This window comes from Leptonychotes weddellii, unplaced genomic scaffold (genome assembly GCF_054177405.1).
Source record: "Leptonychotes weddellii isolate Sample4059 unplaced genomic scaffold, ASM5417740v2 HiC_scaffold_157, whole genome shotgun sequence".
In the NCBI taxonomy this organism is placed as follows: Eukaryota; Metazoa; Chordata; class Mammalia; order Carnivora; family Phocidae; genus Leptonychotes; species Leptonychotes weddellii.
This window is the reverse complement of record NW_027738935.1, coordinates 5,318-77,406: the sequence shown is the minus strand read 5'-3', so window position 1 is coordinate 77,406 and position 72,089 is coordinate 5,318. Positions and strand designations below refer to the sequence as shown.

Sequence of the window (72,089 nt, the reverse complement as noted above, 5' to 3'; positions counted from 1 at the left end):
CTCACTCTTTCTCTCTCAAATAAATAAAGTCTTAAAAAAATAAATAAAATATATCCAGGAAAACAAAATTAAAAGTATATATGCTAGACATCAGGCCATATCAGTATATAGAGATATTCTTCAGGATGTGCCATGATTTATTCAACTTCAACCAATAACCTATTCATAGATATTTGTTTTATAGTCTCTTACTATTAAAAATTGAACTGGAATAAATTGCCTTATAGTATATGCCTTTTGCAAATATATATTTTTTATTCAGTTTTTAATTTTAATTCCAGTATAGTTAACATACAGTGTTATATTAGTTTCAGATGTACAACAATTCTATACATTACTCAGTGCTCATCATAAGAGTACTCTTTAATCTCCACCCCTATTTCACCCATCCCCTCCTCCCACCTCCCCTCTGGCAACCATCAGTTTGTTCTGTACAGTTAAGAGTGTGGTTCTTGGTTTGCCTCTCTTTTTTTCCCTTTGCTTGTTTGTTTTGTTTCTTAAATTCTACATATGAATGACATCATATGGTATTTGTCTTTCTCTGACTGACTTATTTTGCTTAGCATTATATTTTCTAGCTCTATCCGTGTTGTTGCAAATGGGGATATTTCATTCTTTTTTATGACTGAATAATATTTCATTGTATCTATATGCCACATCTTCTTTATCCATTCATCTATCAGTGGACACTTGGGCTGCTTCCATAATTTGGCTATTGTAGATAATGCTGCTAACAACATCAGGGTGCATGTATCCCTTTGAATCTGTATTTTTGTATTCTTTTGGGAAATATGTAGTAGTGCAAATGCTGGATCGTAAGGTAGGTAGTTCTATTTTTAACTTTTTGAGGAACCTCCATACTGTTTTCCACAGTGGTTGCACAAGTTTTGCATTCCCACCAACAGTACAAGGGGGTTCCTTTCTCTCCACATTCTCGCCAACATTTGTTGTTTCTTGTATACCATTCACTTTTATCATTCCCTCTCTCCCTTTCTTCCTAATAAATCTATCTATGTATGTGTAGTTATTTTCTTGAACCATTTGCAGATATGTTACATACGTCCTAAATCTTACCCATAAGTATTTTGGTGTGTATTTCCTATAACAGGAATACTCAAAAGAGTCTGTTTTGATGGTAGTTATAGAATATTTATAGAGTATAAAAGACTAAAATAAAAATGTTATTTTTTTCCAAAAGCCTTATACACTGTAAGATGTAGGTTTGTGTGCTTTATGTACACTTAAATTATGACTTGGAAAGGAAAATAATTTCAAATTAACTTCTACAAAGTAAGTTTTTCTCAAATTCCCTTAAGCTGGAGGAGGAAGAAGGAACTAGAGCTTAATGGTAAGATGGTCTCTAATTTCAAAAATAAAAGAGTCACAGGTAAAAATTATAATAAAGAAAACATCATGCTGCTAAGGTATATTTTACCCTTAAAAAGCCCCAGAAATCTGAAGTCCCAATCAATCCAACAGAAGGTAGGAGTAGAAGTTAAAAGTAAGCAAAATAAGACAACGATGGTGGTGATCACAAAAGTTAAAACATAATCAAAATCCAAGTATATGCTATTTAAAACTAGACACAAAACAAAAAATGCCATAGAAAGACTGAACTTAAAGGGATAGAAAAAGATACCACAGAAACAACATCCAAAAGAAAGGTGAATATCTGTTTACACATAAAAAAAATATAATGGACTAAGTCAAGAAGCATTATTAAGATGGATACTACATAATGAAAAACAACCATCAAAAAAGATATTCCCAAACTAAAATACACCTAAGAGGGGTGACTGGGTGGCTCAGTCAGTTAAGCGTCTGCCTTCAGCTCAGGTCATGATCCCAGGGTCCTGTGATCAAGCCCCGCATTGGGCTCCCGGCTCAGTGGGGAGTCTGCTTCTCCCTCTCTCACTCCCCCTGCTTGTGCTCTCTCTCTGTGTCAAATAAATAAATAAAATCTTTAAAAAATAAATAAATCCCAGAAATAAACCCACAATTATATGGTCAATTAATCTTCAACAAAGGAGGAAAGAATATATGATGGGAAAAACTCTCTTCAACAAATGGTGTTGGGAAACTGGACAGCCACATGCAGAATAAAAGTGGACTACTTTCTTACACTGTACACAAAAATAAACTCAAAATGGATTAATTTTGTAATTTCTCTGACATTGGCTATAGCAACATTTTCTAGATATGTCTCCTGAGGCAAGGGAAATAAAAGCAAAAATAAACATCAAAATAAAAAGCTTCTGAGCAATGAAGGAAACAATCAACAAAACTTAAAGGCAACCTGGGGCGCCTGGGTGGCTCAGTCGTTAAGCGTCTGCCTTCGGCTCAGGTCATGATCCCAGGGTCCTGGGATCGAGCCCCACATCGGGCTCCCTGCTCGGCGGGAAGCCTGCTTATCTCTCTCCCACTCCCCCTGCTTGTGTTCCCTCTCTCACTGTGTCTCTCTCTCTCTGTTAAATAAATAAAATCTTTAAAAAAAAAAAAAAAAAACTTAAAGGCAACCTACTGAATGGGAGAAGATATTTGCAAATAACATATCCAATAAAGGGTTAGTACACAAAATATATAAAGAACTTATAAAATTCAACACCCAAAATATGAATGATCCAATTAAAAAATGGGCAGAAGCCATGAATAGGCATTTCTCCAAAGAAGACATTTTTCCAAAGAAGACATGGCCAACCAACACATGAAAAGATGCTTGACATCATCTATCATCAGGGAAATGCAAATCAAAAGTACAATGAGATATCACCTCATACCTGTCAGAAGGGGGCTAAAATCAAGACACAAGAAACAACAAGTGTTGGCAAGGATATGGAGAAAAAGGAATCTTCTTACACTGTTGGTGGGAATGCAAAACTTGTGCAACCACTGTGGAAAACAGTATGGAGGTTCCTCAAAAAGTTAAAAATAGAACTACCTACCTTACGATCCAGCATTTGCACTACTACATATTTCCCAAAAGAATACAAAAATACAGATTCAAAGGGATACATGCACCCTGATGTTGTTAGCAGCATTATCTACAATAGCCAAATTATGGAAGCAGCCCAAGTGTCCACTGATAGATGAATGGATAAAGAAGATGTGGCATATAGATACAATGAAATATTATTCAGTCATAAAAAAGAATGAAATATCCCCATTTGCAACAACACGGATAGAGCTAGAAAATATAATGCTAAGCAAAATAAGTCAGTCAGAGAAAGACAAATACCATATGATGTCATTCATATGTAGAATTTAAGAAACAAAACAAACAAGCAAAGGGAAAAAAAGAGAGGCAAACCAAGAACCACACTCTTAACTGTACAGAACAAACTGATGGTTGCCAGAGGGGAGGTGGGAGGAGGGGATGGGTGAAATAGGGGTGGAGATTAAAGAGTACTCTTATGATGAGCACTGAGTAATGTATAGAATTGTTGTACATCTGAAACTAATATAACACTGTATGTTAACTATACTGGAATTAAAATTAAAAACTGAATAAAAAATATATATTTGCAAAAGGCATATACTATAAGGCAATTTATTCCAGTTCAATTTTTAATAGTAAGAGACTATAAAACAAATATCTATGAATAGGTTATTGGTTGAAGTTGAATAAATCATGGCACATCCTGAAGAATATCTCTATATACTGATATGGCCTGATGTCTAGCATATATACTTTTAATTTTGTTTTCCTGGATATATTTTATTTATTTTTTTAAGACTTTATTTATTTGAGAGAGAAAGAGTGAGTGAGAGAGAAAACACACAAACAGGGGCAGAGGGAGAGGGAGAAGCAGACTCCCCTGATGAGCAGGGAGCCAATGTGGAACTCAATCCCAGGACCCTGGAATCATGACCTGAAGGCAGATGCTTAACTGACTGAGCCACCCAGGTGCCACATTCCTGGATATACTTTAAGAAAAAAGGTAAGTGAAGAAAAGTGTATGTCTACAATGCTACCATTTACCTAGGAAAGTGGATGTGATACATATCTAGATAGGTAGATGATAAATAGATAGAAAGATAGGTAGGTAGAATTATGGAATAAAACAAAAACTCTTTTTAAAAAGTTGTTTATAGGGACGCCTGGGTGGCTCAGATGGTTAAGCATCTGCCTGCGGCTCAGGTCATGATCCCAGGGTCCTGGGATTGAACCCCACATTGGGCTCTGTGCTCAGCAGGGAGCCTGCTTCTCCCTCTCCCTCTGTCTGCCTGTCTGCCTACCTGTGATCTCTCTCTCTCTCTGTCAAATAAATAAATAAAATCTTAAAAAAAAAAAAGGTTATTTATAACCAGCAATTCCCACTTCCAGACATATACCCAAGAGAAAAGAACACACATATGTCGACACAGAAACTTGAATATGAATGTTCATAGCAGAATTATTCATAATAGCCAAAAAATGGAAACAACCCAAATGTCCATCAATTTTTGAATGAATAAACAAATTGTGTTATAGCCATACAATGGAATATTATTCAGCCATGAAAAGGGAACTCTGAATACATTATGGTAAGTGAAATAAGTAAGTCACAAAAGGCCACATACTGTATTACTCCATTGATATGAAAGGTCCAGAATAGACAAAATCACAAAGAAACAAAATAGATTAGTTGTTACCAGTGGCTGGGGGGAGATGGTGATTTGGGGTGACTGCTAAAAGGGGTTTCTTTTGGGGCAAATGAAGTATTCTGAAATTAGATAGTAACTGCTGCACAACTTTCAAAAAAATACTAAAACCCACTGAATTTGTACTCTTTAAAAGGGTGAATGTTAAAATACATTAATTATATCTCAAAAAAAAATTTGTTTTATCAGTAGGCAGAGGCAACAGAGTGGAAAGGGCAGGAATAGGAATGGATTTCTCTGAATATATCTTGTTCAATAGATTTAAGTTTAGAATTGTGCAAATATGTTACATAGTTGTACAATCATATTAAATTTAAAAATTAAAAAGCAACCCTTAAGGGTGTACTTCTGGCATGACAATATTAAGACCTCTGTGGTCCCTCTCCACAGTGAAATTGGTGGAAATCACTTTCGAAAATTTGTTCTCTAGAAATGGTTTTGAGGCCACTTAGCAAATGAAGAAACATTTATTCAAGAAAACCTACTAAAGCTTAGTAAGAACAGTAAGAATCTTTTTTTTTTTTTAAGATTTCATTTATTTATTTGAGAGAGAATGAGATAGAGAGCATGAGAGGGGGAAGGGTCAGGGGGAGAAGCAGACTCCCTGCCGAGCAGGGAGCCCGATGCGGGACTCGATCCCGGGACTCCAGGATCATGACCTGAGCCGAAGGCAGTCGCTTAACCAGCTGAGTCACCCAGGCGCCCAGAACAGTAAGAATCTTGAACTATGACCTTCTCCCCCTTCTTCACAACTCAGAATGGAAACTCCACTCTAGATGGATACAGCCAAAAACACAGGGTTCCCTTCTTCCCCCCAGCCCCCACTCACAAGACAGAGACTCTATGTTGGGTTTGGCACCCCAAAGGTTGGGTTTGGGTCTGATTTCCCTTGCCCCAGCTCATTTCATAAAGCAGAATTTTCGTGCACAGGCAAGCAAGCCAAGAATATCAGTGGCTACAGAGCAGAAATGAAAGAAGTAGAGAATAGAGAAATAATAGAGAAAATTAATAAACCAAAAAGTTGGTTCTTTGAAAAGCTCAACAAAGTTGACAAACCTTTAGCCAGATTGATCAAGAAAAGGAGAGAAAAGGCTCTGATAAAAGAGGGAACATTACAACTCACCTTCCAGAAATAAAAAGGATTATAAAGGAATATTATGAACACTTGTATGCTAATAAATTAGATAACTTAGATAAAATGAACAAATTCCTAAGAAGACAAAAACTGAGTCAAGAAGAAATAAGAAAATTTGAATAGAAAATAGATTGAATTTGTCATTTTAAAACTATCCACAAAGAAAGGTCCAGACCAAGATGATTTCATTGTTGAATTCCCTTTTTCTCCCCCAGTTTTATTGAGATACAAGTGACATAGAAGATTTCCTTTTGAGGTTATGAAAATCTGACCATGGTGATCATTGCACAGCTCTGAATATGTTAAAAATCATTTAAGGGCATACTTTAAATGGGTGAATTGTATAATATGTGAATTATATCTCAATAAAGCTGTTTAAAAAAAAAACACACAAATCCTGAAAAGCAAAGTCAAATGGAACAAATGACCCTAACTGAATAATCAAGTTAGTGGCATAATCACACAGAGAAATTTCAGATGATTTAAAAGCTAATAATTTGGCTTTATATCCCTCACAAAATATTGCCTAAGGACAAAAAGAACTTCAAAGACATTTTTTTTTTTTTTTAGAAAACTGCTTTCAATAGTCATATTGTTAATAAAAGTGTTATATTTTGAAACTATTGCATATTTAGTGGGATAAAGCAACTAAGTAATCGCATTGTTGTTGTTAGGAACCAAGAAAAAAAAAACAATTTTTTTCTTAATTTTCAAATTAAGAAAAAAAAAGAATAAAATATAAAATTCAAGAAATAAGTGAAAGCATGTCATCTTAAATTTGAATTGGAAATACCAATATAAAATCATGATGTACTTTCCCTTAAAAATACCGATTTTTTAGTTTCGTTCACTAAAAGTCTTAGTAACAGTGAGAACACAGTTGCAATAAGATTCCCTGGAGTTTAGATTGTAATCTCTAAATACCATATCATGGTAAAAAGAACCATGACTGATGGTTCCAAGTCTAGGGAAGGAAATATCTCAGGTGAGTTTGGGGCATCTTGTTATGCCAGTCTCTTTTCTATGTGCTTTACCTGTATTTGCTCATTTAATTCATTTGTAATTGAAAAAATAGAATTAAAAAGATTGCCCAAGGTCACAAAGGAACAAAGGGAAAAAGAAAAAAAAAAGAAAAAGAAAAACAGATAAAAATCAGGCTTCAGAGCCGGCACTTGAAAAGTTGCTCAACCTTGCTAGTAATTAGAGAAATGCATATTAAAACAATTCTGAGCCAACTTTACCCTCTTATTAGAAAGGCAAAAGTTAATGTCTGTTGAAATAAAATTTTAGTGAGCTCTCAAGGAAATAAAAACTCTTACATATTGCTGATGCAAACTTAATTTTTCGGAATCTTTTTTGGGTAGTTAATTTACCATACCTAATACATTTGAAGATGCACATACCTCGGGCTCAGAAATTCCCCTTCTAGGGGCGCCTAGGTGGCTTGGTCAGTTGAGCATCTGACTCTTGATTTTGGCTCAGGTCATGATCTCAGGGTTGTGGGATAGAGCCCTGCATTCAGCTCCACACTCAATGGGGAGTCTGCTTGGGATTCTTTCTCTCCCTCTGCCCCTCCCCCCTCTCTCTCTCTCTCTCTCTCTCAAATAAATAAATAAATAAAATCTTTTTAAAAAAAAGTTCCACTTCTAGACTAGAGAAATTATATATTTATACAAGGAAACAATGTATAAACCTTCACATTCATTGCAGCCCAGAGTACAACAGTGAACAAATAGAAACAGCCTCAGTGTCTCTCAGGAGTCTGGATACATTTAAGTGTGGCTTATTCATAATAGGTATACTCTATGTGGCGATTAAAATGAATGAATCAGATCCACTGGAGAAACCTCAAAATTATGTTGAGTAAAAAGTAAAATTGCATATAAAGTGTACAGTTTGACACTGCCATGTGAATCTTTTTTTTAAAAAATATTTTATTTATTTATTTGACAGAGACACAGCGAGAGAGGGAACACAAGTAGGGGGAGTGGGAGAGGGAGAAGCAGGCTTCTCGCTGAGCAGGGAGCCCGATGCGGGGCTCGATCCCAGGACACTGGGATCGTGACCTGAGCCGAAGGCAGACACTTAACGACTGAGCCACCCAGGCGCCCCCGCCTGTGTAAATCTTAAAAGTTCACAAGACTATGTATTGTTTATGAATTTATATATGTGTAGTAAAAGTACAAAAATGCATATGAATGGCCTACACTGACTTCATAAGGCAAAGAAGGGGTGTTTTTGTCATATCTTTAACATTTTATTTATACTTAAAAAAGATTTAAAGCAAATATGGCAAAATTTTAACAACTGTGGCATTATTGATGGCATGTAGACATCTCATGTTATTTTGTGTATATTCGACATTTTTTATAATTATAATATTTAAAAATCCAAAGCACAATACCCTATATTAGGCACAGTTTGCTCATAAAAAAAAAAAAGGAGTGAAAGCTAAATTGCAATGTGGTAGCTTGGACTGGATTCTAAAACAGAGAAAGGACATTAGTGGAAAAACTGGTGAAATCCAAATAGAGTCCTAATCTAGTTAATAGTATCACTCCAGTGTTAAAGTCTTAATTTTGACAAGTGTACCGTGGTTATGTAAGACGTTTATATTAGGGGAAGCTGAGTGAAGGTACAAAAGCACTCTCTGTACTATCTTTGCAACTTTTCTGTAAATCTAAGTTTATTTTTTTTAGTTTAAATTCAGTTAGCCAACATCTAGCACATCATTAGTTTCAGATGTAGTGTTCAATAATTCATCAGTTTCGTATAGCACCTGGTGCTCATCACATCACATGCCGTCCTTAGTGCCCATCACCTGAGTTTATTTTTAAAACAAGTGAAGGTATCAAATCAAATTCCACATATTTTCTCTAAATGTTTTTTCTGTTTTCTTTTAACAGGGATTTGGGTGTTTTCTAAGGACAAATTTCATGAGCCTGTACATTTACCAAGAGCCCTTTTCAGGTCTGAGGTAGCATTACCTATAGTTGTGACCGCTGCCCTTTCCGAGCAATGGCAATTTTGATGTTAGGTGATAAAAGGGATGTCACAAGAGCCTCTAAAGCAGGGATAACTGTGTGGACAAGCAGTCTTTGAGACCAATGTATCCTCTTGTTTCTCTTTAGCTTTCTAAATGCAATACATCTTCTTATTGCAATCCTAATTAGCTGGGTAGGATTCACCGTCCTGCAAGTTTTGAAAAGCCATTCAGAAGGCAGAACTTTGGGAAAGTAAAATTATAGTTCAAGATATATGAATAGCAAGTGACCCTAAGAAATATGTGAGCGACTTCCTGCCAAGTCAAATACAGAGGCTACTGTTACTTTCTGTTTTCAATGAGGAAAGCCCCTCACCCTACCAGAGATGTCTTGTTTTTGCAGTTCATAAAGTTAGTGGATCTTATTTATGTAGAGCATTTTGGCTTTTCAAAGTGCTTTTGCTCTCAAGATTTCATAACAGTTGCATGAAACAGGAGGGAAAGTGCTTTCTTTTCTGTAGACAAAGAGAACAAGGCCCAAGGAGATTAGGTATTTGTTTAGGAACCAGAACTCTGAGATCTCTTCAACACTTCTCAAAGCTTAATTTGTATATGAATTACCTAAGGATCCTGTAAAAATGAAAATTCTGATTCAGTGGGCCTTGGGTGAGGCCCAAGATTCTGTATTCCTAACAGGCTTCCATGTTACTGTGGGTCCTCTGGCCACACTCTGAGTAATGGATAAGACCATTGACATAGGTTGAGTATTAAACTCTGTTGGACCACATTCCCTGGGTGTACTTGTCAGGGAAGGTGGGCTTTCATATAATGTTTAGCAAAGAGAGGGATCTGGCCTTGGAAAGCATTCTTTTTTTTTTTTTTTTAAGGTTTTACTTTGTTTTATTTATTTATTTATTTGACAGAGAGAGCGAGCGAGCAAGCACAAGCAGGGGGAGCAGCAGAGAGGGAGAGGGAGAAGCAGGCTCCCTGCTGAGCAAGGAGCCCGATGCAGGACTTGATTCCAGGACCCCGGGATCATAACCTGAGCCAAAGTCAGACGCTTAACGGACTGAGCCACCCAGGGTCCCTAAAGGTTTTAAGTAATCTCTACACCCAATGTGGGGCTGGAACCCACGACCCCGTGATCAAGTCGCATGCTCTACTGACTGAGCCAGCCAGGCGCCCCTTGAAAAGCATTCTGATGCTGTTCTCAATCAAGCAGAAATGACTGTTAGACCTTCCTTCTTCACGTAATCCATCTGTAATTAACAGGAAGTTGTGCACAAGCAGAGGGCAGAGCTAGGTAGAAATACGCTTGGATATTGCCAGTGTTTATTTATCTTTATGATTTGGGCTTTGTCAGATCTGTCTCAATCCCAGATGCCTTTGGACCTTGGCATCTACAGTTGTTCATTAATTGGTGCCTCAAGCGTCAGAACACAAACTCATAAACCTTGGTGATTAATCTTAGTCCCATGGCGCTCCTTGGTGTCAGGAGTTAAGTGATTTTCCAGAGCTCCACATGGCTACCTGGATGGCATTTTCCCAGGTGGGCCCTGAGAGTTTCCTTTGCCCAAAGTATGAGATCTGGTTTGGTAACCACATGACATGATAAATGCTAGTCAGTGTGGTGTAGCCTTGCGGTAGGGAATTTCTTTGTGAAGAGAACAAGCTGTCCCTTTCAGGGACTGGATCTGGTTTGGGAGGAACAGAGCCATCTGGGTTTGCGGTCTTGTTTGGAGAAAGGTGCACCCCTGTGACATCCTTGTCCCTTCCTATGCTCTAGGATGGGGCCTGGGCCAGAGGGCAGCTAACAGCCCACAGGCACCTGCTCTAACAGTGTGGTTGTTGGACTCTTTCCTTATAACTGGACAGACTGGTGTGGTGAGGTGTCAGCTTTCTTTATAAAGCACTTTTTATAGTTTTCTCAATGACACTTATAATGAACGGTTCTCAAATATGCCTGAAGGACAAATACCACTGTTGATGTATTTCAAAATATCAAGCCTATCCCGAGAAAGTTCATTTCAAGGGTAGACTTGGATTATGGTGCTGAGCCCAGCCATCAAGCAGAGGTTGCCAAGATTGGAAGTAGTTGGGATGGCTGTTGTATCAGGGATGGATTATTATTATTTTTTATTATTTTTTTTTAAAGATTTTATTTATTTGAGAGAGAGAAAGTGTGAGAGAGCAAGAGTGCCGGTGGGGGGGAGGGGCAGAAGGAGAAGGAGAAGCAGGCTTCCCGCTGAGCAGGGAGCCCGATGCAGGGCTTGATCCCAGGACCCTGGGATCATGACCTGAGCCGAAGGCAGACGCCCAACGACTGAGCCACCCAGGCGCCCCAGGGTTGGATTATTTTACAAGACATGTTCTTACTTTAAAGATTATTCTGATATGATAGGGCATTTGGTGCTCTCTTTATCACTCATCTAAAATGTTGAGCTCCCCTTATGTGTGTAAAGTTTCATGCTAGCCTCAGGGCCCTTGCATGGCTCAGTTGGTTAAGCGCCTGCCTTCGGCTTGGGTCATGATCTTGGGGTCCTGGGATGAAGCCCCATTATCAGGCTCCCTGCTCAATGGGGAGCCTGCTTCTCCCTCTCCTCCCGCCCTGCTTGTGCTAATACATAAATAAAATCTTAAAAAAGTTTCATACTAGCCTCAAGGATGGTGAAAGTAGACGGAAAAAGAATGAAAAATATGGCATTTGTTCTTAAGTATTCCATATTCTAGCTGAGAAACTGAGAAACAAAACTAATAAACATGGCAACATAATAAATGCTAACTGGTCCAGAGTCATCAATCCCAAAGAGAGTGTTGCTAATTCCCATGACATGGTAAGACTTCACAGAGGTGAAATTTAAGCTAGGCTTTGAAGAATTAGTATTGTAATGTAGGGAAAATGAGCAAAAACACTTAGAGCACAAAGTATTTGAAAAGTTAAACTTTTTTGGGCTAACTTGGCTGCGGAGAGAAGCAGTGGGGGACAAAGCTGAAAACGTAGGTTGGGACATGCTGTGAAGTCCCCTGAAAAATCAAAGCTAAAGAGGTATTTCATCCCCATGGCAGCAGGAAGCCACTGAAGTTTAGTAAATATTGATTTTACCTTCACAGAACTCTTCTGGGGTTTCATGAGATTAATATATAATCTAAAAAAAAAGGCAGGGGGGAGACATTCCAAAAGAATCAGAATTCCTTGGCACTCGACATATTAAAGAGCCAGTTTGCTCACCCCAAGACTAGTTTTCTAATCCTTGTTCTGCTACTGGTTCATTGGCGATGGGAAAGATCACATCTCTAGGCCATAATTTCCTCAGATGTAAAATAAAGGGGCTAATCAAGATAATTTCTAAAGTTCCTTCTGGCTCTAAAATCAATTATTTTCATTCCCCTTGTTCAAACTTCAAAACAATGAGAAAAGAAGAAAAACCTGTTACTAATGCTTTTAATGACACTGAAATCATAGTTTAAATATTTAAATTTGCAGATTTGTTCTATCTGCATCCCAAAGTAGAAGTTCACACTGTGAAAAAAAGTCACACATGATTTATTCACTGAAATTTTGTAATAAAAAGAATCTATGGAGGGCACATGACTGCATTTTTTTTTTTTTTTTTGGCTACCAGACTATAAGATTTTTCAACATCACAGATGAAAAATTTTAAAACAAAATACAGTAAGATTATATAACAAAATACTTTTTAAAAATGTACTCTTGAATATGTTAGTGGATAACATTACTGATTTGATCTATTTTTGTGCTATACAGGAAATATCAATAGTAAATTTGTCACTTAAATTCATTTTCAAACTTAATTGCAATGGGCCAGAGGGCAGACTGCTAAATATAAAGGACCTTTTTTTTTTTTAAATTGGCAACATGCAAAAATTTTGAAAATTACGAGTTTTTCTAAAAGCAGAAGTAATGAGTTCATGAAAATAGTAGTGTTCTGTGTGGACGTTCTGCAATCATTCCTATGGTTTCTCTAGGGTACAGTTGAGTCTGGAAATCTTGGTTCTAGTTTCTGCTCTACCTCAACTAGCTCTGTGAGAGTGGACACCATTTATCTGGTTTTACTTTCCTTTTGAAATAACTGACCACAATTATGGTCTTCATTTTATGGTCTTTTCCCCTACTACTGGACTGAAAGATACTTGAGTGCTGGGACTCTGTATTCACAGCTGTAACTCCCTATCTGGCACATAACTCAATATTCACTGAATAAATGAATTTTCTATCTGTAAATTGGGGCAGTTGGACTAAACTGCCCATGTCCTTTCTATCTTTAGGATTCTGTGCTATACATGAATTTACTTTGAATTAACTAAGTCCAGACGGTTGAGTTTTCCCCTTCAGCTTGGCTTCTAGCCTTTTATTGCTCATTAGTACTGTTTTCAAATTAGGACATTTGTGTCCTAATTCAACTTGAAGATAAAGCAGTACAAGTAGCTAGAGTGGGATAAAGTTCTGACAGGAAATGATTCTCTAAGGGAGTGACACAGAATTTGCTGTTGAACCCAACTCCTCCTTCTTGAAATTCTGGTTTGCACCTAAAACAGTAAGTTAAAAAACTAAAAAGGTAGGTAATGACAAATCAAATGTCAAAACAATTTCTAGTGGAAAATTTGATGCTCTAAATTTTAGATGCTTTATGAGCAATAAAATTTTGTTGATGATGAACCTCCCAAGAACACAATCCAGATCTCCATGATACTCCTTTGTGCCAGCAAAACCCCAGTAACCTCAGTGAGAAGAGCTGTGGCCCCACAGCTGAAGATACACACTTCTTTGATGTAAGTCAAAGCCCATTACAATACATCCTGTTACAGTGAAAAGCTTTCCTTATTTTGGAAGCCCAATTATTTTGAGTAACATTATATACAACCCAACAGATACAATGAAATCATTGACAACTCCTTGAAATGTTAAAGGTAAATGACAAAGAGTAATTGGATAATGTAGACAACCCCTCAATATTATCATACTGTGTTCAACATTGGATGACATAAAATTCACCTGGGAAAGGGAGATTTGAAAGAACTATTTTTCCTTGAATGAGACTTGGATAATGAGATGAGGGTAAATCCTAGGAAAGGAAGTATTTAATTCACTGTGCTTTTAATGTATTTCTTGCTACTTATTCCCAGTTATGAACTTTTAATCTGTGTCTCTGGGTACTATTTATTTTAACTCAAGTACAACATAATACTAGGCATTCTTTAAAATAATTTTCTATTAACTACAAAAAGTACACTCCGGTAAGACATCTGTAAAATCATTTCCTTTTAGAAGGCATCAAATATTCAGGGAACTTTATTTTTAAAGGATAAATCAAATAAGACACAGCTTTCATTGACCCAAACATGCATAATCCATCCTTAATATAAAATGTTCTCAATTAGGAAATTACACATGAAATACAAAGGGAATGCAACTTTACATATGTAAAATGATTGCTAGCTATAGCAATTTAACAGTCAAATTAATACATTGTACAATTAAAAAAAACCCAAACCCTAACATCTTAAAGCCAATTATCTAAAGTAAACCAGGGGAAATTCTAATATGGAATGGTTTGACTCAAAGCAAAGAATAAGGCACCTGCTATAAATTTAGAACAGTAACTTTCATTTTTAAAGTTACAATAAAATAGAATTAGTCAACCAAGACACTGGCTTCAAAGAAGGAAACAAGTACAGGGTTGATTTCCTGGGTGAGAAAGGCAGGTAACAATGCAGATAAAAACCTGCTGGTCCAAGGTCGGCTGATTCCTTTCCTATTCTTGAGTAGTTAAATTCCTAAACATTCTTAACTGCTCCTCTCCCTCATTCTCCCCCTACATTTAGGGGTATCAGAAGCTCTGAGGTTCACACTGTGTATTAGGTAGCAGACTTCCCTTCTGTTCCTTTTAAAACAGCTTATTTTAAAAGAGATATCCTGAGGCAATTAACAAAGCAAACGAGCAGCTTTCTTTCCAATTCATTGATACAGAGACACCTCTCAGGCTTTATTTTTTTTTAAATCAAGTTATGACTAAGTATTTAAATAGCCAAAACTTAACAATTTTCAACAGTACCAGAAAACCCAAAACCTGCCTTCTCACCCTTACCATTAGTAAAAAGAAACTTTGATCAATCATAACCTATAAAATTATACAACAAAGGGAAGACCATAAAGACATCCTTATCAGTAAATCCATTTACTTCCAGAGGGCACTTCAGTCTGATGTATCTAGTACCCTAACAAAATTTTAATCATAAATCTAGAAAATTATTTCCAAACACTAAGTAACTTTTTAGTTGATGTGCCTTTTTTGGTATTAAAAGTGCTATTAATGTGCTAGGATGTCTTATGGCACATTGGACTCATCAGTATGTCCTGATGAGACACCCAGTTTTAGTAGTATTTTTCCCTAAAATGTTGTCTAGCACAGTAGACCCCTTTGATATATTAAAGTAATTCTGGTGAAATCAATGGTGACATAAACTTTCCCTGATTTTACTCCACCATGGTAGCTTTTAGGGAAAATGAAACTCATTAAGTTACAAAATGCTCAATCAAGTTGTTTTGTTATGGCATTTCAGGTTAGTATAATTACTCATGCAAAATCCAAGGTAGTGTAACAGAAATAATATTGTTAAAATAGATGTTGTAGCTATAAGCATCTCCCTTTGTATTAAGCATTTAGAAGCTTTTAAAAAATTTAGGTGCTAAAGATTATGGGAAAACTAGGCTGTGTAGTTGTTCCATTAAAAGCACTTTATTACAGGACAGTTAACATGACCTTATATGGGAGTGTGCTTTCAATTCAAGATACAGTAATAAAGTGCCTAGCTATATAAAAACCAAACTCCAAATTTTAAATTAAGCTAATTGCATTTACACATTAGGGTTAACAAAATCTAGACCCTGTCTACATAGACTTAATCTAATTATCTATACTGGATACTGTTTTAATAACCACATTAAAAAAAATTTACTCTTTACTGACTGAATAAGTAGGGTCCACTACTGTAGCTTAACAATCGAATTTTATTGCTTTATTCATGTGGTGCTTTTGCAAGGCACTGTGGTATGGACTAGAAAACTTGGAATGACTCGTGAAGAAACCTTGGAATGACAAATGAAGGATGATATGGAAAGTCATTCTGAGGCAGGATGCTTTACTGAATTGTTTTTAACCAGGGTATCAAACAACAGGAATGAGTTCAAGTTAAAATTCACAGGAGAATGGAAACACCTTAAGGTCAGTCACTTCACATGCCCATCCTGATACTTTGAATAATCTGGAAAATTGCTGTAAAGAGAAAGAACAAATGTTTTAGTATGTATGCTTTGAATAAAATAGGTCTGGCAACTAATACTTATTAAGGTAGTTCACAAGAATCCAAGCGCACCCTTAAACTTACCTGCAAATGCTATGTAACTTCACTGAAATAAAAAATGAAGACAAGCCTACTCTAACAATTCAATGTCTAAATTAATTTTTAAATTTCAGTTTCTCTGAATTTTATTTCTAAACGTCCAAGAGATTTTGCAATATGCAATCATTTTAGAAAGAACTTAAAGTGCCAAAGCAAAGAGGTTTTTCTAGCATAGAATTATTTTGATTTATCCCCAAAATATTAAGTGTCCTTCTAAGGCCTGGCCTGTAATATAACCAGGTTTCCTCATTCTCACAAAGCTGAAATTTGATAATCTTTAGGTTATATAAATTGCTTGGCTCTTGGCCATTTATCAAGAAAGCTTCTAACTCGTAAGTTTAGGAGGCAGGCAAAGTGAAATGTTTAAGAGAAACCTCAGTAACTTTAGAATGTCAGAACGTAAAAAACAGAAACATGTACTTCAATATCAACAACCTGCATATTAAGATAATAAATGAAGAGAGGAAAGGTATTCTGTAATATGCAGAGGCAACAATCTATTAATTTAACAGCAGGCTAATCTACTAACTTATTTTTCCTACCATATGGCAAACGTTTCTTTAATTAATCTAAAAACATTTACCTCATACATTAAGTTGCCAATCAGGTCCGTTTCCTTTATAAAGGATCAATTCTTTGCAAGAGCTTTACTCTATAAAATATACCCAATTTTGACATAAAGACATTAGATTCAGGGACACGTTAAATTAAGTTCAACGTCCATACATACATCATGTTCCTAAGCTTTTTTTTGCAAATGTATCGATAATGAGGCTGCAAAACATTCTGAATTCTCATTCCGTAAGGGTTTTTTGTTTTGGTCTAAATTTCTTCCAACTTGATCATTACTAAGGACCTGACCTCCTTTTCTGATCTCCTGTGAGCACAGATCAAGCTGTGAGAAGTTTCTGGAGCACCACCCTCTGTGCATATGTGGGACAAGCAATTCGGTTCAGATGAAAGTGACTTTTGTGGGGCTCCCGGCAGGTGAGTTGAGAACTACGCTGGTAGGATTCACCACTGATGGGTCACCACGTCATCCCAAGCCCTACATCCAACGCCCTTACCCAATGGTAGCCCCAAAACACTTACCAGAACCACAAACAACAAAAATGAAGAGAGCCAATAACCAGGGTCCTACAGACGCCTTCTCTTCGGGAGCATTTCTCTGCAAAAATGAAAATTCCCTTTTCAAATGCAAAACCCCGCTCCGACCCCGGGCTCCTGCAGCCTACACCTTGGGTCAGGTGGCCGGGTCCTCTCACCTCACAGGTTTCCTCTCTGTTCCCGAACCGCCAAGCTCCAGCACCCACCTTCCCGAACCCCCTCCCCCCAGCCTGCCCCCGCCAACTTAGCGTCCAGCTTGCGGCCTTGGTCCGCTAGCCTCGGGTCTCGGGGAGAACTCGACGCGGCCCTACGACCCAGGCCTGAGCCCGGGCTGCCGGACCGAGGGGCGCCTGCTCATTCCTTACCGAGGTCTTGGCGACGTTGCCGCGCTGGGTGATGTTCTTGCTGTGCTTCTCGTTGGCCATACGGATTCGCTGCTTGGCGACCATCTTCGCGGCGCCACCACCTGCCCCAGCCACCCCTTGGACGCGCTCGCTCGCCTCTCCTTGGGCCGCCGCGACGCTCTGCTCCTGGTGCCTGCGCCGCCGGAGCTTGGAGGCTCTCAGGCGGGGCGCTAGATCCGGCCACTGGGCCTGGGCTAGACGAGGGCTAGCCGGGCGCGGGGCGCCGACTGACGACGCCGGACTGGCCGGCCGAGAGGCGGGCGCGCGGGACGACAGCAGGCCGCCGGGATAGTCTTGCACCGCCGCTCTGGCCGCCGCCGGGAGCGTGGAGTGAAAGAGGAAGGAAATGCAACGCAACAACCGGGCAGCGCTGTCCGTAACCTCGAACTACTTCGGATTTGGCTGCCAACGTCAGCACTGGACGGGCTCCGCCCCGCGGAAGTGCGGGCTCCGCCTGCCGAAGCAGACGGAGAGGGAGGACGAAGGCGGGCGCACGGGCCCTCGTCCAGCCCCGCGACGCTCTTTAAAGTGTTGCCCCGGAGCTGCGCGTGCGCGTTCGGGCTCCTTTTCCGCTGCTCTCTCCAACCGGAAGTGAATTGGCCCCGAGGCTTTTGATACCGGAAACAGCTATGCGCGGTTTCCACGCCTGAGGAGACGTGTAGGGGCCGGGTTTGGCTCTCGTGAACTCTGACCCAAGCGCATGGGTTTCTTTTTCCGGGACAAGATGGCGCCGTCCACGCCGCTCCTGACAGGTGAGTCCTGAACGAGCAAGGGATTGTTTTTCAGAGCAGTTTCTTTTTGTGTCTTTGCTCTTGGGGATAACCCGAGAAGCACTGGTATCTTATCCACCTTTCTTTGTGAGTTGTGGAAGAGCTAGAGGGCCTTTTGGGTTTCTTGGTGTAGCGTGGCAATCGGAAGTGAGGCCCCCGCCTCTGGGCTCCAGCGTTCCCCTCCCTTTTGGCCCATCCATCATTTCTCCCTGTCGCTTTAGGTTCCACTGGAATTGAGGAAGGGAGATAGGATCAGAAAGTGCAAGTTGAATTTGTTACCCCGGGTGTACAACACTGGTTTTATACGAACCCTTATCTGGTGACAGACCTTGTTGACAGTGAGAAATCATTTATTTCTCTAATAAGGAACAAATATAAATAAGTCCCTAGAGTGAGCACACATATTAAATACACCTGATTATATATATATATAAATATATACATACCAAATTCTGTGCTCCTCGCTTTAATGAGATTCGTAGCGCCGAATAGAGAGAGTAGAGCTGTGGTAGTGTAGATTTAAAGTGATGAAAGTGTGCTCTGGGGTTGTAGCAGTGAGCATTATAGAAATGATCTAGCAACGTCTGATATTGAAATGGTTATGAGCGGGCGCCTGGGTGGCTCAGATGGTTGAGCGTCTGCCTTCGGCTCAGGTCATGATCCCAGGGTCCTGGGATCGAGTCCCGCATCGGGCTCTCTGCTCCTTGGGAGCCTGCTTCTCCCTCTGCCTCTCTCTCTCTCTGTCTCTCATGAATAAATAAATAAAAATCTTAAAAAAAAAATGGTTATGAGCATTTTCGAATTTGAACATGAGGGGATTCCTGAGATTTTGAAGCGGAGGCAGAGTTTATAATTTTGGAAAAGATAATCAGTCTTGGACTGTGTCCGGGAAGACTGGACTACGGTAACGGCTGGGATTCTCTTATCAGTATCAAATAAAGAGAGGGGAGTTGGGAGAGAAAAGAATAGAGGCCTTTTTAAAGTCATGAATACCTTATATAGAAGGGAAAAAGTCATTAACAAAAAGGTTGTCTTTTTTTTTTTTAAGATTTTATTTGACAGAGAGAGAGAGACACAGCGAGAGAGGGAACACAAGCAGCGGGAGTGGGAGAGGGAGAAGCAGGCTTCCCGCGGAGCAGGGAGCCCGATGTGGGACTCGATCCCGGGACCCTGGGATCATGACCTGAGCCGAAGGCAGACACTTAACGACTGAGCCACCCAGGCGCCCCAAGGTTGTCTACTTTTGAGGAAGGGGGTTATGTCCCTGGAGACTTGAAAGGATCCTTAAAAAACTTTTGCACTTTTTCCCGTTCTGCATTTTAAAATCTTTATTGTTAAGCCCCACTTCCTCTCATATTAATCTGGGTACCACAGTTCCTTCATCAGATATTTATCAAATACTGACTATAACTTGTTAGATGATTATGCCAGGCACATTACAGTTTAAAAAGCATAATTACATAACTAAATGAATTTTTTTCTCTGGCTTCATAAAGATAACTAGTATGTTATTCACAATTTTGGAATACTAAATGCTTATTTGAACTCTTATAAGAAATAGTACATTAAAATTATCTGATAAATTTTCTCACGTTAAAAAAAAAAATCCTTACAGGGTCGTCTCAATGCTTACAGAGTAAATTCCATCCTGTTTAGCATAGCATGTGAAATCCTTCATAATCTGTGAAAAGCTCTTTGCATTTCCTTGCCCCCCCCCCCCCATTTTGTGCTCTGTCAGTATTGAACTGCTTATAAAACCCTCGAGAAATCTACTTCTTCAGTCTAGGACTATCCTGTTTCTCTTAATTTGGCTTACTTCTTTTCATCGTTTAAAATTCATTTCAGACATCATTGCTTTTTGAAGCTTTTCTTCACTCTTCCCAGATGATCAGTCAGTCCCAGACTATTTTTGTACTTCATATATACTTGAATTTTTTTTTTTCCTTTTTCACGTAGGTTAATTATCTGATTGTTTAGATGCTTTTCTGCCTTGCTAGACCGTGAACTCCTTGGTGGCGGGGGCAGAGTTTTACTCGTCCCTGTCTTCTCAGTACCAGTTACGGTGCATGTTAAACAATAGACACTCTAAATGTTTGATGGAGGAATAAATTAATGAAGGATAATCATTTATAGTCAAATTAACTAAGAATGATAATTTTCTTACAATGCTTAAAATCCAGGACTTTGTAAGAGCTTCAGGGTTAGCTAATCATTCTATTTCTCATATTCTCATATTCATAGAGGCCCAGAGAGATTCACATTGCAAGTTGGCAGAATCAGGATTATTATCATTCAGCCTCATTGTCCATTTTGCTTTTACTTGAATGCATTGATTAATTTTTTAAACATTGTTAGTATAGATATTTCAGCCAATAATAGATTCCTTTACTTCCAAAATCTTTTTTTAAAACTTAGACTCATGGAATTTTGGAGTTTAAAATAATTTGGACATTGCCCAGTAAATTGTGTTAGTCACAGCTTTTAATTGGAAATGACAAAAAGCCAAAGCACACCTGGGTGGCTCAATCCATTGAGCATCCGACTCTATTTCAGCTCAGGTCATGGTCTTGGGGTCAGGGTCGCAAGATTAAGCCTCTCGAGTTGGGCTCTGCACCCTGGGGGGGATCTGCTTGGGGTTCTTTCTGTCCCTCTCTCCCTCTGCCACTCTTCCTGCTTGCATGTGTGCCCTCTCTCTCTAAAATAAATAAATGTTTAAAACAAAATTCATTCTCAGGCTAACATTCTCCATGTTTACATTCAACCAGCTTAGCAGCCCCAAAGGAAAGCACATTTTTTGCCAGTCTCAATGCTAGCTGTCTTTGGCTTGGCTTGATTTGGCTTGGCTTGGCTGGATCTTGCTCATCTTTGAATCAATTTTTAATCAAATCACCAGGACCAAATTACATTCTCACCCTTGGATAGTTTCCCTTGGAGAATTAGAGTCTTCTAAAAGGTGGGGCCTAGATTCCAGGCATGTAAAACAGTGGCCCTTACGTGAAACCCATATTTCTAATTAGCTTGCCTGGTTGAGGCCACTGAGATAATTTATTCAAAATGGAGTCATTGTCCTACATTGATAGGTACTGCACTGGGTGTAAGGGTTGGAAAAAGTATCCCATTATAGTGATCACCATATCCCTGGCATAGAACCCTCATTTGTTGAAGCCTAGTAGTTTTCTCATACTAACTCAGGCCTAGAGCAATAGATGGTATATGAGTATCCAGAAAGGCTACTGATTTTTAGAAAGATATTATTTAAGTACAATATTTAATATTCTTGTTTTTAAACAGTTTTTCTCTGTGAAACTCTGGCATTTATTTGTTGCTTTACTGAAAAGAGCTGTTCACATTTTAGGTTTTTCTTCCTAATAGAGCATGTTTCCAGATCCCCTTTAATTAAAGGGGAAAATCATTAAAAACAAGGGATCATATCAACTCTCAGTACACTATATTAAACTATCTACATTCTATTCAATGTTTCACATTCAGTCATACTTCTAATTAAAATGAATTCCTCATTAGAAAGTCATATATACAAAAATTGTTTTCGTTATTGAAAAGAACTGTTGAATCCGTATTTATTTTTGTTTTTATTAACTTGTAATACAGTTTATGTTCTGTTAGGAATCTGATTTTGTGTGTCTTCTAATACACTTTGTATATCCACTTATTCTTGTATAAGTTACTCAAACTGATTAAATCCAGTGAAGTATCTTAGTGGTTCCAAAATGTCTTACAGCACTTTTTCATAGTTATGCTTCTGTGTAAGGAGATGTGAAGTAAAATATTTGCTTTAAATAGTGATTTATATGTATGAACAGGACTAGTGACTCAGTATGATTTTTATGATGAATTCAATTGATAATTAGTTCCCGTAAAATAGACATATCTGTTATAAAGAATATAACCAACAGTATCACCAGTTTTAAAGTAGCTCTGGTTTATACTTTTGTCTCATGGACTTCGTTTTTACCTTAGTACAAAAATTTTGATCTATTCAATTTTTTATTTTAATGAAACACTTTTGTTCGGGATTCCCAAGCAAATCTATTCTTGAGAAATGTTGAAAAATTTTTTTCCAGGGACGCTTGAGTGGCTCAGTTTATTAAGCATCTGCTTTCGGCTTGGGTCATACTCTCAGGGTCCTGGGATCAAGCCCCGTGTCGGGCTCCCTGCTCAGCGGGCAGTCTTCTTTTCCCTCTCAGTCTCCCTCTGTGTGTCTCTCTCAAATAAATAAAATCTTTAAATAAAAAAAAAAAGGAAAAAAAAAAGAAACTTTTCCCCAAACTTTTGATTGGTTTAATTTCTTGCCATATTGTGAACAATCATTATCAAAAATGTTTTTTGTTTTTTTTTAAGATTTTATTTACTTATTTGTCAGAGAGAGCAAGGGAGCAAGAGTGAGCAGCACAAGCAGGGGGAGCGGCAGGCAAAGGGAGAAACAGGCTCCCCAATGCGGGACTCAATCGCAGGATCCTGGGATCATGACCTGAGCCAAAGGCAGACGTTTAACTGACTGAGCCACCCAGGCATCCCAATGATGGTCTTTTAAAAAAGCCTTATAGGGGTGCCTGGGTGGCTCAGTCGTTAAGTGTCTGCCTTCGGCTCAGGTCATGATCCCAGTGTCCTGGGATCGAGCCTCGCATTGGGCTCCCTGCTTGGCAGGAGGCCTGCTTCTCCCTTTCCCACCCACCCTGCTTGTGTTCCTGCTCTCGCTGTCTCTCTCTCTCTCTGTCAAATAAATAAAGTCTTTAAAAAGAAAAAGAAAAAAGGCTTATATTTTGATATAATTTAAGACTTATAAGAAGTTGCAAAAACAATAAAGGGAGTTTCCTATGTACCCTTCACTTAGCTTTCTCCAATGATAATATATAACCATAGTACATTATTAAAACTAGGAAATTGATACTTGTACTGTAGTATTTACTGAACTGTAATCCTTGTTTGGATTTCACCAGTTTGCGTGTGTATATGGTACTATGAAATTTTATCACATATGTAGATTCATGTAACCACCATTGTCAGAATATAGAACTGCTCCATCATCACAAAGAAGATGCTACCCTGGGGTGCCTGGGTGGCTCATCCATTTAAGCGTCCAACTCTTGATTTCGGCTCAGGTCATGATCTCAGGGTGGTGAGGTCAAGCCCTGTGTCAGGCTCTGCCCTGGGTGTGGAGCCTCCTTAAGATTCTCTCTCTGCACCCACCCCACCCCATCCCCCACTGTATGTGCGCGCGTGCGCTCTCTCTCTCTCTCTCTCAGAAAAGAAGAAAAAGATGCTTCCCTTTTATAGTCAGACCCTCCTTCCTACTCTAACCATGGGCGGCCACTGATCTGTCCTCAATAATTTTGTCATTTCAAGAGTGTTACATAAATGGAATCAGAACATACAACTTTTGGATTTTTGTTTTAAAACTGTTCTTTATTTAGAATGTGAACATGTGCATGTTGAAAAGCAGTTGATCAATTTGATCCAAGATTTTGCTTCTCCAGAAACATACTAAAACCAGGAAGTGAGAACCACATGAGATTGAATGCTACTTGAGTGACGCTCAAGAGTGACACTTCACACTGACTTTTCTGTCAAGTGTTGCCTTTTAAGATTTTGAGTTAACAATCTGTATGAAAGAGTGTGGGTTAAGTAGTTTTCATTCCTCACTCCTGTTCTGTTTTAGTCCATTCAGTCTCCAGTAACAAAAATATCATTGAGTGGGTGGCTTAAACAACATTTATTTCCCATACTTCTGGAGTCTTGGAAAGTCTACTTCAGGGTACTGGCAGATTTGGTGTCTGGTGGGGGCCTGCTTCCTGTTCAAAGACAGCCATTGTCTGCTGTGTCTTTATAGGGCAGAGGGGCAAGGGAGCTTCCTGGAATCTCTTTCATAAAGGTGCTAATCCCATTCCTGAGGGCTCTGCTTTCCTGATCTAATTACCTCCCAAAGGCCTATCTTCAAATACCATCACATTAGGGATTAAGTTTGAACATATGAATGAGGGGGGTGGTAAACAGTCTATAGTAGATCCTTTGGCGTTTTCCACCTGTCTTAGTTTGGTATGTAGGTATGAAATAGAAATTTTAGAAAAGGACAGCCTTGTGCTGGTTGCCCTGAATAGTCTGAAAGTTCCCACTGCTGTGGTCAGAAGGCTTCCTTCGTGGGTTCTGCAGTATAGCTGCCACTTTAGTCCAGTTGACCCTTGAACAACATGGGTTTGAAATGCGCAGGTCCACTTACACGTTTTTTTTTTAAATAAATACAGTACAACACTGTAAATGTGTTTTCCTTGTGATTTTCTTAATAACTCTTTTCTGTAGCTAATTGTAAGAATATAATATATAATACATATACAAAATATGTGTTAATTGACCATTTATGTTATCGATACAGCTTCTGGTCAGCTGTAGGCTATTAGTAGTTAAATGTTTGGGGGAGTCATGTTATTCACGCATTTCCGGTTGCACAGGATTCAGCACCCCTAACCCCTGTGGTGTTCAAGAGTCAGCTGTATAATGTACAAAAACTTTGAATTTCACCTCAAGTAAACATTGTGGTTGGTGATAACAGCAAAATGAACAAATATAGAGGACCAGGGTCACTAGTTACAAGTTCATGAGAACACAAGAAGCTGAGATCAGTTCGATAAAGCTTGTTTTGTCTTGTTTTTTTAAAGATTTTATTTATTTGCGAGAGAATGAGAGAGAGAGCATGAGAAGGAGGGTCAGAGGGAGAAGCAGACTCCCTGCTGAGCAGGGAGCCTGATGCTGACTGGATCCTGGGACTCCAGGATATGACCTGAGCCGAAGCCAGTCGCTTAACCAACTGAGCCACCCAAGCGCCCAAGCTTGTTTTTTCTTTTTTGCCAGTCACTTTAGGCATATGTTCTCAGGGCCAACAGTTAAGACAACAGAATGTGGCTTGATTACATCATCTTATGGCACATTTTCTAATTACACTGCAGCTTCATTGGGGCTTCACTGACAAAATGCTGTTTTATTTTCCTAGGCCTGTATATAAATTCTGTAAGAGAGCCCTTAATGTGTTAAATTGCAATAGCAGCTTGTGGGAGGGACCTCATTAGGCTGACACAATTTTATGTAACCTAGTAATAAAGTGTAATCTGGTAACTAAAATCCCTACTTTGGTAAATTCACTTTTTATTAATCTCTCAAATAAATGTTTGTGAAAACCATTATTATAGTATTAAGAAATGAATGGCCTATTCTAAATGCTAATGTGTCGTACATGATATTACAGCAAATGATTTGGTGATGAGAAATAGCACTGTTTTGCCTGTGTGATAAGAGAATTTTGATGCTATGCTTGATCTTAGCCAAAAAACTGAAAAACAGTTGAGAATTTTGATGCTAGAGAATTATAGTTCATAGTTTTAAAATCTTGTAGGAAAACATTTTTTGGCACAAAATGTTTTCTAATGTCATTAGAGATTCTTAAAATAGATAACTTCAGTGTTTCATTCAAGACATAGCAATAGACTGAGCTCCTTTGAAATTATTGCCTTGAGTGCAGTTATGGATTCATTAATGCCTAGACATAGAGCTGTGCAGGGACCAGATCAAATAGAGCCTTGTAAGCCATGTAGTGTTAGGAGTTTAGATCTTGATATATGCAGAACACTTTGCTAGGCTTCATTCTTTTCAAGGCCAAATGACCTGTAACAGTTTGACAGTTCAGTCTCGTGCTCTGCATGTGAGGAAACACGGTATTGACTTGTGTACTTGTGGATATCTAACAAGAAACTCATCGTTTAGTTATGTGTTTATCTTCCGTCCCTCCACTAGAATGGAAGCTCCATGAGGGCATAGATTTTTGTCTTGTTCATCAGTGGTTCTTTTCCTTAATAACTTTCTAACTTTAAATTACTTACTTTGGGACTGTAAGTTATATTACTTTCAATATCTGAAAATTGAGCTAGTTAATTCTCAGATAGAAGGTCAGTATTATGAGAACTGTCCCTTGAGAAGGGAAATGGAGCCAAGAGCGGCCCCTATTTGTCAGTTCTGCTGCTTTCTCAGTAAAGGGAAGAGTAGAAGATTTGTGAACAGTTGGCAGAAAAGGAAGCAGATCAAAATATAACCATGAACTTTAGTATAAGTTTTTCTTCTATTCAGCACTTAAACTTTTGTGGCTAGCAAGAATTTTAGCTGATAAAATAGTAACTCATCAACAAGTTCTGCCAGTTTTATCTCCTAAATATTGAACACTCATTCACCATTTCACCTGCCCCCCATCAGTCCAAGTTTCCATACTCTCCTGTGGGACCACTGCAGAACTGTCTTGAATAGTCTTATCCACTCTTAATCTCTTCCAGTTTATTCTCTACACTGGACCAGATTGACCTTTTCAAAATGCAAATCTGGTTCTAGAACTTCACCTAAAACCCTTTTGAAGTTTCCCACCTTAGGCCACAGACCAACGTTGCCTGACTTCGGCCACCTCCAGTTACTTCCATAAAGGCCTCTGATGCTCTCTCATCTCTCTTGCCATGGAATTTTTGCACTTGTTCCTGTTTTCTTTGCTTGTTAACTGTACCCATCCTCCAGATCTCAGTACACAAATCCTGTACTCAATGGCACTTTCCCTAATCTTCCATTTTTAGATCAAAACTCCCTATTCACTGGATTGGCCCCATAGATCTTTACTTTGTAGCACTAAGCACACTTACAGAATTCCATGTATTTGACTAATTATGTGATTAATGAGGTCAGGACAAGACTGATTTTCCTCCCTGTTGTATCTCCAGTACTCAACATAGGGTCTGGGAGGTAGTTTTTATTTTTTACTCAGTAAGCTTTTTTCAAATGAACGAATCACTTTCTTTGATTCAGCTTTAAAAACTTCTAATTCAGCCATTTAAAAATATATAAGTAATCTGGGGCGCCTGAGTGGCTCAGTCATTAAGCGTCTGCCTTTGGCTCAGGTCATGATCCCAGGGTCCTGGGATGGAGCCCCACATCAGGCTCCCCACTCAGTGAGGAGCCTGCTTCTCCCTCTTCCTCTGCCTGCCGCTCTCCCTGCTTGTGCTCGCTCTCTGTCAAATAAATAAATAATCTTTAAAAAAAATATAAATATATATAATTAATTCTATTGATGGTTTTGCTTAATCTTGAACTCTGTTCCCACTTTATTTTTTAGGGTATTACTGTTATTTGGAACTTAGTAAATGAATGTGTCTCATCCTACTTGTTCTCTTAGTTTGAGAAATTGTAAATATATTACTAATGCCTTACATTTTTTAAGAACTTTGGATATATTCTGTATTTTCCTGTTATTTTTTTTGTATAAAGCACACAGCCACCCTGTTTTCTAATATTTCCTCTTCTTCCAGGTTGCAGACTGCCAACTTTTTATTGTATCCTTATATGGCAGAAAGAGAGCTAGCTAGCTCTCTGGGGCTCTTCTTAGAAGGGCACTAATCCCATTCATAAGGTCTCTACCCTTATGATCAAATTACTTCCAAAAGGCCCCAATTCCAAATACCATCACATTGGGATTAGGGTTTCAACTTGAGAATTGGGTGGGGGTGGGGGGGGACATAAACATTCATTCCATTGCATTATGTATTAATTTCCCAGCAGTTGCATGATTTCATGCAATAGGGTTAAGAAAAATGCACTCTTATTTATTTAATGAAAAATGTACTCATTTAATGCTAACGTTCTGTAGTTCTATGAAATGTTTAGTAATTTCATTGATACTTTGAAAGCTTTTTCTTTTTAAGATTTTATTTATTTGAGAGAGAGAGAAAGAGTGATAGTGCATGAGCGGGTGGGGGTAGGGGCAGGAGAAGCAGGCTCCCTGCTGAGCAGGGAGCCCGATGCAGCACTTGATCCCAGGACCTTGGGATCATGACCTGAACCAAAGGCAGACGCTTAACCAACTGAGCCACCCAAGCACCCCTGAAAGCTTTTTGTTTTTTAAAATATTTGTGATTACTGAGTATTTATTAACAAACTAAAGGTGGTTCTTTCCACTTTGTTTCTTTAGTCCGAGGATCAGAAGGACTGTACATGGTAAATGGACCACCACATTTTACAGAAAGCACTTTGTTTTCAAGGTATGGTTTATATTGTTGACTGATGTAATAGGGAACTGTATAATACATCCTAAATTATTTTTGTTGTTATATTCTGAACAAGAAAGGATAGGCTGGTTTCTTGGGGTGTGTTACATAATATTAACAGAAGACGGAAAGAATGCATATTCTTTATCAAGAAAAATGATTGATCTTTAGATTTGAAAATAATAGCTTCAGCATGTTTAAAAGAAAAAGTGTAGACCTTAGTATATTTGAGTTCAAGCCTTAAGCTTCGAAGAATCTTATCTTGGGGGATGAAGAAAAACTTGCAAATGTGGTAGCCAAACCACTGCCTATAGTCGTCATGAAATCAGACAATGAAAAAGATAGAGGAAAGGAAGGAAATAGAAAATATATATATAACTAGATAGATACAGATAAATTTTTTTCTAAAAAGAAATAATGAATGGGTAAACAGAAAATTATAATAAAAGTATTAAGTTGGTGGCATAACCGTATGATGACATGCAAAATTCTGAAATGCATTCAGTCATTTTATTGGTAACAATTATTAGTGAAAATTGATAATTGTCATTTTAAATCCATTGTATGATAAAACAAATAATTATATTAACATCATTAGAAACCAAGATTTTTCAGCATTAAGAATGAAAGGATAGACGCATATATCGATATGAACTCATGATTTCTTTTCATAAAAACATTTGTATTTTCTAGTTCTGTCCGCTGAAAAAGGTTGAGAAGCAGTGATAAGCTAGTAGCAGTGAATACCCCTGCCTCACAGATTGTGATCTTTAAACATCATTCTTTACTAACAGGAACTAGTTCCTTGCAGAAGTGACTGGCTGCAGGTCTAGAAAGAAGATATAAGAATTGAGCTAGAGACGTCTTGGGCCAGAAAGCAAGGAAGCTATAAAAGACTAACAGGGCTTTGTTAAAGGGTCACAGGAGTCAACTTTAGGGGGTTCTCACTAACCTAAGATGGGGCACTTTGAGAATTGGAAAGAATCATGACTGAAAGGATTAAGACATTCAAGGATATAAACACTCTACCCAAAATTCCTCTCTCTCCAGATCTTTATTGGTCAGCATTGGAGGTTGATGGGGTCCTCGCTCATTACTTTGAAAACTGATAAATCAAGAGAAGGAGTCAAGCATTTATTTTGCCTTTCCCGTACAAACAGTTTTTCAGAGTAAACAAATTATTGATGAGGAAAACTTATTTATAGGAGAATTCCAGTTAATACAAAAGGAATGATGGGATTAGATAATCGTTGTAATCTTAAAGAAATCATCTGTCAGTGGTTCTCAAACTTTAACATGCATCAGAACTCTCTGAAGAGCTTGTTAAAACACAGATTGCTGCTCCCTCCCCAGATTTTCTGATTCATTGGATCTGGGGTGGGGCCCAAGAATTGGAATTTTTAACAAGTTCCCCAGTAATGCCAAAGCTCTAAGTCTGGGGAGCCTGCTTTCAGAACTATTGATCTGGGCAAATGATCATCAAAAGATGCTGAAACTGTTAGATGAACTATCGGTGGGGAACTTTATAATCAGGCTGACATCACCTGAATCTATTGCCCAGTTTTTTACTAGACCCCAGTTCTCTAGAACCATGATACAGGAAGTATGAGCTCAAGAACAGCTATATTATATTGGCTTCACCTTGAGCCAGTGCAGAAATATAACATCTCAGTCCCTGATCCAGCTTACTGAATCAGAATCTGTGTTTTAACCAGATCCTCAGGTGATTTGTATGCATATTGATATTTGAAAAGCACTGCTCTAGTAAACAAGTCTGTGTCAAAGCTTTTGTGCTGCATGCACTTCACTGGGGCGTATAATCCCAAGGCAGCAGGAATGTGGGCGGGGGGTGGTGGAACCAAGAGAAGGGAATAAGTAAAGGAAGAAGTGAAAGCAAATATAATGTGAGGTGCACTGAGCTGACCACAAATGCACAAAATATAGCCAGGCTGCTTGGTGATGCAAAATGTCTCTGGAGAGGCTATAAGGCACCACAGTGCCTCAGAACATTCAGTTGTGGAGAGGAAGCATAAGAAATGTTATCTGCAGCCAGAGCCTCTTTTGGTCTATTCAGGTTGAGTTTGAGTGTCGGAGCTCCTCTTCCTGCTGCTGCAATAGGCGTAGTGGAAGCCCTGCTAAAATGCGGCCTTCACTCCTAGAGAGTCTGAGACAACCAGTGGTGTTAGGAGATGAGGTGGCCAGGTCTCTTCATTGAATAACTGAGGCCTGGAAGCAGGAAAGGTAAGGTGAATCTGAGGAGGCACACACATAATGAGTCCAGGACAGTCTCAGCATCACTAAGAGTAGAACGAGGAGACAGCACGTATCTCCTGGTGGGTAGTAATGGGAACTCCGTGACACTTAACCTTCTATGCAGGTTGAAATAAAAAACAACCTGATTTTAGTCAAGCTTTTAGATGAGTGGTTCTCAAATTTGGCTGCATGCTAGAATGACATGGGGAGCTTTTAAAAACCTGGGTATCCAAGGATTGGGTATTAAATGAAATAAGTTGCAGCACAAGTGTAGAATGGAGGACCTCTTGGTGATAGTTGTTTATGTGAGAAGAGGACAAAAAATGGGTCAGTAACTACAAGCTGAGGCTAAACTACCATTATTATGTGATTGCAGAAACACGAGTGTCATCTTCAGATGAATTAATAATGTAAATATAGTATCCAGTTTAAGGGGGATGTACTGCTCAGTTCTCAGTGCTTGTTATTTAATAATTCAAATGGCTGTGGACTTCTACATGTGCCCACATACACATTTCTGTTTGTGTGTTCCTTAGCACTGGGAGATGTACTCCTAGTAGCCATCTCCAGTTGAGAGATAGAGTACTTAAGAGTTTTGTGGGTTTTTTTTTAAGATTTTATTTATTTATTTGACAGAGAGAGACACAACGAGAGAGGGAACACAAGCAGGGGGAGTGGGAGAGGGAGAAGCAGGCTTCTCGCTGAGCAGGGAGCCCGATGCGGGGCTTGATCCCGGGACCCAGGGATCATGACCTGAGCCGAAGGCAGACGCTTAATGACTGAGCCACCCAGGCGCCCCAAAGTTTTGATCACTGGATAGAATATTGCCAAGAAGTCTGATTTCCTAGGTCTGTTTTTATAGAGAATCTGACGTCCACACTTACTTAGTGTGAAGATCCTCTTATTGTTGTTACACTTCCTGTCTCTATACATCAGAAATTGATGGAAGATCTTTGTCCTTCAAATCCAGGGGCACTTCTTGGCGACTTGAGGATATTCTATCCAGTTATGTTGTTATGCAGGTGATCTGGAGAATTCCTCACAAAGTCTCCATATTGAAATCCTTCAGCCCTCTCAAGGTTAGGCCTGACAGTTAGTGACTTCCACGTTCACTTACATTTTTGAGTTTTCATACAAACTGGTTATTCACCCAAAAGAGCTCCGTTTTCTTCTTAAGATTGATCTGTTGATCAATTTCCACCTTACTTTACAGTGGTTGTTGGCACTGCATTGTAAGAGATAAGGCATTTGGTAGACTAAAGCATTTTGGAATTACTTCTTAAATTTATGTAAATTCATAATCATTAAATTAGTAGTAAGTGTAAATTTTTAATCACAGTTTTTTGAAAAGTATTAATGCTTATTAAACTTTCTTTCTTGTCATTTTCAGGGAATCTGGGAAAAATTGCAAAGTCTATACCTTTAGTAAGGATGGCACCTTGTTTGCCTGGGGCAACGGAGAAAAGTTAGTGTTTCTTTATATAACATATTTTATGTGTGTATCATCAGTATAAAACATAAGTGGCATTATTTGAATTACATGTGTTTGGGTGTCGTTAATAAAGTCCATCTTTTAATGTCATGATGTACTTAGGTATTATCTCCGACGCAACTCCCATAGAACTCTAAAGTTATTAGCTTCTATTTATGTGCCATGACTTGACTTACCTTGTTTCTTAGGATTAAAAAGTAATATATGAAAAGGGGCAATTAATTTAATGCTGGAGAAGCTGAGAAGTTTTAAATAGTGCTCTAGTTAGTGGTTAGGGTTTCTTAAGTTCTGTACTAACACTTAGAGAGTAATTCTCTTTGCTTGCTTACCTTAGACTTAGATACGTATATCTTTGCTATTAAATTAGTAACAACTGTCTACAATTATTTCTATGAGTTTATTATATATGAAAGTATGTCATTTTAGTATTTTATAAATTATTCAAAAGTATATTAGTATAGTCTGTATTATATAAAATAATCAGATTACAAAATTGGTTTTGCAAAAGAAAAAGTTCTGATTAAATACTCATAATTTTGCTAAGAAAATCACTCTTAATTTTTCCATAGTCACTACAACATTTCAGTTCAAAGAACCAGGAAAATGCCTAAATATTTGTTGCTTGATTTAAAGTTATTTTTGTTGTTGTTAACCAGATGTAATACCTTAGGGTTTTTGTTTTTTCTTTTTTAGATTTTTTAAAAAGATTTTATTTATTTATTTATTTGAGAGAGACAGCAAGAGAGGGAACACAAGCAGGGGGAGTGGGAGAGGGGTAAGCAGGCTTTCTGCTGAGCAGAGAGCCCGATGTGGGCCTCGATCCCAGGACCCTGGGATCATGACCTGAGCCGAAGGCAGATGCTTAACCGACTAAGCTACCCAGGTGTCCCTACCTTAGGTTTTTTAAAAAGGAGAAAATGTATGCATTTGTATGAAAAGTACATTTTAAATGTTGTTTCTTACATAGTGGTGATGGATTCTGAAGTCAGATTGGATTAAACACATGATTTTTAAAAATTAATGCTAAAAAGATTGTGTTGAATTAGATGATTCACTTTTATTTATTTATTTATTTTTAAGATTTTATTTATTTATTTGACAGAGAGAGACACAGCAAGAGAGGGAACACAAGCAGGGAGAGTGGAACAGGGAGAAGCAGGCTTCCTGCTGAGCAGGGAGTCCGATGCGGGGCTCGATCCCAGGACCCTGGGATCATGACCTGAGCCGAAGGCTGACGCTTAACTGACTGAGCCACACAGGCACCCCTCACTTTTTTTTTAGATGATTCACTTTTTATGACTATGAGTAGCTGGCAGAATTAGTTATTGTAATTAAAAATGTTAATCACTTCATTATTTTTTTAAGTTATTGAATCCAGCCAGTACACCACTACTCATAAATTATTAAGAATATAATCATATTGGGGGTGCCTGGGTGGGTCAGTCAGTTGAGCATTTGGCTCTTGATTTTGGCTCAAGTCATCTCAGGGTCCTGGGATCAAGCCCCGTGTTGGGGTCTGCACGTGACGCAGAGTGTGCTTGTCCCTCTCCCTCTACTCCTCCCTCCCCCGTTCGCTCTCCCTCTCTCAAAGAATGAATGCAGTCTTTAAAAAAAAAAAAAAGAATATAATCATATTGGGCCTTATCCACAATGTTAACAGACAGTCTTAATCTCAGTCTCAAAGAATGTACTCTCAAATTTTCTTATTTTTGGTGTAACCTATTGTCGGTGTTTGAGTTTTATTTTTTAAAATCTATATTTTAGTTTGAGTAATGAGTTAATAGAAATTTACTCTCAACTCTAATGGGACATACCATACTTCCTCTCATTGTCTATTATCTTTTTGAGGTATCCCTTATTCTACTAGCTTAGAGTTGGTTGAATAAGTCTGTTTTCACCTTCACAGTTATTTTATATATTTCATATCCCCATTGGCTTTCTATTGGATTCAACTTTGAACCCTTTTAATATGTGCCCATTTGTTATGTCCATCTTTTTAATAGATATTTTCTATCCCTGGTTCTAGCATTTACTTCCTTAAAGTGCTGTGGCCACAACAACATATAATGTTCCTGGGGCCAAGAGAAACAGATGTAGTGTATTGATTGTGGTCTTTGCTGAGGTCATAGTTAATTAATCAGAAACTATAACTGATTTTTCCTTAAATATCTGGGGTTTTTTAGTATAAATAAATACTCTTTATTAAACTAAGAATAGCTGTTAAAAGCTATCAACAACAACAAAAAAAGTTTCATGTAATTCTAAAATTTGTAGTTTATAGTAACTTGTAAAGAATCCTGTGTATTTGTGTGTGTATGTGTGTGTGTGTGTGTGTGTGTGTGTTTAAACAGTATGCAGTAATCTTTCTGTAATGGAAATCTTTTACCAATTTCTGCTTATCCTAAACCAGTGGCACAAACTTGAGTAGGCCAAAGTAACTTTAAGCAATTTCTAAAGTAAGATGGAGTATCTTTTTTTTTTTTTTTTTAACCCCAAAGAGTACATAAGATAAGTCAAGCCAAACTGGTTTTAAAACTTGACTCTGGTATTTATCAGTGGTATGATCTTGGAGAAATCATCAAATCATTTATTTTTCTAAGCCTCACTTTTACCATTTGTAAAATAGAGATGATAATACCTATCTTGTAAGTCTCTGTGAGGATTAAATGTGAAAACGTTTGTACATAAAGTGGTTAGATCAGAACGTGGTTCACAGAAAGCATCCAAAAAATGGAACTGCTTTTATTATACAATTATTATAATTTTTATCATTATCATATCATAGTAAGTCTTATCTTTTGGAGATTGCTTCTGAGATTTTAAGATTTTGCTGTTCTGAGACAGCAAAAGTCTCCTTGATTTCACGGCTGCTACAACTTCCATTTAGTCAAATTAAAAAATATACTTTTGGTTTAGCACCTCTGTTTTCCCTTGGTTTGATATACCTCAGCTTATCTGTAGGTTAGTTCTGTGTCCACTTAAAGGCCTGTTGTTTTCTTTTCAGCTAAAAATGGAATCATCTATTATATACTTCTGCTAAGTCTGTATTTCCTAATACTAACCTTATATAGGGGCATTTTGGTAAAAGGTACACTTAGTTTTTGTTGTTGTTAAGGTGTTTATTGGATATTTTCTAGAATTAACTGAAAATTGATTTTTATGAAAATGACCACTTTATAGCAATCTGTATTTGAGAAGAGGCATGAATGTTTTGGATAGTGCTGGCTATTTTAAAACAGTATTTCATTGCTGAAGTAATTTCTTTTGAAACCAGAATAAATGTTATCAATGTCACTAACAAGGGATTGCTGCACTCCTTCGACCTCCCAAAGGCAGTTTGCCTTGAGTTTTCACCAAAAAACACTGTCCTGGCAACGTGGCAGCCTTATACTAGTAAGTATTTTCCAATTGTAAAAATATTGACAGGACCAATTCAATTCAGTGGGGAAAAAAAGAGAAGGTTTATAACCTTATACGAAAGTAATTAATCATTAGATAGTAAATAGTGTTTGTATCTTTACTGAGCAGTGAATCTTGTATTGCCCCAATATAATGTACTTTAAGTAATTTCAAATTAGTGAAAAGATTCATCATGGGATAGAGAAAAAGAAAAAGCTCAAATGAATAATCACTGGATGGAGAAGATCTCAAAAATTAAGGATAATAATGACCCTTAAATGAAAAATGTTTTAAATAATCATTGTCAATCAAAGAGGAAGTATAATAGACACAATATGTAAGAAATGTGTATGATGTGACAAAGAGTAGGGAATGGTGTGCCATTTTTTAACATATATAAAGACAAGATAGTATGTTATATGGCTGTGCTTCATGGATGAATAATAATTTAGAACTGGTATAGGGGCTTTTTAAACATGTTTTAATAATGTGGGCATTGTTGAGTTAAATATATAATAGTCCATTGTTGGGTTATAAACCCTCTAGGTTTATTCTTCCAAGAGACATAGACTTGAATGAATCTTCACTTCCAAGTAAATAAAAGGGAAATTGAGAATCATGAGTAGTATATGTAACTTCGTGTGTTTGTGTGTTTGACTTACACACATGAGATTTCATAATAAGAGAATTTAATCCATTTAACTGCAAACCATGTCAAACTTAGTAAACAAGTGTCTTAAGTATTCTTAAAATCTATAGTAATTAACTCATTTCAGAAATGCTGAACTTTTGCTCAAACAGCTGTCATGTTGTCCATAGCTTTAGGAATGGATGATTAAATACATAATTAAAGCTAAAAGGGAAAGTTGATTTAAAGCAACTCTTTTACTTGATCTTTATAATCTTGTTCAAAGTTGTTCTAAGAATGAATTCTTTTTACTAGTGTTAGGAGACAATTACTGCAAAAAAATTTTGTTTTTATTTTAGCTTCTAAAGATGGCACAGCTGGAATACCCAACCTACAACTTTATGATGTGAAAACGGGTACATGTTTGAAGTCTTTCATCCAGAAAAAAATGCAAAATTGGTAAATAAATGTTTTAAAATACTGATTATTTACAAAATATTTTAAATATCTTCATTGTATAATATTTCTTCTCAGGTATTCGTATAGAAAATAACTTGTCAGACCAAAATCTAGATCTTTAGGGATTTTGTATGTGGGAATGTAATAGAGGAAAAACTTGACCTTACTTTTGTTTAGTATTTGAATGAAAAAGAATATCTTTCTAGTACAAATTCTACTAGGATCTGACTTGACATCAATTTATAAGTATTTTTCCTTAAATAGAATTATCACAAACTTCAACATGTTAACATGTGAGGTTATACCTGTCTAAATTTTGTTCACATTCTTTCTTTTCAACATAGGTGTCCCTCTTGGTCAGAAGATGAAACTATCTGTGCCCGAAATGTTAACAACGAAGTTCACTTCTTTGAAAACAACAATTTTAGTATGAAAATATATATGAAATAAATTTATTATGTACTATAAATGTATATAGTTTTATTGCCTTATATGGTATCATAGGCTCCTCCTAAATACTGTTAATATTTTAATAATTGCTGTTATATTAATTCATTTGAATAACTTTTATAAGTCTAAGTGCTAACTAAAGAAATTCTATAACAAAGATTTTCTTTTAAAATAAGCTTTTATTATCTAATAATTGCTATTAAATTAAGACATTTACATAAAGACATTGTATTAACTCTTTCTGAGTTTAGTTGCTATTGAAATTCTGTGATACAAATTTTTTAAATGTTTTATTATGTAGAATTTGAAACATAAAAGTAGACACCTAGTCCCAATAACCTTCAACCCATTGTCAGTCCTACCTCATCCATACATCTCTCTACCTAACACCTCTCTTACTCTGCTAAAGCAGATCCTAGACATAACATGATTTTTCCTATAAATATCTCAGTATGTATCTTTGAAGATTAGGGCTCTTTAATTTTTTAAAACTTAGCCACAATACCATTATCACAGATTATAAAATATCTGGTCAGTGTTCAAATTCTGATAATTGCAAATGTTATAATTTTTTTTTAAACGTGGGCTCCAAATAAGGTTCCTCACATTGCAAATTGATACATATATCTTTTAAGCTTCTTTTAAGCTATAGGTTCCCTTTCCATCTCTTCCACACTGTGTGGGAACAACACAGACCTACACTTGAATTCCTATCCGGTCACTTACTAGCTGGGTGACCTTGGTGAGTAATGGGACTGCACATCTAACTCTCACTGATTGATTTTTATCAGTGGGAGTGCCCCCCCTTGAGATTTATTATTAAAGAAACAAGGTTATTTTTCATATATCTTCTCATAGTTAAGTTTTGCTACTGTATCCTGTCCTATAGTTTAACATGTTCATCTGTCCCCTAAATAGCTACTTGGATCTAGAACTGCTAGGCTTCAGATTCTTCTTTTTTGGGGAGATGAGGGCAAGTCTACCTCATAAGTGGTGCTCAATTCTTTCATCAAGAAGCACATAACATCTTATGGTCTTTAATTTCGTAGGATTAGCTGACATTAATGTTCATTGCCTAGGTCCATTATTTCATGAGTGGTTACAAATTGGTGATTTTCCAAGTCTCCCCACCTCCCCTATCTCTTATAAGCTATATTACTTCTATAGAGAAATTCCCCCACCTACTACTTGGTTACCTAGTGGTACCATTTATATAGGAAAGAGCACTGTTCTCTTAAAATCAGTCAGTGGGAGTTAGATGTGCAGTCTCGTTACTTACCAAGGTCTCCCCGTTTGTAAGTGACTGGGTAGGAATTCAGGTGTAGGTCTGTGTTGTCCCTACTCCACCTTGTCTCCACCATGCTGCCTTACCTACATGAGACTACAATGAGTAGTATCCATGTATAGTTACATTAATCTTTTATAATGCATTCAGAATTGATCATGTTCCTATTAGCTTCTCTCTTCCATCTAACACTATTTCCTTTTTTTTTAGACACAATTGCAAATAAATTGCATTTGCAAAAAATTAATGATTTTGTGTTATCACCTGGACCCCAACCTTACAAGGTAATTTCTGTGTTTTTGTTCATGTGGAATGTTATTAGATTAAACCTTTTCCTGGTTCTTAGTGACTGTAAAAGCATGTCCATCTTAGTTTATATGCCTCAAAAAACGAAGTGATGATTTATATGTGTGTATTTCAGGTGGCTGTCTATGTTCCAGGAAGTAAGGGTGCACCTTCATTTGTTAGATTGTATCAGTACCCCAATTTTGATGGACCTCATGCAGCTTTAGCTAATAAAAGTTTCTTTAAAGCTGATAAGGTTACAATGCTATGGAATAAAAAAGGTATGATGATTATATTTTATCTCATTTATCAAGTATTGAGACATACTCCTGTATGTTTAGAAAAAAAGAGTATCAATGCTTATTTAATGAAAATGTGCTCTGTTACATTTTTTAATTTTTTTTTCTTGTCACCATTAGGTTAATTTGTGTTTTAAATCTTAACTAAAGTTTTTACTGTTACAGCTACTGCTGTGTTAGTAATAGCTAGCACAGATGTCGACAAGACAGGAGCATCCTACTATGGAGAACAAACACTGCACTACATTGCAGCAAATGGAGAAAGTGCTGTTGTGCAATTGCGTGAGTATCCCAGTCATCTTCTTGTGATAAAACAATAGAGCACTATGCCATAAAGAGAATCTAATCCAAATTCTTGATCACGTGATAAAACTCAAATATTTTAATAGCCTTTAAGGCGAAATTTCTCTTAGTTAATAAACTTACTGTCATCCCCACACATAGATTATTTTGACAAAATCCAGTTAATTTAGTTCTGGGGAACTTGATAAGTGAAATAATTTCATTGTAGCAACTCTTTGGGGACTTACTTATTATGACAGTAAGTTGGTCTAGTGGGTTTAGCATTGTCTTCAGAACTGAGGAATGTTACCATTTCATCTTTTGTTTTGATGATATAAATTGCTGTAGAATAATACAGTTCTAAAATTCTGGCAACTTCTTGATTTTTCATTTTGAACTGAATATGTAAAAGTAAGATAAACTTCATTATAAAAAAACTATGTATTCCCTTTGAAGTCAGAAAGGAAACAAGGATGACTCCTCTTTCTACTATAATTTAACATTCTGAAAGACCTAGTCAGTGTAACTGATCAAAAGAATAAATACACAATTTTGAAAGGAGAAAACAGAATCATATCTGTGCATGTACATGAAGTCACAGTATAAACAGCCACTTAAAAAACATAATGGAAGGAAAGATCCCATATAGACTAACATAAAGGCAAGAAATAAATAGGACTAATGGGAAGAAAACTTCAAAACTTCTAAGGGACAGAGTGTGACCTTTATTTTTATTTTTATTTTTTTTAAGATTTTATTTATTTGACAGAGAGAGCACAAGCAGAAGGAGAGAGAGGGAGAAGCAGGCTCCCTGTTGAGCAAGGAGCCTGATGTGGGACTCGATCCCAGGACCCTGGGATCATGACCCGGGCTGAAGGCAGCTGCTTAACCGACTGAGCCACCCAGGCGTCCCGAGTGTGACCTTTATTAAGAAGAGTTTTATAGGGGCGCCTGAGTGGCTCAGTTGATTAAGCGTCTGCCTTCAGGTCAGGTCATGATCCCAGGGTCCTGGGATCGAGTCCCACATCGGGCTCCCTGCTCAGCGGGGAGTCTGCTTCTCCCTCTGCTTGTACTCTCTCTCTATCAAATAAATAAGTAAAATCTTAAAAAAAAAAAAGACTTTTATGAAGATGTCATTTCTCTCCAAATTAACCTAAAAATTAAAATGCCGTTAGGTGTTTTTTTTTGAACTAGATAAACTGATTCTAAAGTTGATTTTTTTTTTCCTTTTTTCCTAATCTTTTCTCTTTAATTTATTTGAGAGAGAGAGAGAATGAGCAAGCATGAGCAGGGGGAGGGGCAGAGGGAGAGGGACAAGCAGATGCCCCGCTGAGCGGGGAGTCCAGCACAGGGCTCAATCCCAGGACCCTGACATCATGACGTGACCTAAAGTCAGATGCTTAACTGACTGAGCCACTCAGGCACCCCAACCTTTTTTTCTAATCTTAAAAGTGAAAAAAAGATTTTCTAACAAGGCGGAATAATAAAGGAAAAGTGAATATATAAAATATAGATTTCTAGGGGCACCTGGGTGGCTCAGTCAGTTAAGCCTCTGTGTTTGGCTCAGGTCATGATCCCAGGGTCCTGGGATCAAGTCCTGCATCGGGCTCCCTGCTCAGTGAGGAGTCTGCTTCTCCCTTTCCTCCTGCTTGTGCGCACTTGCTCGCTCTCTCTCTTTCTCAAATAAATAAATAAATAAATATTCTTAAAAAAATATATATAGATTTCTACATTGGTGGGAAGAAAAGCCCATAAATTAAGCAAGACAAACAAAAAATTGGGGAATAAATTTTTTAGATGGACAAGGGATGAATATGAGAAAGGTGAATTTTGTTAATCTATTAAGTAAATAAGTAAAAGACCAATAACTGGAGAGAAAAATAAGCGTGGGACAGTAAAAGTCTGCAGAAACAGAAACAAGATTATGTATAAATATATTAAAAGGTGCTTAGTTTATAATAAAAGAAATAGGAAGACAAGTGAACAGTTTTTCTCTTAGTAGCTTGGCACAGATAAGGCGTGAGGGAGAGTGAGGGGAAAATATGTACTCTCAAGAACTGCTGATGGGGCGCCTAGGTGGCTCAGTCAGAGGAGCATGTGACTCTTGATCTTGGGTTGTGAGTTCAAACCCCACGTTGGGGGTAGAGATTGCTTTAAAAAAAAAAAAAGAATCTTAAAAAAAAATACCTTTTGACAGTATAAAATGGTACAACTTTTCTGAGGGGCATTATGGCCTTATCGAGTAAATGTACACACCTTTGAGCAGCCAGGTTCACTCCTACAGATGTGTCTGTGTACACTCACCGTTGAGAATATACAGGAATACAGTACCAGTGGAAGAGTGAGGCAGATCTTAATGTGCTTATGTGGAAAAATCTCCAAGATAGGGTACTAAATGAAACAGCAAAGAACTTTAGTGTGAGTGTGTATGTGTGTTTAAGAGAGATGCTTAATTTAAACAAAAATACTCTGAAAGCATATACAAGGAATATAATAGAGGGTTGCCTTTTTGTAGAGGGTCTTAATTAGTGGCATATCATTTTGTTCCTGTGTGCCTACATTACCTCTTCTAATGAAAACTAGTTTATTAATAGGACTAATAATGTATGTTTCTATGAGCCTACAGTGCCAAAATGTTTAAAAGAAATTAAGATAAAGCATTTATCTCCATAGTATATCATATAAAAATATTTTAATTGTAATGTATCTTCTAATTTTTGGATTTTTTTTTTTTTTTTTACTGTTTGACATGTTTATGAGTATTATACGCTTATAACTTGGCTACTATTGTATTCATGTAATGATTTATTGCTAATTTGGGTTTTATATTCTTCTAGCAAAAAATGGTCCCATTTATGATGTCGTTTGGAATTCTAGTTCTACTGAGTTTTGTGCTGTTTATGGTTTTATGCCTGCCAAAGCGACGATTTTCAACTTGAAATGTGATCCTGTGTTTGACTTTGGAACTGGTCCTCGTAATGCAGCCTACTATAGCCCACATGGACATATATTAGTACTAGCTGGATTTGGAAATCTGAGGGGACAAATGGAAGTGTGGGATGTTAAAAACTACAAACTTATTTCTAAACCAGTGGCCTCTGATTCTACCTATTTTGCTTGGTGCCCTGACGGTGAGCATATTTTAACAGCCACGTGTGCTCCCAGGTTACGTGTTAATAATGGGTACAAGATTTGGCATTATACTGGCTCTGTCTTACACAAGTATGATGTGCCGTCAAATGGAGAATTATGGCAGGTTTCTTGGCAGCCATTTTTAGATGGAATATTTCCAGTAAAAACAATAACTTACCAAGCGGTTCCAAGTGATGTACCCAGTGAAGAACCTAAAGTTGCAACAGCTTATAGACCCCCAGCTTTAAGAAATAAGCCAATCACCAATTCCAAACTGGTAAGTAAAGTTTTACTACTTTGGTGGGAAAAGACTTCAGTGTATGGAGTTCTCTAGACCTTTTTCTCATGCATGTTCTTGCGTTACTTAGCACCTGATTAGAATATAAACTCTAGAGTGGAAACCATGGAGGACCTACTGCTGAAGATGGTGAACACCTAACATTGTCAAATTGACAAAGTAGTCAATTTAAAACAGTTTACGTTTTACATCTGTGGGGAAGAGAACAGAGTATGACATACTGGCTTTATAGAGATCATGGACTCAAATTCAGATGCCTGTCAGGCTAGGCTGGTCATGCAAGGCTTTGGTGCCTGGGAGAGAATGGTGAAAGGGAGAGACCATGCCCTCTTTAAAGGCCATAGCAACTGCACAGCAGCAGCCGATTGTTTCCATAGGAGATTTAGGCCCAGTTTGCCAAAATGTTTGATTTTCCAAGACAAAACAAGTCTGGATGCTTATGTAAAATTTCTCAATTTTTGAAACACTGTTGGTCAAACAAAACATACTTGTTTTCCTTAGGCTGTCAGTTCCCATCGGTATCGTAAAGTTAGGACCAGAGCATTGGTCAGATTCTCATCTGCTTTAAAATGTTAGCATTTTGGAGCTCAGGGGAAGCATTTATTAATGACCTGAGTCTCTGGGATGATGTTAAGGAATAAAGTTGCTCTGTAAGAATGAACAACAATATTACTGGTATTATAAAGGTGGCCATACAATAGGTGTAAACTGGAACCAAGAAAACAGGGATATATAGTCACTTAAATATTAGGCACTCAGGGAAGTAGATACTTTTTCAGAGGATAAATATTCCTATGCCTCCCTCATGCCACTCCTAACCTTCTCAAAAACAAAAACAAAAGAATAACCCTTCTTCCTCCACAAAATCTAGCAGCGGTCTATAACTTCTTAACTTCACTGAAATGTTCTGTTTAAACATTTTTGTTGTATTATTTACTAAAAGCATATAAAAGTTATGAACAAATTAAGCCCCATTTATGATATTTGGCATTTAGGTTAAAATTTGTCTTCTCTCTATATTAAAGTTTTCCTTACCTAAGATAAAAACAGAAGAAACCTCAACATATCCTGCTTTCTAAATATCTATATGGTAGCACAAGAGGAATAAATTCTGAATCAGTATATATTTTTATTCTCTGATTCATAAAACTAATTTGTCTTGATAGGGAGAGAAAGAGAAATATACTTTGAAAATAGTGATAAAACTTGGTAAGAAAGTCTTAAAGCCAACATTGTTTTAAGATTTAAGATTTCCACTAAATTTTTGTTTTTGTATGTGACATGGTGATTATGTGATCCTATCAAATCATTTTAGTTGAAGGAACCACATGCCCAGTGAGAAATTTTTGTGTCAAATTCCAGAAATGAGCTAAATGGCAAAAAATACTGTCAAGAAATTACCCGAAACAAAGACATTCTAGTAAATAACTTCACAAAGGAGGAGGGTTAATTAGTAAAAGGGAAAAAAAAAAAGATGGGATTCTCTCTCAAGAAAAAACTTACTTTTTTTATAAATAAAAATTCACATATGAATTACACTGAGGTATTTCTTGGCTTTCCAAAAAAACCCCTTCACTTTTATAATGTATTCATCAAAACAGACCCATAATAATTGATATAAATGAAAAAACAAATGAAATTATGTACAGTGGGCACAGTACTAAAGCCAAAAAAGCTCATGATCCCTAGTAGCCGTGTGGATTTTTTGTGTGTGTCTGAAATGAAAGTCTGTCAGTGACTGCATCATGTTCATAGTGTAGAAGACCTTATAATGCGTCCTTCTTTACTTCATTTTTAATTGCTTTGTCATTTTTTTTGAGGTTCTTATGACTAGAAACTTCTCACCCAAAGCAAGGTACTGTAGGAGAGCCCGCTATGGAAAGAATTTTGATGTATAAAACAAATGTTCAGCAAGTACTGCTGTGTCTTAACTAACGTATGCAGTGTGGATAACAAAGAAGTAAAAGAGACTTGCCATCAAATTGTCTGTTCTACAAGTGTGGGTTCTCAAATATTCAGTTACTGCAGGTAGAGCATGTACACACACAGAACTTTGATGACCTGAAGTAGTTGATGCAGCTAAGATAGTCACAGTATGGTTTCTTATTTCTTCCTCTGTATCTTCAGTGTTTGAGCCCTGCCCATTTCCTCATAGCACTTATAAGTACCACGTGGATCTGAGATCTAGTACTTAAGAAGCTTCATGGAGATCTGGTTCTTTTGATGTGCTGAGTATGATAGAGTCTAAGAGACAGTTAACACTGAGATAGCAGCAGTTTGGAGGGAAATCAGTAAGTAAACGTGAACCTGTTAAGAAGCTGTATAGTTCCATCACACATGCTCCCTGTTGCCTCAAGCAACTGTGGAGATGACTTAAACCTGTGTATGTGTATTTTTTTTATTGAAATATAACTGATATGTAAAATTGCAAGATATTTAAAGTGTACATCATGGTGTTTTGATATAGGTTTACATTATGAGAGGATTCCTCCCATCTAGTTAGTTAATGAATCTATCACCTCGCTTTTTTTTTTTTTTTTTTTTGGTGGTGAAAATATTTGAGTTCTCAGCAAATTTCAGTTATACGATAGTGTTATCCACCATAGTCACCATGTTTTATACCAGCTCCTCCTTGATCCTATCCTTAATTCACCCTTTCTGGTGTGGAATATAGTTGATGGGTGGTTATATAAATATCTCATGATGGAAATGATTATCTGTTTTTTTTATTATAGTCTGAAGTTTTTTGTGGGCCTCTTCATTATGTTAATCCTGGATTTACAAATATGCAGTTACCACTTCCTATTTGGTATTTTTTCTCCTGGTCTGTTTTAGTTTTTAATTTGCTTTTATTTTTAAGCTTCTAATCTCTGATTTTGCATGTAAAGACCTAGAAGTAATTCTTTGTGCAAAGAAAGCAAATGAGGCAATTGGGTTTCTGTTGGCAGTAGTCAGATCCCAAAAGATCCCGGAAGAAGCTGTTGTTAGTATCTAATTTCATATGAAGCATGTGTCAGTAATAGTACTAAGAAAAGTTCCATTGTTTAACAAAGCTATACAGTATTTTGCCAGCACTTGTATAACTGAAAGACATCATATATCAACTAATAGGAAGATACTCATTAAATCCATCCTTGACAGTTGGAGTGTGTCTACTACTGATACGAGTTTTGAAATATTCTTTACCAGTGATCTGAAATTTAATAAAATGTTTATCCCACACCAACAAAATTGTATAATTTGTGATACATGTTTTTAAAAGCATGGATTCCATTTCACAATCGTTTGTTTCACATTTTCCACAGCATGAGGAGGAACCACCTCAGAATATGAAACCACAAGCAGGAAATGATAAGCCATTATCAAAAACAGCCCTTAAAAATCAAAGGAAGCATGAGGCTAAGAAAGCTGCAAAACAGGTATTTGGGACACTAATCTTTTCGAAACAAAATAAGCAAAATTGGTTAAATTAGCTTAATTTAAGCCTCAAAGTTTAAAGATTATAGTCCTAAAGATTTGACTATTATGGGTTTTTTGGTTTTTTGTTTTTTTTTTAAGATTTATTTATTTAGGGGCACCTGGGTGGCTCAGATGGTTAAGCCCTCGGCTCAGGTGATGATCCCAGTGTCCTGGGATCTGGCTCAGTGGGGAGTCTGCTTCTCCCACTCCCTCTGCCTCTCCCCCTGCTCATGGTCTCTCTCTCTGTATCTTTCAGTCTCAAATAAATAAATAAAATCCTTAAAAAAATTTTTTTTGAAAAAAAGATTTATTTATTTGAAAGAGAATGCATGCACGTGCACACGAGTAGGGGCAAGGGCAGAGGGAGAGGGGGAGAGAGAATCCTCAAGCAGACTCCTATGCTGAGCACAGAGCCTGACAATGCGGACAACATGGAGCTTAATCCCAGGACCCTGAGATCATGCTCTGAGCCCAAATCAGGAGTCGGCAGGCTGCTTAACCAGCTGAACTGCCCAGGCACCCCAACACTTGACTACTGTGTTATAAAATGTAGTTGGAGTTAGACTTAAATAGCCAGAATGCCTTTTCTTTTGTGTTTGCCTATGAATTTCTGAGTAGTTCTGTTTGTATAATGAGGAAGTGAGGAAAGTGGATCTGGCCTTAAAACCTTAAACCCTAATGGGATTGTGTAGTGTGTTACTTGTTATAGACCCTTCTGTTGAAGCCAGTGTGAAGTGGTATGGTTTGCTCTCTGAAAGCGTATGTTTGTTAAGAGAGATCAGAAATTGCATGACCATAAAGCCATTTTGTTACTCAGTATAACATTACTATAGGAAATTGTTCAACTGGGAGTCTAAACACCAGAAGTACCCAAAACAATGGAATTGTTCTAAAATAATTTTTTATGTGATTTTATAGTTGAAAAACCATACCAGTGTAATAACTGATAAATTATGATTGTGTATGGCTTATGGTGATAGTGCAATCAGCTAGGCTAGGAGTATCTGGTTAGTGAAATCATCATGACCACATTTTTAAGATTCAGATAATGCAGACTTGCTAGTAATGGTTGAATTTTGACAATTCTAGATTGTTTATGTGTTTTGGTAGGCAATTACTATTTTAAGGCATAGAATTGCATTATGCAACCATAGTCTGCTGAAATCTGAGCTTTAAAAAAAAATCAGTGTGCTCTTTTGTAGTTAATATATTTCATCTCCAGAAATATCTTTTTTTTTTTAAGATTTTATTTATCTATTTGACAAACACAGCGAGAGAGGGAACACAAGCAGGGGGAGAGGGAGAAGCAGGCTTCCCGCAGAGAAGGGAGCCCGATGCGGGACTTGATCCCAGGACCCTGGGATCATGACCTGAGCGGACAGCAGACGCTTAACGACTGAGCCACCCAGGAGCCCCTCCAGAAATATCTTTAAATAGGTCAGGTTTAGATCTTTCTTTTTTTTTTTTTTTTTTAAAGATTTTATTTATTTGACAGAGAGAGACACAGTGAGAGGGAACACAAGCAGGGGGAGTGGGAGAGGGAGAAGCAGGCCTCCCGCGGAGCAGGGAGCCCGATGCGGGGCTCGATCCCAGGACCCCGGGATCACGACCTGAGCCGAAGGCAGACGCTTAACGACTGAGCCACCCAGGCGCCCGGTCAGGTTTAGATCATTCTAAGCATAATGATCTATTCCATGGGGCGCCTGGGTGGCTCAGTTGGTTAAGCGACTGCCTTCGGCTCAGGTCATGATCCTGGAGTCCCGGGATCGAGTCCCGCATCGGGCTTCCTGCTCGGCGGGGAGTCTGCTTCTCCCTCTGACCCTCCTCTCTCTCATGCTCTCTGTCTCTCACTCTCTCTCTCTCAAATAAATAAATAAAATCTTTAAAAAAAAAAAAAATGATCTATTCCATGTATTTGACTTGTATAAAAGCAGGAATTGTCCTTTCATCATGTGAGTAGAGATCTCTTACTGGCCCTGAATATTACAAGTTAGTAGTATCCTTTTAAGTACTGGTAGATAAGATTTCTTCTTTTTTTTTTCCTAGCTAATATTTTCAGGCATAATTGACAAAAATTGTTAAGTGTACAACGTGATAAGTTGTTATAGGTAAACATTATGAAAAGATGCCCACAGTTGAGTTAATTAACACATCCATCACTTTACACATTTACTTTTTGAGAGGTGAGGACACTGAAGTTCTACTCTTTAGCAAACTTCAGTTATACAGTACAGTATTATCAGCTGTGGTCACCATGTTACATATTAGGTCCTCAGACTTTATTCATCTTATAACTGGAAGTTTGTACCCTTTTACCAGTCTGTCCCCATTCCCCCCACTCCATAGCCCCTGGCAACCACCATTCTAATCTTTGTTTCTAAGAGTTTGACTTTATTTTGAATAGATTCCACATATAAGTGATACCATCCAGTGTTTTCTTTCACAGTCTGGCTTATTTCACTTAGCATAATCCCTCCAGGTTCATTCATGTTGTTGCAAATGGTAAGATTTCCCTTTTTTTTTTCCTCAAATATTTATTATTTATTTGAGAGAGAGAGAGAGAGAGTGCACTCGAGAGAATACGAGCAGGGGGAGTAGCAGAGGGAGAGGGAGAAGCAGGCTCCCCACTGAGCAAGGAGCCCAATGTGGGGCTCGATCCCAGGACCCAGGATCATGACCTGAGCTAAAGGTAGACGCTTAATCAACTTAAGAATCCTATTTTTATAAATGATGTTTCTTCCTCTTTATTAGAAAATTATTTATTTATTTTAGAAGATTTTTTAAAAGTTTTTATTTGAATTCCAGTTAGTTAACATACAGTGTAATATTAGTTTCAGGTGTACAGTACAGTGATTCAACACTTCCTTACAACACCCAGTGCTCATCACAGCAAGTGCACACCTTAACCCCCATCACCTATTTAACCCATCCCCCGCCCCCCACCTCCCCTCTGGTAACCATCAGTTTGTTCTCTATAGTTAAGAGTCTGTTTCTTGGTTTGCCTCTCTCTCTCTCTTTTTCCCTTTGCTTGTTTGTTTTGTTTCTTAAATTCCACATCTGAGTGAAATCATATGGTATTTGTCTCTCTCTGACTTATCTTGCTTAGCATAATGCTCTCTGGCTCCTTCCATGTCATTGCAAATGGCAAGATTCATTCTTTTTTATGGCTAATAATTCCATTGTATGTATATACCACATCTTCTTTATCCATTCATCAGTCGATGGACACAATCTATTTCCATAATTTGGCTCTTGTAGATAATGGTGCTATAAGCATTGGGGTGTATGTATCCCTTTGTATTAGTATTTTTGTATTCTTGGGTAAATACCTAGTAGTGTGATTGCTGGATCGTAGGGAAGTTCTATTTTTAACTTTTTGAGGAACCTCCATACTGTTTTCCAGAGTGGCTACACTAGTGTACACTCCCACCAATAATGCAAGAGTGTTCCCCTTTATCCACATCCTCACCAACACCTGTTGTTTCTTGTGTTGTTGATTTTAGCCATTCTGACAGGTGTGAGGTGATACCTCATTGTGGTTTTGATTTGTTTCCCTGATGATGAGTGATGTTGAGCATCTTTTCACATGTCTGTTGACCATCTGTGTGTTTTTGGAAAAATGTCTATTGAGATGACTGGTTGGAGTTAGTTATGGTCGTGTGATAGAACAAAGGAAAATGGTCCATGACAAGATCCACTTTCTCAGCCCTCTGAGTTAAGTAATCAAAGATGAAGGAGTCAGAGGTATATAATCTAAACAAGTACTTTTATAAAATGGTGATGACTTTATAAGCTTACGAACTTTACCAAAAGGAATTTAAACTAAGAATTTAATCTTACCATATATGCATCATTTTCAGAGAATGACCAGAATTTAAGTATAATAAGACATTTTAACTTACTCTTGGTTATTTAAAATACGGTAGAAAGTTAAATTTCATATTTCACTTAACTTTAATAGATTTTCAAATGTAGTGACATTAACCTTCTTTCCTAGAAGAAAATTTTCTCAGCTGTTTGCAAACTAAATTTTTAAAATTCTTACTTGATATCAAAAGTGAATTTTGATAGGCAAAGTATCTCTCTTCTCCTTTTACCCACTCTTCTCCTTTAGTTTTCTATTATGAAAATACCGAACTACATATTAGAACTTGTAGGCTTCTTTTTTTTTTTTTTTAAGTTGTTTCATACTAGTTTATTTAGGGGTTCCATTTTCACTCCTCAATAGATTTCTCATATGCTTCTTCACTCATTAATTCATCCAGCTCTGAAGGATTACTGAGTGCTATCTTGATCAGCCAACCATCTTCATAACAAGATTTGTTGACAAGTCCTGGATTTTCTGCAAGAGCTTCATTAATTTCAGTTACTAATCCTGATAGAGGAGAATAGAGTTCACTAGCAGCTTTCACACGTTCCAAAGCCCCGAACTCATCTTGTTTGTTCAGTTTTGTCCCAACTTCACACGGACTACAGTAAACAACATCTCCCAAAGCTTCCTGTGCAAAATTACTGATTCCCACTGTTCCAATACCATTTTCTGTTGTTATTCATTCATGTTTGTGAATTTACGCACGGAGAGCACAGCAGAGCCCGTGCGCAGTGTCTGGACGGCGCCCGCCCTCAGCGCCCAGAGCCGCGGCAGGCAGCGCGCGGTGGGCGCGGAGGCGACGCGCAGACTGCAGGCCACAGCCCGCATGCTCCGCACCACTCGCAGCACCATGTTCACAGAGGTGTGGGGGTCGCAGTGCAAGCGGCTCGGGCACCCCAGCCGGCAGGGGCGGGGCAGGGGCGGGGCCACAACTTCCAGGCTTCTTAAGAGTAGAATCTAAACAGTTTCTTTCTGACTACTTTGTTAAGTGCTTTGCTCAGTAATGCGTTTTTACATAGAAGGTTAGAAATTAATATTTGTTGAATTGGAATGTACAAAAAGTACAACTAACATGACTTTAAAAAGAAAAAGTGACTCCAATTCTATACTCTCCAAAAACTCTCAGGCAGACATTCCTAGATATGAAGATATAGAAGTGATACTGTGTTTCGTGTCCCCCTGGGATGCTTTGGTATTCAGAGCATTTTACCCAGAACTCTGAGTAAGTTTTGGCCTTGGGGCTTTATGTATTCCGCTGGGAACTCTATAAGGAAGAAATAGAAGTCCTATCTTAGGGCCAATAAAGCCTTATATAACTTTTTTCCCCCCCTCTTGTCAAAATGTATGTCTTGTCATAATTACAAAAGGAGAGTAGTTCTTTGACTACTTCATTTATTTAGCATGTGCAGTAAAGCAGGTCTTATGCTGGGGGCACAAACAGAACAATGAACAAAGAAACCTCTGGTATAGTCTAATGGGGGATAGTACAATACACTGTTACAGTAGGAATACATACCACGTATTGTGCAACTAATCCAGTCTTTTGGGTTGGGAGAGAATTTTCCAAAAGGCCTAAAGGATAAATAGGGTCAGCCAGGTAACCTGAAGTTGTTCTAGCACACACAAAGGCCAGGAAACAAGTATATGGCACCTAAGGGGAAATTGAAGTGGTTCAGAATCAGAGGTCTGATCACACTAAGAGCAACCTCCCTTTGAGTTTTCCTTGGCAGAGCTGCACTGATCTGATTATAAATAAATCTCTGTAGGACTTAATCCGGTAACATTATCCATTACATGTACTTGATCATACATACTTATTAGAGTTTTGGAGGACATCGTGAAAGTGAAACTTCAGACACCTTAAATTAGAAGAGCCCCCTCTCACATTTATAAACCATTCATATAGTGGCACATCCCAAAATATCTGAAAATTTGGAATGCTTGTTGGCTGATACCGAAACCTCCTGGTTTTTTCTGCTAAAGTCATTTCATTTCTTTTCATTTGTCCTTTTATTACTAATATAGTATTATTTTTTATTTTATTATTCTACTTTAACTCTAAATTTTAGATCTAGCAAAGTGTTCCCTATGACGATGACATAGTAAAAACCTTTTGGGTGTCTCCTTATACTCTGATTTTCTTTTTTTTTTTAAGTTGTATCTTTCTGTTATGGGACAATGTGGCTACTTCATGAGACCTTCAATTCAGATCATTTATATAAAATGTAGTATAAAAGATAAAATCGCATTTTGGTTTCTGCATTTTATATACCAGGGCTATGTTGATTGAAATACTTTAGTGTTTTCATTTTAGAAAATTGAATTTTTGAAAATATTTCCTGCAGGAAGCAAGAAATGAGAAGAGTCCAGATTTGGCACCTACTCCTGCCCCACAGAGCACACCACGAAATACTATCTCGCAGTCAACCTCTGGAGACCCTGAAATAGACAAAAAAATCAAGAACCTAAAGAAGGTGAGACACTTAAATAAAAGCCAGATGTGCTTATTGAAAGAAATCCATGAGAAATGTATAAAGATGGCATCTAAGAAGTTTGTGTCAGTTCTGATTATCGCTTTCTCACTATGAAATACTATAATTTGGGAATGGCACTGATTTTAGTTCTATTCCCAGATGTCTAATGGCTGTTATTAGTCTTTATTATTGATTTTTGGAGTAATAAGAAATGTACCTTTGTACAGAAATATGCTGAACACTTTTATACTCAGTATTTCATCAGACATTTGTGAGATAGGTAGGAACAGATATTTACCCCAGTTTTGAAGATGAAGAAACAGAAAAAGAAATTTATTAATTTGTCGTATTGCAACCAGTTTGTGATGATGGCCCTGGGGTAAAACCAGGTTTCTAGAGTCTTCCCAGGCTGCATGACAAAGTATCTCTTAAAGCCAAAGACATTGTCTGGATACAATGAAGTGCTGGAATAAGTGGTAAAGTTGGTGATATATTTACATACTTATACATGTACATGTATACCATTACTTGAAAGCTTGAAAATTTTTTTGCCAAATCCCATTTTCTTAATGTACTTAATTTTACATCTAAGTTAAAAAACAAAAAATTTTACCTTGGCATTTTAATAGACTAGCCTTGACCCAAAGGTAAGATAACTGATTCTCCTTATTCATTTTTCCCATTCATGTGATTGAGTTGTTACTAAGAAAATTTGCATTCTGAAATACTGAAATTACTTATTCTTCCTTCTCTTGACTCATTATATTTGATGTTCGCAGAAACTGAAAGCAATCGAACAACTGAAAGAACAAGCAGCAGCTGGAAAACAGCTCGAAAAAAATCAGGTCATTTTTACATGTTTCATTTGTGCATGTAGTCACTACCACTCTTCCCCCTTTTTATTATAAACAATTTTTTAATCAAGTGGGAGAGCGTATAAATTTAAAAACTTATTTTGAAAACATGCCATATATTTGGTAAAATGTTTTTACACTTAAACAGAAAGGATAGGGGAAGATAAGATGTAGATCATGGTGAATGAGAGAATCGCTATTTCCGAGAGGCATACTGAAGCCATTGCTGTTAAAAATAAAGGCAACTTATTAAAATAAACATAAGATTCTCTTCCTTCCTATATTTCAGGTTGCACTGCCCTGTTTGCTCCTTTCTCTCCTTCTGAGGGAAGCCCAATTGTAGAATGGGAAATTTCTTGGACCCTCAGTGTTGCAATAAGACAGCATCTGTCCTTTGCCCCCTTGATTCATACCAAGAAACAAATTAGAGCTTGTTTCTTTGTATTTTTAAATCTGTATTTTCCAGTAGATCTGTTAAAGTGTAAATACTCTTTTTATAAATTTTTTATCCTTTGCTGTTTTGGCTGTAGATCCAATAATTATTTTATTTCATTTCCTATTTAATAACTTTGTTGTTTTAAACTTACTTCTAGTTGGAGAAAATTCAAAAAGAGAAAGCCCTTCTCCAGGAGCTGGAAGATTTGGAATTGGGTATTTAAAGATTCACAGAGAGCAAGTTGTTACCAGAAATCAGTGCAAACACATTTTCTGTTAAACCCATTGGTGGACATGAAATATCCATGTGCCCACATTTAATTTTCATCTATAATTTTAACCATTTATCCAAGATTCTGCATATGTGTGAAGTTACTTAATAATGTCTGTTAAATTGATTTTTACATCCTGCATCCTATACCATGTCAACACATGATAAAGAAAAGAAACACATGAACTTTTTAGTAAGTTTGACAGATTGAAAGACAGTGTCATTGGTTTTTTTATTAGGAGACAGTATTTACCATACATGTGAATAAAAACATTTAAATTTAATCATTGTTCGCTTTGTTATAAGTTCCTAAGTTAACATGTCCTTTATTAATTAATCAGACAAGCTTGGGAAATTTTTCCTTTGAATATATAATATGGCTTTTTTTTATCCTAAAGAATTATTATATTGTCCAAATTTTAAAGAAAAGCCTTAAAAATCTGAATGTACTAAATTGATTATATTTTTTGTAGTATTTGAAATAGTTTTTCTGCTTAGTTCTAAAGTAAATATACTTTAAAAATAGAAAATAGTAAAACATTTTATTTTGATATTTCAAATAATCTAGTGATTTAAGGATGAAGTAAATATTTTCGAAACATGAACTATGATTATTTTGCTATAGTTGAGTCTCGATTATTTTGATTGTTTATTCATATGATGAAAAAAAGATGTAATGATAATGCAAGACACTCACCTATGAAAACTAATTTATATATAGTTTTAGAGTCTGTTACAATTTTTTTTTTTATCAGGTTTACATTTAAAGTCACTTTAAAAGTTTGATTAATTTAAGTAATCTCTACACCCAGCTTGGGGCTTGAAATCACAACCCTGAGATCAAGAGTCACACGCTCTCCTGACTGAGCCAACCAGGCACCCTAACATTTGAAACTGCTTTTATTTCATTTGCATTAATACAGGTTTTCATTTTTCAGAGGTAATCTTTAAATTGATAGGTAAAAGAATACAGAAACAGCTTGAGAGATAAAAATAGATAACTGAGTTTACTGACATCCCAGAGCTTCTACTAAGATTTGGTAATTCATTACAGTTGAGTGGTGTTTTGACACAGAGGGATAGTCCAAAATGGCGGAGGAATAGGAGACCTTAGTTTCGTCTGGTCCCAGGAATTCAGCTACATAGCTATCAAATCATTCTTAATACCTGCGAACACAACCAGAGATCTAAAGGAATAGCTGCAACTCTACAAATAGAAAAGTGACCACTTTCTACAAGGTAGAAGGTGCAGAGAAGTGAATCTGAGGCAATAAATGGGAAGATAAACTGTGAGAGGAGGGAGCCTCTGTCAGCAGTCCCGGAAAGTGATATAGCAGAGTGCAAAATCAGAACTTTTTAAAAGTCTGCTCCAGGGGCACCTGGGTGGCACAGTTGGTTAAGTGTCTGCCCTCGGCTCAGGTCATGATCCAGGGTCCTGGGATCAAGCCCCACATTGGGCTCTCTGCTCAGTTGAGAGTCTGCTTCTCCCTCTGCCCGTCGTGTCAGCCCCCCAACCCCCAGCTCGTGCTCTCTCTCTCTTTCTCTGTCAAATAAATAAAATAAAAAGTCTGCTCTGGAGAGGAACGTCCCTGCCTGAAAGGTGCTCAGGTGGGGCGGAATCCTAGGTGGGACATTGTGGTCTCAGGATCCTTGGGGTCACAGGAAGAGGGGGGTTGCCTGCGTGTGGCAAAGTTCCCAGGCATTGGAGCAGGGAAGCTGGCTGCAACCAGCAATCCCAGGAGTGGGTTCTCAGCTCAGGGTTGCCATAAACCAGGAACTTTGGCACAGTTGGGTGACCACTCTCCAAGCAGGGGCCCAGCAAGCCGCAGAACCGTGGCGAAACCATTGCTCTTCCTCCCCTGGGAGGAGCTGCGTGGGTGCACACCAAAGGAGTCTACAGGGTTTGGAACATGGTCACGTGCCTGAGATAGAAACTCTTGGACACAGGCTGGGTGAGCACACTGTGGATGGAGACCACGGAGAAGTTTTTCTTTAGAATTTTGGGATCTAGTTTTCTAACAGACCAAAATACACACAGGATCCAGTCTATTGCTCTCTTCTGTTCACCTGTCTGATTATATTCCTTCCCCCCCCCCCCGGTTTCAGGTCCCTTCTGATTTGTTTAGTGTATATTTCTCTGGGGTCATTGTTGTTTTGTTCTCTTGTTCATCTATTCTTCTCTGGACAGAATGACAAGATGGAAAACCTCACCTCAAAAAAGAGAACAAGAGACGACAGTATGGGACCTAATCAGTATGGATATAAGTAAGATGTCAGAACTAGAGTTCAGAATAACAATTTTAAAGATACTAGCTGGGCTTGAAAAAAGCATAGAAGACACGAGAATCCCTTTCTGGAGAAATGAACTAAAATCTAATCAAGCTGAAATAAAGGCTATTAATGAGATGCAATAAAAAATGGAGGCTCTAACTGCTAGGATAAATGAGGCAGAAGAGAGAATTAGTGATATAGAAGACAAAATGATGGAGAATAAAGCTGAGAAAAAGATAACAACTGGACCACAGAGGAGAATTCGAGAGATAAGTGATCCATAAAGTGAAACAGTATTAGAATAATTGAGATCCCAGAAGAAGAGGAAAGGGTGGGTGGGCAGAAGATATACCAGAGTGAATTATAGCAGAGAATTAACCTAATCTGGGGAAGGAAACAGGCATCCAAGTCCAGAGAATCCCTCTCAAAATCAATAAAAATAGATCACACCCCAACATATAATAGTGAAACTTGGAAATCTCAGAGACAGAAAATCCTGAAAGCAGCTCAGGACAAGGAGTCTGTAACCTACAAGAATAAAAACATTAGACTGGCAGCAGACTTATCCACAGAAACCTGGCAGGCCAGAAAGGACTGGCATGATATGTTCAGGGTGCTAAATCAGAAAAATATGCAGCCAAGAATACTTTATCCAACTAGGATGTCATTCAAAATAGAAGGAGAGAGAAAGCTTCCAGCACAAACAGAAACTAAAAGAATTTGATCACCAAACCAGCCATGTAAGAAATATTAAAAGGGATCCTTTAAGCGAAGAGAGAACCCAAAAGTAACAGATCAGAAAGGAACAGAGACAGTATACAGAAATAGTCACTTTACAGGTAATAATATGGCACTAATTCATATCTTTCAATAGTTACTCTGCATGTAAATGGGCTAAATGCCCCTAATGAAAAGACACAGGGTATCAGATTGGATAAAAAAGCAAGACCCATCAATATGATGTCTGCAAGAGACTCAGACCCAAAGACACCTCCAGATTTAAAGTGAGGGGGTGGAAAACCATTTGTCATGCTAATGGACATCAAAAGAAAGCTGGGGTAGCCATCCTTATATCAGACAAATTAGATTTTAAAAACTGTAATAAAATATAAGAAAGGACAGTATATCAAAATTAAAGGGTCTATCCAGCAAGAAGATCTAACAATTGTAAATATGCCCCTAACATGGGAGCAGCCAATTATATAAACCAATTAGTAACAAAATTAAAGAAACACATTGATAATAATACAAAAATAACAGGGGACTTTAACACCCCACTCACTGCAATGGACAAATCATCTAAACAGAAGATCAACAAGGAAACAAGGGCTTAGAATGACACACTGGACAATATGGACTTCAAAATATATTCAGAGCATTCCAACCTAAAGCAACAGAATACACATTCTCGAGTGCACATGGAACATTCTCCAGAATAGATCACATCCTGGGTCATAAATCAGATCTCAACTGGTACCAAAAGATTGGGATCATTCCCTGCATATTTTCAGACCACAATGCTTTGAAAACTGAACTCATTCACAAGAGGAAATTTGGAAAAAAATCAAATATATGGAGGCTAAGGATCATCTTACTAAATGAATGGGTCAACCAGGAAATTAAAGATGAATTTTAAAAAATTCATGGAAACAAATGAAAATGAAAACATAACTCTTCAAAACCTTTGGGATGCAGCAAAGTCAGTCCTAAGAGGGAAGTAGTATATAGCAATACAAGCCTTTCTCAAGAAACAAAGGTCTCAAATACACAATCTAACCTTACACCTAAAGGAGCTGGAGAAAGAACAAATAAAGCCAAAACCCAGCAGGAAAAGAGCATTAATAAAGATTAGAGGAGAAATCAATGGAATAGAAACCAAAAGAACAGTAGAACAGATCAATGAAACTAGGAGTTGGTTCTTTGAAAGAATTAGTAAGATTGATAAACCCCTGGCCAGACTTAACAAAAAGAAACGAGAAAGGACCCAAATAAATAAAATCAGGAATGACAGAGGAGAGATCACAATTATAAGAACATATTATGAGCAACTGATATGCCAACAAATTAGGCAATCTGGAAGAAATGGATGCATTCCTAGAGACATAAAAGCTACCAAAACTGAACCAGGAAGAAATAGAAAACCTGAACAGACATATAACTAGCAAGGAAATTGATGCAGTAATCAAAAATCTCCCAAAAAACTAGAGTCCAGGGCTGGATGGCTTCCCAGGGGAATTCTACCAAACATTTAAAGAAGAATTAATACCTATTCTTATGAAACTGTTTCAAAAAATAGAAATGGAAGGAAAACTTCCAAACTCTTTCTATGAGGCCAGCATTACCTTGATCCCAAAACCAGACAAAGACCTGACCAAAAAAGAATTACAGACCAACATCCCTGATGAACATGGATACAAAAATTCTCACCAAGATACTAGCCAATAGGATCCAACAATACATTAAAAGGATTATTCACCACAACCAAGTGGGATTTATTCCTGGGCTGCAAGGGTGGTTCAACATCTGCAAATCAATCAATGTGGTACACTACATTAATAAGGGACAAGAACCATATGATCCTCTCAATAGATGCAGAAAAAGCATTTGACAAAGTATGGCATCCTTTCTTGATTAAAACTCTTCTCAGTATAGGGATAGAGGGAACATGCCTCAATATCATAAAAACCATACACAAAAAGCCCACAGCGAATATCATTCTCAATGGGGAAAAACTGAGAGCTTTTCCTCAAGGTCAGGAACATGGCAGGGATGTCCACTATCACCACTGTCGTTCAACATAGTACTAGAAGTCCTAGCCTCAGCAATCAGACAACAAAAAGAAATAAAAGGCATCCAGATTGGCAAAGAAGTCAAACTCTCACTCTTCTCAGATCACATGATACTCTATGTGGAAAACCCAAAAGACTCCACCCCAAAATTGCTAGAACTCACAGGAATTCAGTAAAGTGGCAGGATATAAAATCAATGCACAGAAATCAGTTGCGTTTATATACACCAACAACAAGACAGAAGAAAGAGAAATTAAGGAATTGATCCCATTTACAATTGCACCCAAAACCATAAGATACCTAGGAATAAATCTAACCAAAGAGGCAAAGAATCTGTACTCAGAAAACTATAGAACACTCATGAAAGAATTTGAGGAAGACACATAGAAATGGAAAAACGTCCCATGCTCGTGGATGTGCAGAACAAATATTGTTTAAATATCTATGCTACCCGAAGCAATCTACACATTCAAATGCAATCCTTATCAAAATACTATCAACTTTTTTCACAGAGCTGGAACAAATAATCCTAAAATTGATATGGAACCAGAAAAGACCCCAAATAGCCAAAGGAATGTTGAAAAAGAAAACCAAAGCCGGTGGCATCACAATTCCGGACTTCAAGCTCTATGACAAAGCTGTAATCATCAAGGCAGTATGGTACTGGCACAAAAACAGACACATAGATCAATGGAACAGAATAGAGAGCCCAGAAATGGACCCTCAACCTGTGGTCAACCAATCTTCGACAAAGCAGGAAAGAATATCCAATGGAAAAAAGACAGTCTCTTCTACAAATGCTGTTGGGAAAATTGGACAGCCACATGCAGAAGAATGAAACTGGACCATTTCCTTACACCATACATAAAAATAGACTCAAAATGGATGAAAGACCTAAATATGAAATAGGAATCCATTAAATCCTAGAGAACACAGGCAGCAACCTCTGTGACCTTGGTTGCAGTAACTTCTTGCTAGACACATCCCCAAAGGCAAGGGAAACAAAGGCAAAAATGAACTATTGGGACTTCATCAGGATAAAAAGCTTTTGCACAGCAAAGGAAACAGTCGACAAAGCCAAAAGACAACCAATAGAGTGGGAAAAGATATATGCAAATGCCTTATCAGATAAAGGGTTAATATCCAAAATCTATAAAGAACTTATCAAACCCAACACCCAAAGAATAATCCAATCAAGAAATGGGCAGAAGACATGAACAGACATTTCTCCAAAGAAGACATGCCACTGGCCAACAGACACATGAAAAAGTGCTCAACATTACTTGGCATCAGGGAAATACAAATCAAAACCACAATGAGATACCACCTCACACCAGTCAGAATGGCTAAAATTAACAAGTCAGGAAAGGACAGATGTTGGTGAGGATGTGGAGAAAGGGGAGCCCTCCTACACTGTTGGTGGGAATGCAAGCTGGTGCGGCCACTCTGGAAAACAGTGTGGAGGTTCCTCAAAAAGTTGAAAATAGAGCTGCCTATGACCCAGCAATTGCACTACTAGGGATTTACCCCAAAGATATAAACGTAGTGATCCGAAGGGGCACCTACACCCCAGTGTTTGTAGCAGCAGTGTCCACAGTAGCCAAACTATGGAAAGAGCCCAGACGTCCACCAACAGATGAATGGATAAAGATGTGGTATATATATACACACAATGGTATACTACTGAGACATTAAAAAAAAAAAGAAATCTTGCCACTTGTAACTACATGGATGGAACTAGAGGGTATTATGCTAAGCAAAATGAGTCAATCAGAGAAAGACTATTATCTTATGATCTCACTCATATGTGGAATTTAAGAAACAAAACGGAATCATAGGGGACAAGAGAAAAAAAGAAAAGGCAAAATCAGAGAGGGAGACAAACCATAAGAGACTCTTAATCATAGGAAACATACTGAGGATTGCAGGAGGGGAGGGAGTTGGGGATGGGGTAACTGGGTGATGGACATTAAGGAGGACATGTGATGTAAGGAGCACTGGGTATTATATAGGACTGATGAGTCACTGACCTCTACCTCTGGAACTAATAATACATTATATGTTAACTAATTGAATTTAAATTAAAAAAAATAAACTTAAAAAAACAATTGTATTTTAAATGTTTTGTGTGTAGAGGGTCGGGGTGGGTGGAAGTGTGTGTGTGTGCGCTTGCACACATATAATTGCTTTCAATATTAATTTATTTCTGATAATAGAAACTTAGATAGATTACTTTTACAATGTATTACCTTAAAAATTGTTTTTCTGGGGCACCTGGATGACTCAGTTGGTTAAGCATCTGCCTTCAGCTCAGGTCGTGATCCCAGAGTCCTGGGATCGAGCCTGGCATCGGGCTCCCTGCTCAGCGGGGAGTCTGCTTCTCCCTCTGTCTCTCCCCCTGACTTGTGCTCTCTCACTCTTTCTCTCAAATAAATAAGATCTTTTTAAAAAATTGTTTTTTTAATAAAATATTAAATAATGCATCCTAAGATAGTGTAATGTTTTTTGGCCTGGCAGCCTAACAATTTTTTAAAAATTAATTACTCATTTATAGCAGAATTTACAGTGAACATTAATTATCTTCAAAATGTTTATCTCAAAGATAGTATCATTGACTTTTGTTTTAGTCAGATGCATTTAAATTGTTCCAGGCTAACTGTTCCTACCAAAATTCTTAGGCTCATATTTTCAGAATTGTCTTTATTTCTGTAATCATTTAATCCATTCAACTCTTAAAAAAAAATGTTTCATTTCTGAGCACATGTCAATATAAAAATCACTGATGTATTCTTTTTTTTTTTTTAAGATTTTATTTATTTATTCATGAGAGACAGAGAGAGAGAGAGAAGCAGGCTCCCAAGGAGCAGGGAGCCCGATGCGGGACTCGATCCCAGGACCTTGGGATCATGACCTGAGCCGAAGGCAGACGCTTAACCATCTGAGCCACCCAGGCGCCCCACTGATGTATTCTTTGACTGCATATTTTGTTTGATTTTTATTTTAAACATTATCCTCCGAGAGTAAGGTGATAGAAGAAAGAGGGTAAGGTGATGAAGGTATGCTTGAGGATGAAATTTTAAATACATTGCTGTATTCATTATAAAGGAAAATCTATAAATCCTGGATTTTCATAAAAATCTCCCTTGCTCAATTATCCCAAAAATGTTTTTGGTATTTACCATAAGCATCTCTGAAGGGCATTATAGTCTTGAGGAGAGGCACTTCAGTGGACACAAAGGCTCTCCTTTCATGAGTTAAGCAAGTTTCCCAGTGAGGGAAGAGAAAAAGACCAAAACCCAATTCTATCATTTGAAAAAAAGGAATTGTTTTCTTGGAAAAGAAATAAAGAGATCATTTGTGTCAAAAAATGCTATGTATGTTGCCAAAAATATAAAATACTGAATATTTTCAAATTAACACTACAGTTTCTATGGGTACATTTTTTTTAAAGATTTTATTTATTTATTTATTTATTTATTTAATTGACAGAGAGAGAGACACACAGCGAGAGAGGGAACAGAAGCAGGGGGGAGTGGGAGAGGGAGAAGCAGGCTTCCAGCCGAGCAGGGAGCCTGATGCGGGGCTTGATCCCAGGACCCCGGGATCATGACCTGAGCCAAAGGCAGTCACTTAACCAACTGACCCAGGCGCCCCTCTATGGGTACATTTAAGTATGCAAACTTAATAGAAAAAGTTTGGTGAGGGTATATACTAAATGGATGACATTGACTAGGGTGGAGGGTGGTCAAAAGGAATGTTAGCCTTATTTGTTATGTTTAATTTTTTATATAAGGAAGATTATAGTTTTATAAAGTTTAAAAATCATAATCAACTGAGACTAGACTTCAGAATAAGAAATTATCTTCTTGCAGTTCAATATATGACTACCATACGCCTTTCATTTCTAAGATAAGGACTCAGTGTTATGGAGATCGGGTGGAATTCATTTACTCTTCAGAGTATATCTCCTGATGTTTGAGGTAGCATGAAAGGGAAGTAAATGTCTGCAAAAATATGTGATGTTTATAACAGTGAAAATTTTTAATAGTAGGATGGAATACCGTGCAGCCTTAAAAAAAAATGATGCTGTAGACCATGGCTTAGCAGCGACAGCCCTTGGGCTGAATCCTGTGCAGCACAGTGTAGTTTTTGCATTTTTTTAAAAAAGATTTTACTTATTTATTTGTCAGAGAAAGAACACAAGCAGGGGCAGAGGGAGAGGGAGAAGCAGACTCCCCGCTGAGCAGGGAGCCCGATGTGGGACTCGATCCCAGGACCCCGGGATCATGACCTGAGTCGAAGGCAGACGCTTAACCAACTGAGCCACCCAGGGGGCCCTAGTTTTTGCATTTTTAAATGTTTGAGAAATCAAAAGATTATTTGGTGACACATGAAAATTATATGAAATTCAGCTTTCTGTGTCTTTAAAGTTTTATTGGAATACAGCCATACCTGCTTTCATGCTACAGCTGCAGTTGAGTAGTTGCAAAAGACTATGTAGCTTGAAAAGTCTAAAACATTTCTTCTCTGGCCCTTTACAGAAAAGGTTTGCCAAAAAAGAAAAATGAAAAAGTTTGCTAACTTCTACTCTACAAGAATACAAAATAACATGAAAATAATCATAATACAGTATATAGTTATTTTGCTTCTTATATTCTCCACTATATAAATGCCCAGAAGTGGAATTGCTGGTCACATCATATTTAAAAATTTAAATGTTCCTGGGGCACCTGGGTGGCTCAGTCATTAAGCATCTGCCTTCGGCTCAGGTCATGATCCCAGAATCCTGGGATCAAGCCCTGTGTCAAGCTCCCTACTCATCGGGGAGTCTGCTTCTCCTCTTTCTGCTCTCTCTCTCTCTCTTCCCCCCTCACTCTCACGCTCTCTCAAATAAATAAAATCTTTTTTAAAAATTTAAATATTCCCTTTATTGTGTTTTCCTTCATCAACCTCACCATTTGGGGTTTTTAATCAATTTGTTTTGATATTGGGTACTGCTATCCCTCTGAGACCATTGTGTTTACTTAATGGAAGTATGATCGAGTTACTTGAGTGAATCTCATGAATGACTGCAAATTGGCATCTTAACACCTAAACTTTTTTTTTTTTAAGAAATAAGGCAATGGGCCAGATTGATTTTGATAAGGATTGAACCATTTAAATCTTTATTGTTCAAAAGATTAATGAGCCACCAACCTGCTTCAGATAAACTATTACATTCCTTTTTTGAACTAAATACTTCCAGAATTTATACCCCTTGGCAAGTAAAAGTTACTGTGCTTAAATTCCAAAAGAAATTTCATATCAGAAAGTCTGTGAAATGTGAAAAAGTAGGCTGTTGAGTTTTCCAAAAGTAAATCGTAAGGTAAACATTTTAATCTTGGCTCCTTAGCTGTTTCCCTAAAAACACAATCCATTGACAGCCACAGTCGGCTGAGACTGTGTGTAACCCCTCCATCACATGAGGGCTCAGCCACAGGCCCCCGCAATGTTACCCATCTACAGGGACCACTCAGGGGCAACTGTGGACTTGGTGAGGTTAGGTGTCAGGCATGGAAACGCTGCTGCAGTTGTGGGGGCTTGTTTACAGTGAAGGCTTATTAATGGAACCTCTCTGGGCCTTGACCAGCTCCTATCTTTACTTCACCTTTTTCTTGGTATGTTGTGGAGATGATACGTGAGCCAACTAGGATGATTCCATCTACTTTCTGTCTTCTAGAGTTCTTACAGCTTCTAGACCACTGCCTTCATGCCAGTGTTCCAATCGATGTACTACCACTTTCCTGGCATTTTTCTGAGATCCTTAGACAAGAGAGAGCCAAATGCATGTGCTTATTTTGCTGTCTTAAATTAGGAGTCAGAAAAGTGCACTTCGAAAAGTGTTTATAATGTATACAATCATATTTTAAGTGAATTTGAAAATTAGAAGTCTTTTGTTTTGCCTAAACAATTCCTGATATGGCCACTAGAGGGTTCCAAAAATCAGAGCATTGTAGATGAAAATTAACAGATTTTACAGCATAATCCGGAAAATACGTTCACTCACTTAAAAGTTGCCAGTCTAATAGGCTGGTTTGTTGTTCTTTCTTTTTTTCATTGCCAGGTTCCTTGAATTAACCCTCTTTAGCCCCTTGCCATCAGACTTATTTTTACCTTTCTCCTGATTCTGTCAGTTATCTATTGGCTGCAAATGAATCATGTCCCAAGAGTTTATTTGTAGGTCAAATGTTTACAAAATAGAATGTGTTTTCCCAGAGAGGTAATAATGTAACTAATTATTGGTGCTGAGGTGAGCCCATGAAGAATTAAATGGAAGAACTGTGTATACATTTTTTTTAAAGATTTTATTTATTTATTTGAGAGAGAGAGAGAATAAGCTGGGGGGAGGAGCAGAGGGAGAGGCAGAAGCAGACTCCCTGCTGAGCAGGGAGCCCAATGTGGAACTCAATCCCAGGACCCTGAGATCATGACCTGAGCTGAAGGCAGATGCTTAACTGACTGAGCCACCCAGGCACCCTACATTTTTTTTTAATGCAGTTTGAAAATTTTTAAAAACTAGTGCCAGAATAAGAAATATATAAAAATAGAATGAGAATTCCTTTAGAAAGTTTGAATGCTACTTTTTTAAAAAAGCAGATTTAAATGAAGAAAAAAGAAGAAAATAACTTTTAGGATATTACTAAGTATGATTTTGGTCATTTTTGTGTGCTTTAGATACTTATTCTTTACTATATACATACAAACATCTCTTCTCCTTGATACAAACTTTCACTATTCTTGAATTTAATTACAACTGAAGTAATTTGGTGTTTACAAATGAAATGAAGGAAAGAAAGAAGAGAGATTTCCTAAGATAGATCACTAAGCAAAAAATGAAAGCAGTAGAGAAAGAAAAAGGTGATACAGACAAAAAGGTATACAGGAGATGCACAGAGGAAGTGAAGGAAAGACATTGGAATTGGGTCAGATCTATCACACCCAGGCAACCCCTCAGTTGCTTATTTGATCTGGGGAGGGATGGAAGGATGGTGAGCACACTTGAAAGAGGAAATAGGTACTCTGTAACCCCGACATAGTTGCAGATCAGGCACTATGTGACTTGGGAATACCTTCAGAAATCTCTTAGGAATTTAGTTCCTTTTGGAAGAAAAGGGAGCTGTATTTTTAGAGTCCTAAAAGACCTAGCAAAGCAGAGATGCTTACATTTCCACCCTGAGGCAAAATTACTCCTACGCACAGTTTTGTTTATTTTTCTATGTTCAGTTGAAGCTAAACAGGTCAAATCCTAGAATTGTGATATCACCAGAGAGGATCTTTTATTGTGCCCAGCCTGTTTTGTTTTTGCATCCCTCCCCACCTCCTTGGACATCTGGCACTCACTTAAGGAACCTGAAGTCCCTGGCTTGTGCTTCCTCCCCCAAACCCCCAATTGATTGAAATCATATATTTGGACCATAAAACCCAAGCAGACGTTGCATTTTAAACACTGGCAACGAAAGACTTTCTCAAGGAATTTAGATAGAGTTTGGTAATGATGATGGTAGAGAAGTGATACACCTTGGGCATAGAAGTAATGGCCCCAGTGCAAAATAAAAATGTGGAGTTCCTTGTTCAAAAAGAAGAGTTTCAAGATGGTGACAGCAAAGTGTTAATAAGCAGAGTACAGGCCCCTTCCCTGTTTAAGTAAACTCTATCCCCAAGGTGGGACAAACTCATGACTCCAAGATCAAGAATCACGTGCTCTACCGACTGAGGCAGCCAGGTGCCCTGTGGGCAGGCCCTTCTAAGCACTGAGTCCTGTGAAATGGACTCACACCCATGAAGCCAGCCTTGCATAGAAGCTACTGGAATTCCATCTGATCTAAAGAGTCTACTTTGTCTATAGACATCCTCCTGCTCCCCGGAGGAGGAAGAGGTAGTGTCTGACCCTAACAAGACTGTTATGATATTTGGGTTGGCAGCTGCTGGGGAAAGGAAGATATTTTTTTAACTTTATTAGAGCAGTTTTAGGTTCACAGCAAAATTGAGCTGAAGGTACAGAGATTTCCCATATAATCCCTGCCCCCACACATGCAGAGCCTCCTCCATTGTCAACATCCCCACCAGAGTGGTACGTTTGTTACAATTGATGAACACATTGACACATCACCCCCCAAAGTCCATAGTTTACATGAGGCTTCATCATGTACAACACTCTTGACATACATTCTACGGGTTTGGACAAATGCTTAATGACAGGTATCCATCATAGTATCATACAGAGCAATTTCACTGTCCTAAAAGTCCTCTGCTCTACCTATTCATCTCCCCACTCCCACTACTGACAGTTGCTGATCTTACTGTCTCCATACTTTTGCCTTTTCCAGAATGTCATATAGTTGGAATCATACAGTATGCAGTCTTTTCAGATTGGCTTCATTCCCTCAGTAATATGCATTTAACATTCCTCCATGTCTTTCATGACTTGATAGTGCTGAATAATATTCCGCTGTCTGGATGTACCAGTTTATTTATCCATTCACCTCCTGAAGGACATCTTGGTTGTCTCCAAGTTTTGGCAAATGTGAATAAAGTTGCTATAAACATTAATGTGCAGGTTTTCATATGGACAGAAGTTTGATCCTAGGCCTTTCATCATAGGCCTCTTGATGTCACCCCTTCAGGAAGTCTGAGGTCTGGCCTTGATCCTGAGCTTGCTGGCCAGGGTTATTCCATCTTTCAAATGGCCTCCCAGACATTGATAGTCTACCATCTGAACTTCCACGTAATGTTTGTCTATATTTCTAGGTTTAAGACTTGAAGGTGGGAATGACAGCAGTTAGAAAATCTAAGCCAGGCTGAAGGAAAGATAAGATACATGGCTTGAAGAGCGCTTGCTTTGAAAGCAAGAGAAATGGACCCTCTAGAGGCAAAATATGTTACAACTCACAGATTCAAATGAAAAGACACAGAACAAGGCCCTGGAGATGAGAGGAACCTGAGTAGTTTGGGGTCTAGAAGTGTCCTCGGGGTTCTTTTGTCAGAATTAATCAACTTCAGTAATTTTTGGCTTTGGACATTGGCACAGCTCTGGCTGGGAAGGCTTTTGGGCATTTTAATTGACAAGACTGTGTGCATTGGGGTGAAGCTAGTCCCCCGAAGAGAAACTCAAGTACTTTTGCCAGAAGAAGAGGAGTCAATGTTGGGGAGCATTTCAACAACATATATCTACTTTATTAATATTATGAAGAGGCTCCCACAAGATAACTTGCTGATCAATTAAATTTTGTACAGGGTTCTTTATTTCTTTCTTACTTTTGATCTTGAAATGGATACGTTTTGTTCAAATACAGTTTTTTTATACAAGCTATGTTCTCTAGATATTGTTTTTTTTTTAATTTTTAAAAAGATTTTATTTAGTTTTGCGAGAGAGAGAGAGCAAGCATGAGGAGGGGAGGGAAGGGCAGAGGGAGAAGCAGACTCTCCACTGAGCAGGGAGCCTGATGTGGGACTCAATCTCAGTACCCTGGGATCATGACCTGAGCTGAAGGCAGACGCTTAACCGACTGAGCCACCCAGGCACCCTCTAAATATTGTTTTTAAATTCAATTTTGCCTGGTTATATTAATTTACCTTCCATCTAATGCTTTTAGTTGAGGCCTCAGGAATTTGATGTATTAACCATGTTTGAATGTTCTTTCATAATTTTAGCTACCACATGCATTTAAATGATTCCCAAATACATATGTGTACATTCTCTCTTTCTTGTCCCATATTACCAGTCATCTCCAGCATAAGTTTTCGTGGATACCCAGTCAAAAGTTGAAATTTAACATGTTGACAATTAAATGATCTCCTTTTACTGCTTGCCAATTTCCCCATTACTATTCCCTGCAATACAAGTTCAAGTAACTTCTATGCTCAGAGAAATTGCTGGGTTCTCTGGGGATTTGAAGACATATAAGACCACAGTCTGAACTCCTAAGAGACCTCAAGTCTAATTCACTAGACTTGGCTGCATAGTACAATTGCCTGAAGAAACTTGATTATATGGAAGCCCAGGCCCCATCCTAGACCAACTAAATCAGAATAACACCTGAGTTGAGATGTGATTACTGAATCCTCACTGTCTTAGTCAACTTGGGTTCCTATAACAAAATACCCTAGACTCGGTTAAACAACTGACCTTTATTTCTCACAGTTCTAGAAGGTGGGAAGTTCAAGATCAAGGTGCCAGCAGACTTGGTTCTTGGTGAGGACCCTCTTCTGGGCTAGCAGACAGCAGTCATTGTACTGTGTGCTCACTGATCTCTTTTTATGTGTGCATGTGGGGAGTCCCACTCTGATGAGCAAATCTAAACCCAGTTACCTTGAAAGACTTCACCTCCAAATACCATTATATTGGGAGTTAGGGCTTCCGTATATGAATTTGAGGAGGAACACAAACATTCAGCCCATAATATTCACTCTCCAGAGCACCCATTGGCAATCACCAAATTAGCCAGTATTTCCTCTGGAAAAATCTCTTCCTTTTTCTTTACATTTATTATCCCCTATGCAAAGCTCTTACTACTTTAAACAAGCAGTAATAACTATCACTACCTGAGGAACTAGGCTATAGATTTTACATATATCATTTTATTTGCTCTAATCCTTATTAAAACTGCAGGGAAACTCACAGCCACACAGCTAGCAAGAGAGAGGAGGATCAGACTTCAAAACCAGTGATCATCACCCTTATGCTCCACTTTCTCCATTCTTTCTTTTTTCCAGTCCATCTTGCGCTAAATCCCCCAAATGACCTTCCTCAGAAACCTGTAGGGCTTTTCTTCTCTGCTCAAGAATCTGTAGTACCTGTGACCATCTGCTGAATTTGTTGTTTTTCAGTGTGGCTTTCAAGGCCATCAGTCTTCAGACCCTTCCTCATACTGCTAATTGTACTAATTTCATTCTTCGAGGAAACTCCCTCAGGCCAGCTCTGCTGACTTTATTATGGATGTAGGCTATTTCTCAGAATTAGAAGATTAAGAAAATTCATAACTTGAATTTTGGACCAAAATAGCAGCCTCTGAGAATAAATGGAGTACATTATTACTTTTGGATTATTAATTTGTACAACTATTATTAATACCAACTAATTATTAGTTATTATTACCAACTAATAGGTTAGTGACTCGATCCTACATGAAGATCCATTTAATGCCTGCCTCGCATTTCATGTATGGCTGGGAGGCTCCAAGCGATGTCTGACTTATGTTTGGTAAATGAATTCACTCTTACCAGGTGTCGCCATTACCCCCCTCCCCCCACACACACCACAGGTCTTCTGACGAATGCTACCTCTGCTCTGCTGGACACCGCGCCCTCTGCTGGCACACCTCTGCTACTTCACTGAACACTGGGGTCTCTGTCAATATCTGGGCACATTTAGCATATCACAACCCAAATATGTTAGAGCCCTTAATGTGCCATAGTTTGTGTCTCTGGATAAGATGGAGAATGTCTCTCTTCTCTTTGCATTTTGTTGGAGGATCGTTGTTGAAAGCTGCGCTTCTGGGGTTCCAATGTTGTGCCTCATTTTTGGACTTTTAGATCTGTCAATTTTTGGAATCTAGTTGGGATGAGGAGGAATTTGAGTGCCAGTCACTGTGCTAGGTTGGACTCATCTTTCCTCCAGACACTAGTGCTCTGTTGCTGACTGGGCTCTTGTTCTTTGGCCTCTTCTCTTAAAATGCATTATTTCCCAGGAGCATTAATTCCATGTTCCCCCAAACCCCACCTAAGTATACATCTGTCTGTTTGCCAGCCACACCCCACACAATCTGAGCTCCAGCTGTGGAAACCTTCCAGGCTTAATGAGATTCCCCACTTACCTACTTTCGTACATCTTTTTTTTTTTTTTAAGATTTATTTATTTATTTTAGAGAGAGAGGGAGCATGGGGGGAGGGACAGAGGGAGAGGGAGAGTGAGTCTCAAGCAGACTCCACACTGAGCACAGAGCCCAATGTGGGGCTCAATCTCACCACCCTGAGAGCACGACCTGAATCAAAACCAAGAGCTGGACATTCAACTGCACCATCCAGGCACCCTAAGATTTTATTTTTAAGTACTCTCTACACCCAACGTAGGGCTTGAACTTACAATCCTGAGATCAAGAGTCATGTGTTCTACTCACTGAACCAGCCAGGTGCCCCTACTTTTGTGCATCTTATTGGTCTCACTTCAAATATTTTCTTACCCAATCATGACCTTCTTTAAGACCAAGAACCCACCAAGTCTAATTAGTCCTTGTGCCCTAGTTTGCACTATGCCCGGTGGTTTACAATAACTGTTCTGTGTTAACTTTCTCTCTGTTGTATATGACTCCTTTCCTTTAGATATTTGTTACTTCAAACTTTACCCATACAGTTACCACATCTGTCTTCTGAAGATAGTGCTTTGATAATGCCACCAATCTCTAATGGCTCCCATTTTTTATAGGAAAAAATTCAAACTGCTTAGCCTGGCATTTAAGACCTTCCACAATCTGCCCTACCTACATTCCTATTCTGGCTTCCCATTCATTTCTTAGAGGATATAAAAATACTATAGGTAAAGCCCTTAACAGCACCTTGTATATAGTAGACACTTGATAAACAGTAGCTTGATAGTGTTTGTTTTCATTTTATTCTTATTGTTACTATTACAAAAACTCCATGGTCACCTGGGCGACCAGGAGAAATGACAGTCCCTGACCTTACCAAACTCAGCTAAGAGCAGAAGAGACCAACACAGTAATAACTGATTACAATGAAATATGATGACTAAGTAGGGAGGTGATTTCTCAGTGCTTAAGGGCCAGAGTGCAAGGAAGGCTGAGTGAATTTGCCTTGAAGAATT

General features: G+C 37.9%; 2 protein-coding genes and 1 pseudogene across 3 annotated transcripts; 1 reads left to right on the top strand and 2 right to left on the bottom strand.

Annotated features, from left to right (window-relative positions):
• Positions 1–14,052: 14,052 nt before the first annotated feature.
• LOC145718438 (stress-associated endoplasmic reticulum protein 1) lies at positions 14,053–18,065 on the bottom strand. Its single transcript, XM_081809938.1, has 3 exons — positions 17,654–18,065; positions 17,274–17,349; positions 14,053–16,054 (listed from the first exon to the last, which is right to left on the bottom strand). Exons 1-3 carry the CDS (start codon positions 17,735–17,737, stop codon positions 16,014–16,016), a joined length of 201 nt encoding a protein of 66 aa, XP_081666064.1. The 5' UTR covers positions 17,738–18,065; the 3' UTR covers positions 14,053–16,013.
• A 251-nt stretch (positions 18,066–18,316) lies between these two features.
• LOC102746074 (eukaryotic translation initiation factor 2A) lies at positions 18,317–54,454 on the top strand. 2 transcript variants are annotated; one of them, XM_081809936.1, is made up of 14 exons: positions 18,402–18,444; positions 28,469–28,538; positions 32,188–32,262; positions 35,564–35,682; positions 36,676–36,775; positions 37,120–37,202; positions 38,721–38,794; positions 38,932–39,076; positions 39,260–39,376; positions 42,214–42,785; positions 46,112–46,225; positions 52,482–52,610; positions 53,390–53,455; positions 54,058–54,454. In XM_081809936.1, the coding sequence occupies exons 1-14, from the start codon at positions 18,417–18,419 to the stop codon at positions 54,121–54,123; spliced, it is 1,758 nt and encodes a 585-aa protein (XP_081666062.1). In that variant the 5' UTR covers positions 18,402–18,416; the 3' UTR covers positions 54,124–54,454. The 2 variants fall into 2 exon arrangements, with proteins under 2 accessions (XP_081666063.1, XP_081666062.1); XM_081809937.1 differs by lacking the exon at positions 35,564–35,682 and having other exon boundaries at positions 18,317–18,444.
• LOC102746259 (glycine cleavage system H protein, mitochondrial pseudogene) lies at positions 50,457–52,070 on the bottom strand (annotated as a pseudogene).
• Positions 54,455–72,089: the final 17,635 nt, after the last annotated feature.

Bases quoted from the DNA above. Each gene is read 5' to 3' on its own strand.
- LOC145718438 (XM_081809938.1), bottom strand. From the start codon at position 17,737: ATGGTCGCCAAGCAGCGAATCCGTATGGCCAACGAGAAGCACAGCAAG. The intron at 17,350-17,653 runs GTAAGGAATGAG...TCATTTTTGCAG, and splicing joins GCAACGTCGCCAAGACCTCG to AGAAATGCTCCCGAAGAGAA. The intron at 16,055-17,273 runs GTAAGTGTTTTG...TTCTCTTTACAG, and splicing joins TTTTGTTGTTTGTGGTTCTG to CAATTTTCCAGATTATTCAA.
- LOC102746074 (XM_081809936.1), top strand. From the start codon at position 18,417: ATGGCGCCGTCCACGCCGCTCCTGACAG. The intron at 28,539-32,187 runs GTATGGTTTATA...TGTCATTTTCAG, and splicing joins GAAAGCACTTTGTTTTCAAG to GGAATCTGGGAAAAATTGCA. The intron at 39,077-39,259 runs GTATGATGATTA...TTACTGTTACAG, and splicing joins AATGCTATGGAATAAAAAAG to CTACTGCTGTGTTAGTAATA.